Consider the following 67695-nt stretch of genomic DNA (forward strand, 5'->3'; position numbering starts at 1 on the left):
TACGTGGAGGTGAAAAGGGGTGGCGTGCAGTGAGTGAGTTTAAGAGAGACAGGGAGAGAGAGACCGACAAACAGACCTCGCAGATAACCTTAGACCCGCGGATTGACTCGCGCACTCCTTAAAGAACCCTAACTTATTTTGGTATACTGCAATATATATATATATATATATATATATATACATAGTGTATACTCGCAGAAGGCAGAACGCCCCACTCACACGGGTGTGGGCGAAATCAATGGAAGACTTTGTGTTCGTTTTATTGTACATACCTACCCACTATAGATTGCATGTCGCGCATACGTTATACAGAGCGATGTTTAAACAAGCTCACACCCCCATTTTAGTATACATTCTTTTGAATTATAATTTTTACAATTTTTCATTATTATACACGTATCTATCTAGAGGAATTTTCAAATGTCCAATATTTTTTGTACTACTTATAGGGAGTGCCCTGTGGCGATACAAACTTCTATTTTTTCAAATAAGAACCATCTCCCCCCCCTATTTTCACTTCAAGTTATTTAGAGAAGGCTTTTCTTGAAAATGTTGATGTATCTAAATTTAAATTTAAATATTTGAGTTATGCTAAGGATAATAATCCTTAAACATGATTCTAAAAAAATATACCTAAACCATAAAATAATTGTATAATAGATGTGGTACTAGATGATGATTTTTACAGATTATTTATTTTATATTGATAGGTCAACGGTAATTTAATATTTTCAAATCATCTGAGCACCCATATCTACTTAACCCATTACCGTAAGTTATTCGGATTACCACGTGAATTTCAAGGGACCGAGCATTAACTTCGAATTACCGAAGGTTTCGAATTATTGAACGTTTGAATTATCGAGAGTCGACTGTGTGTAATATTACGAAGACGTTAAACGCGTTTAATGTTTACTTTTTACACCGATCAGTCACAATTTTACGAATAAATCACACATCGAGTCGTTTGGAAAAAATCGACTTCATAGTCTAACGTACCTACGATTATGATAATTTAATAATAACAATATTAATATATAACCTATAACTAATCTTTGGCATATCAAATCGACTACTACATACACGATGATGCTGATGACACACTTGTGCAGCTGCAGCCCACCACAAACATGGATTCCTATAATAGGTCACTGCTTATATTATAATATACAATGATATATAGACAATGGTGGCCGCTGTTATTCCGGATTTTACAAATTGCATTTTAAAACATAATGCATCATTAAGCAGAACTTAAATATATTTACGCGCACACTCGTCCTCATAATATATTGTATAAATTATTATTATAATATATAGTCAAGTTTTATATTCTAGTCGAAAATGTGCGTTGACGTATAAATATATTGTCGTCGTGATTTTTTATTTTTTTTTTTTATCATTATACTTTCTCACATTGCGTATCGAAATATCACTGGTCGCCGCGACACGAAATCGCATCATATTGTTCTTGTTTTATAATATTATAATTGATTACGAGCAGCGGAAAACATTTTTCGTATAATGGATTCTCGTGTTGTCATTATCGGCCATGTAAACAATATTCAGTACGCCTACCAACGATAATATTATGCTATTTAATTATAATAAAACATAATACGTAGGTACATACGGGTGTTGTTTGATGCGATATCGGTTTAAATGACATGTAATTTTTGCTTTACACAAACGTGGTACTTAGCAGCTACATGGAAATCTGCACATATTTTAAACGGCCTGTATAATTAATAAATAATAATAGGTACCTATTATAATATATAACGCACAAATCGAAGCAATTAATTCAGACCACCGAATATATTATTCATTACCTGCAATGCTGGCTGCAGCAGCAGCGTCGAAGAACTATGACGTGCATAATAGTTGTGTGCACGCGGCGGGATTAATGCGATATAACGTCGTAGAGCTGTTATTGTACCTGCGATGTGTATAATATCACACGAAATCGCAGTATTATAGTCGGTTGAACTCGAAAAATTCGACGTTTGTTTGCAGTTGCTAGTTCTCTTATTCTGCAGATCGGAATAATGCGAAAGAGGAAATCCTATTTTTCTGGACGAACGGGTATCCGGCGGGCTTATAATAATTTGCGGCCATTATAATATTGTACTAGGTACCTATACCTACCTGTGTACATGTGCAGTCTACCCACAGGTAACCGGTGCATAATGCAAATCTCATCGGCACCCACCGCGACCGTGAGAATGTATAACATATACATAGTGTTTCGTCAAACCTTTTACGAAAAATCCAATTACGCATTCAAAAACGTAATTACGTATATATTCGTGTTTTACTGTCGTGTATATATTATATATATTTTAATATATGCGCACATGAACACTCACATGCGCTTGACACGGCGAAACGATTGCGAATATAATATACATAACAACACTCTGCAGGGCGTATTAAAAATATACGCGTTTAAACTATACACTATTGTATATTGTATTATATTATTTAAATATTTCGGACGAAAAAACGTTGCTTTTCTCACCACCATACCATATATTATATTAACTTTAAGATTCCGTTGGCTCTGTAGTGCAGTATAGTCTCATATCCATCACCTTATGTTACGTAGGTAGATTTGACTCGACATGGCAAATCGATATAATATTTCGGTGTGGTTTTTTCTGCAACGCAGTTCAAAAATTCCAATTCACAATGACTATGACGACGTTTGAAAATTAAAATGAAAATCAATTTTTAGCGATTCGATTTATGATGCGATACCGAAAACAAGTAGTCGTTTTTTTAAGAAAATTAAACAGAATTTGAAGGCGAAGTTGATGCAGAGTAAAATTTAGAATGAAACCCTTAATCTGAAATCCTAACTCTATTAGACTTGTCATCAAAATCGCATCGCCACAATAGTCTATAATAGAACCTCAAACTTTCTCAGTCGAAATATTCAACGTCCTTATCGGCGTAATAACAATAACTACGACAAATACTATTATATTATTAAATAATTAGTTTGTTTTATTAAATGAGTTTTATTTTTTGACTATTATTTATTTATTTGGCTTCTATAGTAATGATGATAGCTCAACAATATTATTTGAACCGTAAACGTGATTAATATTGATTATGAAATAAATAATTGTAGTCATTAAATGAGTTAAATATGTAAAACGACCAGTAGTTTTATTTTATTTAAAATGTCTAAGTTATGTTCACTTTGCAAAGTTAATGTTTTACTCGACATCGACATCAACACACTAGAATTCATTGTTAAAATAAAAATAAATATGCGTTTGTGGTCGCACTTAAAATACGCGAGTGAGCTCACTATATAAATTATATAATATAATATTATACAGACCGACTACACCGATTAACACTATACGGTCACAGCGACCAAAATAATAAACAAGACGTTTTGAAAATAATCGATTTTCAGTGTTAAAAAAAAAAAATTTAAAAAATACACGATTCGAATAAGTTATGTGAGGTTATGTGTAGGTCTTAAATCCCACAAAAGAAATAACACTCAAAAACAAAATGTTTAAATATTTTTCTTCTTCGGATCTACAATATTCGATGGTTTTGGTGTAGTTATAACTATTATAATATCTGTGACGTAAACATCTCAATCGCATAATATATTATATATTAACTATATCGTAAGTAAAATCCGACGAAAAAATACGATTACAGATTACGAAAATATAATTTTAACGAGACGTTATGTTCAATCACAATTGCAATTAAAATATGATTACAATGCGATCGTTTTATAATTATAAAATTCTAATTGTTTAAATAATTACAGAACAACTGTGAACGTTCGTACAACTCTGTTTTGATGCACAAAATATTATGTTTTTATGTATTGTATTGTATTCATTGTACGATAATATATACGAGTAAATTTAATAAAACAAAAAAAAGACAATGTTTTTTCGTCTCAATCAATCTGCATTATTTTTTTGATAAACTTGTTTTGATTTTATAGTATCACTAAAATCCAACGAATAAAATTAAAAAAATTCAGGTTATTAATATTATTATGTTTATTATTATTATTTATTTATTTTATATTTTTGTAGATAGTTTTACTGCATATGCATACCATATAGGAATAATAATAATTCTTTGATAATTTATTGTTTAATATTTTCAGGAGAAGCTTATATATACCTATCGGAGATCAAGCAATTTGCATTATTTTTTTGATAAACTCGTTTTGAATTTAAACCATCACAAGAATCGGACAAACCAAATACAGGTTCTTAATATTACGTTTATTAATCTTTTTTTTTTTAGTATAATAATTATTAATTTTTCAATTTTTCGATTTTTCGATTTTTAAATTTTTGATATCAACGATGACCCACGGTGGTTAGTTTTACTGCATATATATATATAGGAAGAATAATAATCCTACGGTGACTTATTAGTGAATATTTTCACGAGAAACTTATATCGGATGTCGTTTGTTTGCTTGAATCGAATTGTTTTCTTTAGTTTACGAACTACGTGCGATTAGCATAATGTAATTGTTGAATGAAAAGGAAACAACTAATGAGCTCGTATAAGTTTGCTGATAAAATATAAAATATACTTCGTAACTTGACGATGTTATTTATAATATTGTTTTGACTAAACATTATTTTAACCAAACTATATATTATCGTCAAACTAATATTTGTTTATTGTAAATAGATTGTAAGCTGACGATGTTTTAATTTACAAAAAAATATCAATACATAAAAAAACAAAACAAAAATTAATTACCCGAAACGTGTGATTAACTTACGTTACCTAGTTACTTTTGACTAAATGATAGTAATTTAATGAAGTCAAATGAACGACTCCATGAATGTTTACATTGGCCATTACGATTTTGTTTTTATATTCTTGAACATATTATATTTTATTTCTAACAGTTGTAAAAATATTATAAAATTCTATAATACATACATCACTTTCTAGCATCATAATATATACAAAAAATATTCATTTTTCAATAATTACGTTATTCTCCTTTTTAGACACAATATTTCCCAGTCCGATACGTCGAACGCAAACGAGTATGCATAATCATAGCTAAATATTAGAAAAAAAAATGAAACTTAATTTATCGTAGTTTAGACCTATCTGTACTCAAACAAGTATACAATATACTAATACTATAACTCACTATCGATGATGTAATGTATTTCCGGGACTTGCTGCACTTTGTACACTGACGTAATGTCAGAGATCAATAACCTCTACAATAGTGTATTATATCATTATAATGTTTGAAGGAAAGAAAAAATTTTAATTATATTTTTCGTGCATAAAACAATAATTGTATATTCAAACTACATCATCTACACGTGTACCTATCAAATAATATTATATTTGGTGTTTGAAAATTTCATGAAATTTAAAATTGTGAGACATTTCATGAAATATTTCAGCATTATAATTATATAATATAGTTATTTATTTTTACAAATAATTGTCATACCTTACCTTCAGAATTTTATAGTATTAACGAAAACAATCACTATAACGACTCATTAGTAATGGTTTTCTTTGGTTAGGTTATTGATAAATAATCATCATTAATATTTGTATTCTAGAAAAAATGTCCATGTTTCACGTGTTTTTGAAATATTTCATCACATGGAGAAATATTTCAAACTTCAAAGTGAAATGTTTCACGAGAAATATTTCATGCTTCAAACTTTAATTATAGTACGCTCGTGAAGTATGTTTCGATGTGATGCGAGTGTAACAATTTCAAGAGCAAAAGTATATAATATTATGTGCAGTATGAATTGCAGTTTGATGCTGTGTGGACGTGTAGTGAATTCAATTTAATACATTTAATCGGGATAATCAATTAAATTTCAATTATTCAATCAAATAATCGAATCTAATAATAATATTATTATATATTGTAATCAAAAACAAATATGTGACTACTAATAGTAAACGATATTTCGTGCTGCGTTGGTCGATTTAAAATTTTGAATTTTTACAATATTATAATAGGCACCCACGCAATACTATAGACGCAAAATCGCACTTAGAACAATTTAAGGACGTTAGAAACAATTTTATCGAGATTTGATTTTTAGGGAATATACTTATATGTAACTAGTCATAGGTTTCGGCCAGAACGAAAATGGCCATCGCACAAAAATCACTCGATGGTCCTACAACTTTCAGAATATTTTTGAAAACAGTGAGCGGCGTTATATGGATACGATGGACTCGATGGGATTCGTTTCGTATGCGGGCATCGACGCGCTCATAGTTACAAAAGTAGTTATACATTTTGTAATTATTATTATTAAGCGTGTCGAGTGAAACTTGACACATATAACATAATAAACGATAATAGTAATAATATATGCGATACCCCGGCAGGACCTGCAGCTGCCGAGTAATGATAACAATAATGATATGATAACGATATTGTAATGAATATATTTAATTTGCTATCAAATACAATATATGTTACCGGACGACCATGCGCGTTCGGTTATTCTCTTACTATTTTTTTTTTCGCCACGCACTTTGTTATTAAAAAAATTATACAAACGTATATAATATAGTAGGTATAAAATATTTATGATGTATACAGCGACAAAATCACAGAGACGTATGATATTACGTACCTATATATAATAATATTCTATGTATGTAGGTAAATTAGATGGGTGAGCCGACGCACACCACGCCGGTGCAACCGGTTTTCGGACTCGACGTGCGTGATTATCTCTCGTCTTTGGGCGGCCCGAGGAGGGAAAACATAAACGCGATAAAATAATTTAATAATATCATATTATATAATATAATATATATACTTTAAGGTGTGTGCATATATATATATATATTATACACATCTGAATTTATTACGGAGATTTATTTTTTAAATACGTATACACGTGTATTACCTGCCTACGTATATAATATATAGGTATACACACGACGTCCGTATAATAATTTGATGTTTAGAAAACCAAAGCCGTCGCGCTCTCGGACTTATCGTCTGCATATTATATATATATATATTATCATATTATTCATACAGGTATATAATATAATATGTGTATGATAATATTATTGGTGAAGTGTTCGGATAAAGTGCCGAACGTCCAGAGAGAGAGAGAACGAGCGAGCGAGCGAGTGGTTATATATTGCAGAGTAGAGGGACGTTGGCCGAGAGAGGTACAGTTATATTATAGGCAGAGAGGCAGAGAGAAAAGAGATAAATAATCTCAAACGCTCGTTTAGTGTGTGTGTGTGTGTGTGGATATGAGTACCCTGTATATAGCAGCATCAGCAGCCACTTGGCCCAAGATCAACGACCCGCACCCGACACGCCCTATACGATTTCCCTCGGCCGCGGCAACCGCTCTCGCTCTCACGCATGTGTGTGTGTGTGTGTGTGTGTGAACGCGCGGGGACAATAATCCACTTAGCCGAAACAGTAGTGTGCGAGTGTGTGTTACGGTGCGTGCCTTGTACGAGAAAAAAAGAAATTATTTATAAGACGTGTATAACATATAGGCAATACTCGTCCTCTCGCTCCGTATGTGTGTGTGTGTGACATTTAAAAAAAAAACCAGCGATTACACATTTTTTAGTCACCGAATGTAATGTATAAAATGTTTATGAATTATACCTAGTCCGGCTAGCCCCTATGCCAATATAGTAGTATTACGCAAACGAGAGATCGAACCACAGATTTTACGCTGAATTCGTAATGGGGCGATATTATTATTATTATAGGTAGGTATTCTACAATAATATACGAACATCGGAACTTACGGCGTAACGTATAATAATAGAATATTGTATTGGATATTAAAAAAAATAAAAATACTCTAACCACTACTGCACCGACCTTCCCTCCCCCCGTTGATACGGACTATCAGACCTTAGAGGTCAAAACTCAAACCTAAACTATAATATATTATGTGGATTTTCAGTAATAATGTTAAAAGTTGAATTTGTGTGGGCCATGACGTGATATATATGTAAATGACAATATCGCAACTCATCGATATACATATTTATTACCTATACTTATTATGGTTTTTTACACCATCCATCATGATCCAATGTACCTATTCCACTAATATAATATTTAAATATTTTATACGAGAACAATTTATTTTAAACAATATAATATGCTACTGACAGAAAAACGTGCACGACGTAATTACGTCTAGGTATAGCCTGGCGTCGCGTGATTCGAATGGTAAAAAAAGTTTTCAAAGATAATCGTCGATACGACGACATTGTATGAAAATAAGTAGGTATAAAACTTGTATCGGTATACATGCCGTATGACAAAAATTGTAGTATCATATGATAAGTAAATAATTTAAAAAATATACTCTTGTCAGCAAATTCTCAAAAATCATATTGCTTCAAAAGTTATATCGTTCCAAATTAATTTAATCAAAAAAAAAATTGAATTTTAAAAACATTCTAAAAAATAAACTACTTGACTTGGATAAATCTTTTTACCATCAAAATTGTTCGTAATGTGATCAAATTCAAAAATAGGCTATGTTTAATTCATACCAAACATTTTTTATTAAATTTATTATCAGGTACTAAAAAATCAACATAAAAAAATTATTATATACATCTAGTGCTAGGGTCACTTGATGTCCAAAAAAAAAAAAAGAATAAAAAATATTAATTCGAACAAAAGTTATTCAAAAAGAGTCAGCTCTATCTGTTACACCTAGTATACATTATTATCACTATTTAATAAGTACTTTTATGTATAGGTACTTTTACTCTACGACACGATAGGTAGATTCTTCTTCAGTGTAGAGTGACTTCGTAGTAATAATTCTAATGGTTTGTACTTTGTTATACCATATTTTATTTCTCATTACTAGAATAAATATTATCATTATTATTATATACAAGTGCTGATCCGCTGCTACCGTCGACGTCGGGACGTAATAATGAGCGCACGGTGGCGGGCAATTTGCCACACGCGAATAACTTATTCGTTTAACTCTACCACTCTGGTGTCACACGCTCATTGTGCCCACACGCATCATGTTGTAGCGCGTAATATTATAATACGATATGCCTCGTAGCAGTGTTATTAGCTGCCGTTGTAGATATTCAAAACAGTAAAATATTTCCGAATAATTCGCACGGTGTACCTATTATAAGGTGCTTTTTTTTTGTTTGCCAAATAATTTTATTAAAAAATGTCGAGATACATATAATTTTAGTACACAAATTTCCTTTTGTTTCGACTAAAATCCATTCACCATTTTCTCTTCATTGTACTCATCTCGGCACTCTCATATTATTTATTCGACGTATACGCTGCAAATTTCAAGTATAAACAAAATTACTTAAATAAAAAATTATTACTTATAGACAATTATTTACTATGTATTTATTGGTGCCTATACTAATTATAATATTATTTTGTTGCAGCCCATAACACACACGCCACTTATGCCGACTCCAATGCGAATATAAGTACATTTCTCGCCGACTCCTCCCTCAAATTGGAGTTATTTCAAACTCGTAAAAATTATACCAATATACGTGAGCCGATCTCGTTAACACTAGTATTTCTATGAGCGAAAAAAAAAATTTTAATTTGTAATCGGCGACAACTGCTATGAGTAAAATTATTTTGATGGGGTGGGAGAGATTACAAAAACACCCGCGATATCATATCACCCTGAAACATCTCGAACGAGTGCCCCCCATAAGGGAGTGGAGGATAAAAAAGTCCCATGTTACTGGGGCCCAGACTTTCGACGAAGGGCCAGGAGTTCGTGGAAATAATTAGAAAAATATTTCGAAATTGATTGTTACTTAAGAGGGGCCAGGATTTAGTTCTGTACCAGAGTCAAAATTGTGATGCAGCGGGCCTAGTTGCCTCGAACTCTACAAAGTAATGTCGTAACTTGTGACAATAATTATACTATTACACAACACATTATGTGTGTTTAGTTTCCGAGCAAAGGTCACCGAAGCTGTATAGTATAAACAGGCACGTGTGTGCGACTAATTTAACGAGGAGACGACGACGAGTTCCGACAGGGAAGAGGTGGTTGATTGACATTTACGTCCGGAAGTTCGACGGTTCACGGTCGTATAGTGATGAGTATAATGGGTACATTATTATATATTGTATACCATCAGACCTGTCGTTAGATATTTTCCGGCCTATAGCGAACATTTTAATTCCGCTTTTCTTCGACGGTGTTTATTTATCTAATTTTGCCATCTTATTCGATTTTTTTGGAGGGACTTCGATGACTTGCAGCTCATGCCCTACACATATATAATAATAGCGACGGGCGGCCTGCGTTGTTCAGTATATATACTATATAGTTAAGTCCACATAACATAATTTTGACACTATTCCGGAAGTCCTGCACTCTGTGTGGTATGTTATACGACGTGTGTGCAAGTCGTGCATACATTCAAATTGCAAACGCGACGGCGGCGCCACGAAAGAGGAAGTCACCCCATAATTTGCATAGGGGCCACGTGACCTACGTATAACGATCGTTCGATTGGTCGAACCGATATCGTACTGCACTCGCTCCGTCTGCACCGCGGTGTCCAAGTAAATAGTGAAAATAATATTTTCGACGATACGATTAAATCGAACCTATCGTTTCGGCGACTTCCGTTGCCAACACACGCGATACCTTATATATATATAGCTCATCGTAAAAAATATATAATATAATATACATCATAGGCGCCGTGTAGACGGGTGCCCTGCAGCTCGAGTGTACATTGTTAAATTGATCAGGGTGCCGAGCAACCCATAAAAATTTGAACCAAAATGTTATTGATAACTGTAGAAGTTTTCTTCACAAAAAATTGTTTCGAAAAAGTTTTTTATTTAACGAATACATTCAATCGATGGATAATATTACTATGGACGAAACAGCGGACAGTTCGCGTATAGAGCAAACTGCAGATGTATATCAGTATGTTTTTGGTCTGTATGATAATTCTTTAAATGTATGATGTGAACAGTTTTCGGGGTTTTTGATACAACAGACTAACTAATTGTCTGAGTGTTTACCTTGAACTCTGATTTTCTACAACTCCATTTAAACTAACGGTGACGAATTGCTGTGGACAGCTTAAGAACAATATTTAGACGGTTAAAGGTCTTACGGACTATTTTTTTTTTTTTTATGAGGTAGGGGAAAGCAGCTATTTTCACCTTGAGCGCCCAATAATTTTTTGAAATCTCGGCGCTTATTACAAGTTATAGACGTTATAATAGGCATACACGATTTTTTAACCGTCGCGATCACCCCATTTTTATGCATATATTATATGTATACTCGAATTTTGGTTTTCGATGTTTTCAACTGTAACCTAGATTTTTGACAAAATGTATGCAGTATGACGTCCTGAAGTGATACAGTCGTTTCCAGATAAATTGAGCAAGCGGCGGCGGCGCGATAACCAACAACCAGGGGTTCTCCGTACTTGAATGTGTCAGCCGAAACATTTATTTTTATGCATTTATAATAAACAGATTGATGGGCGACTGCAGAGGCACGCCGCGACTATAGTTTGGGATACACTTACCGAAAAACGCCGCCGCCTGCTCAATTTATCTGGCAACGACTGTACCATCTTTGATTCTTCTGACGAGAATTATTTACGCATGTCGTTTCGACGCATATCGCGGATCAGACGATAGTTTTGAAAATGTTTAAGAAGTATAATAGTAATAGTATAGTATAGTAGGTAATCGAAATCTAAAGGATGAGTTTCCGAGTTATTCTACCTACTTTAAACACTGAGGATGGTAAACACTTTGTAAATGGACGTGTAGACTCAGTAATATTATAATATTAAGTAGGTATGACATTTTTTTTAAATACCACGCCATAGACTAACATTGCGTTTGCGCCATAGTCCTTAAGTTATAGTATAATAAGAGGTCTACGATTTGCACCCAATAATTTTCAAAACAAAAATAAACATAGATAAATTTAGTAAAAAGCGATTTTCAAACATACGTATAAAAATGTCGCGAGCCTGTCCAAACAATCATCACTATTATTACGACACGATACGAACCACCGACTTTTTCTCCGTATGATATTTTATTATTATCGTTTAATATACGTGTGACCTATTTATATATATATAATATATATTATATACCTGCAAACGATGATAATATTAGTATATTTATAGTGTACATCACAGTTAAAATAGGTATGCCAAATACACATGATGGAAACGGTTATCCAGGTGCTTACCCATGCCTATCAAAAATATAATATACATACATTATACATTCGCTTGGTGTGTGTTTTTTATAATTTGAATTTTAAAACGTGTCCGCGAGTATGTCACCTTCTTAGTCCTTATACGCGCGTATATACTAAATAGTCACACCACTCTCGTAGGCCCGACCGTATAGACCTTTTGAAATGCAAATTCGAATAAAATTATGCCCACGACGACGACGCGTGTATCGTCGGGCCAGCCAATGCACCTCGCCGCCGCCGTACCCCTTTTTACGTACACCGCGATTGACGAGCGCGTCTATGACCTATAAACGTTTACCTATATGTGCGGGTATGCATATATTATGTATTAGCGCACACACGATGGGTTGTATCAGCATTTTATCACACGGTTCGGGTCACGGTTTATAATAATAATAATATGTAAATATGTGAAATCCCGTGTGAAAATCGCAAATATAGGTTCTCGCGTAATATAATAATGTACAATAAGTATATGCACCGATTATCGATATGACAATATTATATCGTCATAATAATATGTATATATTATATATTATATATATATATATATATGTACATAATACGATAATTCACACACACAGTAATAATATTATATCACATTGATGCGGTCTATGTATCTGGGAATAAAAAAAAAACTACTACTGGTCTTATAAGACGCATCGAGGTCATTACCGGAAAGCAGTACTTCTCGTGCTATCTATATATGGTGGCTCCGTTACAGAAGGACCAAAAGGTCTGTCGTATCACAATAATTCTATAATATCGTACTGAGCGACACATAGGTCTTTAAAAACCTACCTACGTCTCTCACTCGTACGCTCTGCATAGCCAACGATTATATTATTATATTATCAGAAATTAAATTCCGCTAACATTGTTGACTTGAAATTATGTACGGATGGCCGACCATAAACGTTTGCCGTCTTGACGTCTGCTCCTATTTAAGACTTCATATACACCAGTGTCCAGCTGCACTGTAAACTCGTAGACGTGAAAATCTGAACAATTGTAAGGGAGTTTAACGCAATTCATAGAAATTTCCATCGTCTACGAATCAAAATATTGCGCTTATATTGCCTATTATTGGTATAGGTACACACAGTTTTTCTGTAAAAACAAAAATAATAATAATAATTAAATCCCACTAAAAAAACACTAGAGAAAAATGTAGATCAAATACAAACTAGTTCCAGTTTTTTTATTAACTATTAAAAACGGTATAGGTAAGTACAATTTTAAAGAACAGAACTTTAATTTCTAAATATTCCGTATTGCTCTTACACTGTTTATTTCCAAGACATACATATTATGTATGTGCTTCTGAATCTGCGCTTGTTAACTTATTCAAAAGTTTACTTTTGTGTTGCCGATTACACTTTCTTGGATATTCGAAAACAAAATAATTTTTTGTGCGGCTGAACGTATTACATACGACTGCCCCACATTTGACTAAGTTCACCCACGATGGGTTATCGACACTCGACAGTCACTCTTCACCGGTAGTAAACTGATTTCAATAAGACAAATAAAAGAAATACAGTTAAATCAATGTATGTATAATATGCATGAAATATTTATTGCACATAATGCACCTATCCATTTGTTCAAGCTACCTCTCATATGGCTTCAATAAAACGCTAATAAATGTGGTCTGTAGTTAGACAACAGTACTGCAAAGAGAATTATATAAAATCAGTTTCATATATTATCGTTCGTTCATTCGTTCCGTGAAAAACAAAGCATGTATTAATAAACAATATTTAAGTACCTATGCAATCTGCATAATAGCATTGTATGCCTATAACACACATAATAATATATACATATTCAGTTGATTTATTCGTACGTGTAGGTACCTACGCAAATATGACGATCGGTTCGCGACGGTCGTGACCTGCGATTATTGTTGAAACGAACCACTTAAAATATATTAAACAGTCAAAAGGTTTTACGTCCTCGACGAAATGAAATAATAAAACCTATCGGCGATTACAATGTTATACTTAGTCTGTTTCGTTTGTATGCCGATATTGTCTACACTGGCTAATGTCTATATGGAATACTGCTGGAGCAACGTTGATAAATAGTGTATTTTTCAATCCATAATCCATTTAATATATGTAATAGGTACATTGTAATTTCCAATTGTTGAAAAATAATTTTGTTGAGTCGACTTTGATCACTAAACGTTATTTAGAACAAAATCTAATAACTGGCTTAAATAGGAATAGCGTTATGAATTTATATGTGGGGGGGGGGGGCTATATAGTCTATAATTTTTTCGGCTATACACAACATAATTATGTTCTTAAAATTTTAAAAAACAATGTACTGTGAGGGTGAGGGGACTATAGCACCCTTAGCAGCTATACTTATTCTACGCCTATATGCAGATACCGTTCACCCTTCAGTTGCATTAACCATTTTTGGTCGTAGTTATGAGGTAGGTGTTAATGGTATAGTCTTAATATCGACGGAGCAATCGATTTATCATATTTTACAAAAATTTATAAATAACCGTAAATGGGGCAACTGGCACGAGTAAGTAGTGAGTCGACACTATCAAGACACATATAGATCAGCATAATATTGTCAAATCAATGCACTTCTCAAAGTGCTAGAAACACACACAATAAGACACCGATCTCTTGAACCGAGTGGGCGAGTGTAAACGAATTTCGAGAGAAGACCGTCTTGTGTTTTGTGTTGTTTCTGCTACGTCAGCATAGGCGTAATCTAAAGGGGGTAAAAAGGGGGAAACTGACTCCTCAGATATTTCGCGAAGTTAAAATTAACTTTATTTTAACAAAAAATATACTATAACACAATGTATCGTACATTGATCATGGCTAAATAACTTTTTTATTTTATTTTTTGATCAAAATACATCGACAACTAGGCCATTATAAGTATAAGACATTTTTTTTAGGTTACATTTTTAGTATTTTAAGTATTTAAATTGTCTACATTAAATTAAATTGTACAATTCTGTTTTTTTAAGAATAAAATTAAGTTTTTTACATCCTGTGGGTTTGACCCAAGTGGTCAAATTTGTAAACTAATTCCCGTTAACATTGATTTTGTACGAATCTTATACATAAACATAACGTTAATATATTTATATTCCAACACTGCAGGGTTATACACTATAAAACCGATTTCATATATTATATACGTACAATATTTATCTTCTTGTGAGAGCGAACCAGAGAGCAGAGAGAGAGCCGAAGAACTGTGGAAGTGCAGAAGAAAGGCTCTGCAACCTGTACCTACTTGCCGCCATAAGGAAAATAAATTGAGTCAACGTTTCATCAGAGAATATAATATATAAAATGTAAAAAACCCTTTGTAAAATTATACATTTTATAGGTCCGTGCTTGTTCATACGTCATAATTTATACAATAACTGTTTTATTATAATACTTTCGGTGTTTGAGAAAAAAAAATGATTTATTTAATAACTTGATCTCATATATACTTGGAATACAGCATATTTTATGCACGATTAACAATATATATAATATAATGCATTACCGACTGTACATAAATTACTCCGAATATGACGCGTACTATAATGTAATGCATATTTATATTTTTTTCGAACCTAACAAAATCTATATAGGTACGCATAAACGGTTGCAACAACTGCAGCATAATATATTTTACTTCCCGTGCCGTTGCTTTAGTCATGATTTATTTATTTTGACATGCATTAATACTGCCGATTAAAAACTGTTACCAGGTAAGTGTAATATAAAGATAAAAGAATCGCATAAAAACTGTATATTTCCAGGTAAGTAATGTAATAAAAAAAATTTAAAACTGCAACACTGCATAAAAACAATGCAGTCTAAATAATAAATTTCATTAGTTGTATAATAGTTAATTATGACTTGCGAGTTCCTATAAAAGTAAAATGTTTCAAATGGTCCGATCCCATGCCGATGTAGGTAGAGGAAGTAAAAAAAATAAAAAATAAACGTTTCCTGTCGTATATATACCAATAACACTTGAGTCCGCGGTATTGGATACCAGTGATGGGACAAAGTATATGGGTACAATATTATTGTTCCTCGCCAAGTATTACGCTGCTCTTTGCTTTTTGCTTATATATCAAATTGATTTTGTAATTATTATTGTTATCAATCTCGATTTGGTGTAAGAATTTCATAAAACAAATTATATACATAATAATGACCACCACCTAATATTAGTACATATATACGTATATAGTTCCAAATAGGGTGCTTGATCCGTAGCCCACCCACATCCCCAGTTTTTTTAACAATATTTAAAGCTTTAAAATATAAATTCTGGGTCTGTGCTTCAGCTACTGCTGCTGATGTAATTTTAGCCCACCCTGCAGAAAAATTTTCCTACTGACACCTATGACCTATGTATACATAATAACTAATTATTAGTTATAAATATTAGTGTAAGTGCGTAATAACCATCAATCGAGTAAATCCTAACGATGTAGAATAGGTCAGGTTATTATACGGTTTAGGAGTTTTATGTTCCTCCGAAATCGAATTCCGCAAAATCCGTCAATGCGTTGACGACAAAACCGTTGACATTAAAACTGTGTTTGAAATTATTACTTACTCACACAATACATACTAACAACAGTAACAACCATTATACCGCGTACAAGGTATAACTTAGATTGTGCAATTATTACGATGTACCTGTGCAGTAAACGCTTTGCGGCTGCAAAACGAAGGAGGAAAAAGTACGCCTCATCGTTGTACGATTTCGAAACAGTGCATATTGCACGTAGAAAAAAGTCCAAGCATTTATAATTATATCTTTACGGACAGGAACAATAAACGCATTTTCCGTGGGCAGTTATTATAATTATTGTTTTCCTCAAACAGCAGCTGCGCAATCACAATATAATAATGGTGACCTATAATCTGTATAGACGTTCGTAGTATTTCATAACATTCAGATTTTACGATGCACTCTCGATCGCGCTGCAGCGAAATGCAAGCGGTTATTTCTACACAATAGGTTTGTGCTGCACATGCGTTGCACCTATATACGACCGCAAACGGTGCGCTCGTTGCACATGCACTCGCGGAATTGGATCACATATTATTATGCGTATACATAGGTATGATACCGTTATTATTACATGATCACGGCGTAAATTCCATACAGATGGGTGCATATAGTGGTATTATGTGCAATAGTCATGAAATATATATGCATTGCCATCATCTGCACCGTACGAGGACAGTGCAGTTATTGCAATGTATATATATATATAAATAACGAGTAGTTATGAATGATCCTATATTAGTATATTATCGTGATTCAAGTGACGATGACTAATAAATATTGAAAACGATTTGTAGAAATGGTGTAGAACTAATTAATTTTTTTCACCCCGACAAATTCGCGTTGCACGTATACTGGATTACGCCGTTGTTTGATACTATAATGCAGTCATAAACCAATGGGCAAATTCCAGGGGAAGGGAAGGGTCTTATAATATGTATAGATCATATCAATACGGGCGCATGTAAATTCCGCCCAAAATGAACTACAGGTAAAATAAGGTACATGTAAATTCCGTCCGAAAAAAAATTCAGGTAAAAAAAGGTACATGTAAATTCCGCCCGAAAATAAAAATATAATATTAAAAGTAATAATATTTATATAATAATAAAAACGAATCAAAATATAATCATATAATCAATAATTACAACATGTCATGTGCATATAACAAAATAAAAATATAATAGTAAAAATATTAATATTTATAATAATAAAAAAGCGTCAAAATAAAATCATAATCAATAATTATATTCGAAAATGTTGTGACTTCCCAATACTATACGTTATAACACGCACCGCGTCGCGAAAAGTACGGTCGCGTCGTACATTCACGGAACGCTTAGATTAAAAATATTTATTTTTCCGGGCGGAATTTACATGTACCTTTTTTTGCTTGGATATTTACCCGGGCGGAATTTACCATAGACCTTGTTTTTACTTGTTCATTTCGGGCGGAATTTACAATCTCCCATCATTAGATATTATTATATCACACGCTGTGCGTTATTATTGCATAATGTTGTCTTTAAGTCTTTTGAATTTGAATCCTTAAGTAAATACTTTTGTTTAATGAGCACTATATCAGTACTTAATATATTCATACATTACCTATATATATATATATATATGTATATATATATATATATATATACCAATATAAAGAGTGACGCCAGCATGAAGAGACACACGATCTACACTAAAAAAATTATTTTTAAAAAATGCAATTTTTATTTTTATAATACCAAACTATATAATATAGTTTCAATAATATAAAGTAAATATGTGCTGTGTCTAAATGCAAGACGTTAGCAGTGAGCTGCAGCTGATTGACAAATCTTGCAGATATTGTGTTTTATCAATTTCAATGTAACCGCGCGGGCACTATAATACACTTTCAATAACTCCCAAAAACTATTTATTGCAAAGTGAGTGAGCAAAATAAAACTTCTAAACGTGCCGAGTTCGTCGACTCATACGCTGTGTAAAAAGCTAAAACGAAATGATGTGTATAATAATGCAGATACACGTTTCAGAACCTAAGATATTCAGATGCACTATGCAATAAGATCGGTGAAAAAAATCCCAAATTTGTGTGACAACACGTCACTTATTTCGACACCTCGAAAATAAAATCTAAAATATGTATATATATTTCATTTGCAGCACGACGTTGAAATCCGTCTGCGGATTTGGTTGGTATAAAATATGTTTTTCACTCGTTGACGGCTGCTGTTGTTAACAAGCTGCGTTTCACGAGTCATCATATCATACAATATTATGTACATCAAAAATTCAATGTGTTATATATATGTAGGTACATCATAATATCATATCGTATATATAAATATATTACACACGTGGCATTACGTCGCGATTCACGAGTACTTGACAGTTTGTCGGGTTTACACGTATAAATCGCGATGGAACATAATATGACACATCGTGTCATCCACGTGACATACACTCCATGGAGAGTGTGCGTGTGTGTGCGTGTTTAATAATGTAGAAAGTATTACCCGTAAGAAGTTTGCTCGGGCACGACGACGCGCGCGTTCGGTTAATTGGCAGTTTAATTACTATTATTTATCATGTTTCGTTAATTTGCCTCATACGACGCTCATATTATATATACGTCCCGTCACTCACCTCCCCCGCACACTAAACTCCAAGTGCAATTAAAATATATGTTCTGAAACGTCGTATTTCCCACACACACACACACACACACTCTCTACCATACGCATTTCCGTTTTCCTTGAGAAAATGTATAATGTATACACAACGAGGCGGTACCTCGGTTCGTATAAGTTTATATATATATATGCACATAACGAGAACAAAAACAACCGTAATATCCGTCTAATAAGGTTTCAAAACTGTACCGACGGCATCATTGCATCATGCGAAACGAAAAACGGTTGATATCGCAGTGATGCATATACGATATCACGAGTAAAAAATTTACATAAATACCTACGATATTATACATATCAGCTAGGAGCTAGGGGTGGCAATCCTTTTTTTTTTTTAGAGTCAAGTGCCAAATTTTTCCAATCAAGGTTTTGGAAATTTTATTTTTCACAAGCCAAAGGCGTAAATATTAAATAGTAAGCGTAACAATAATATATAATATATTGATAATATCTAATATAGTAACATAATACCTACATATTTGACGTATATAGGAATATTAAAGTTTTTTTTAATGTAATTTGTTTCTTTGATTTTGTTACAACCAAAATTTTATAAATAGCATAATTTGTATAGTTTTAATTTTTTGCGTGCCCCCGAAATTTGACCAAAGTGCCACCTGTGGCACGCATGCCGTAGGTGGCGCCACCCCTGCAATAAAATACTAATTATTATTAATCGTATTGTGTATACCCAAAAAATATTGACTTACTGCACTGTTATAATCGTATGAGTGTATGACCTATATGCAGTAAATACAATATTATTATAATTACCTATATGCAAAGGCGGACATTAACTAATTAAAAATTTAGCATTTTTTAAACTTTTTAACTTAACTAGGTAGTTTATTTCTAATCCACTTATGAACTTAACTAGTTTAATTGAGAGTTGAAAAACTTAGCTTTTTTCAATTGGCTCAAAAAAATCCATCAAGTTCGTTTATAGGTAAATTTTAATATGAAATATAAATAATCCAATACAATTTAATAACACAATCAATTCTGTGATTTTTTTAAATAAAATTATTTTATATATTGGTTTATTTTATTAGATTAGATAGACACAACCACTCTATTCGATTTACATATTATTTTTTTTTTAAACTGAGTTATTATTATTTTCTATATTAACTTTTAACATACCTATCGAGTAAAATTTATAATTTGTTATCTATTAACTTTTGACTCAACGATCGTGTGCCCTCTTAACTTAACTTGAATTAATTATTTTCATTAACTTGCCCACTTTTGATTATACACGTGATATTGTACACATATTATTATTAATGTTATATTATAGTGCAGTGTATAATATAATCATATTATATAAATATTTAATACATTATATTATAAGTCTGTGTATAACGCTTTCAAAACAAAAACCCATCGCATTCGAACCTTATCAGAGGCACGCGAGCATATATATTATAAATATATATGGATAGTTAACGTACTCGTTGCCAGCGTGTTTTATAAACCATTTGCAGGAATGCATCGTCGTTGTTAAAGTCCAAACGTCACAAGGTCATCCATGCGACCTCTGCGCTACAGCGGAGCGTCGAAAGTCCAAAACGGACGTCCTCCCCTACCGGACGCGTTCTCCGGAATCATATTATTATATTATTATAATATTTGTTCACGAATACGATAACAATTACATGAAGTGAATAAAATACTAAAAACGCGTGGACAATTGAAATAAGGTGTTGAGACTTTTGGTTTTGACTTATCATAAACACAACAAAGGTCGAACTCAAATAAAACATAGACTATGATGACTAATAAGTCATAATAATTTATATGTACCTAATCTATAAATGTAAATATATATATATATATATATGTATATACAAATAGTTATTCGATAAATTTTATAAAAATTACATCTTAATTCATTGAATAGGCACAGTGAATAAAAATGTGTTTTAAGCACTCAACCTAAATTGTATCTAGATAATTATTCGAATAAATATGTATTCGAATAAAAAATTATTCGAATGATTTTTTTACAATTATTCGAATAATTTTCAAACATAGTTATACTCTTATACTAGTACTACACATGTATTTAATATGTACCTTAATAGTAATTATTTATCAATATTGAAAACGTTATTAATTTATCTAGTATACACAGTATAGTCTAGTTTCAGTACTATAGTCTCAGATTTTTTGGTGTTAGGTAGAATAACTTAATTTGTTTTTCCGAATAAAATAAAATTTACAATTATGTAACTTAAAATAGAATGCCAACTATTGTTTATAATAATATGTGCCTATTTTAAATTAGCTCAAACAATCTAAGTTTACCCAAACAAAATTAACGAAAATTATTCGAATAATTTTCATTCGAATAATTATGTTTGAAAATTATTCGAATAATTTTCATTCGAATAATTATGTTTGAAAATTATTCGAATAATTTTCATTCGAATAATTATGTTTGAAAATTATTCGAATAAATTTTTATTCGAATAAAAATTTATTCGAATAAAATGTTACTTAAATAATCATCTAAATAATATTGTATACGAATAACGCCCTATACTCTGACACCATCAAAATTTCCGGCTCAATACAATTTATCATCACTTCCAATATTCTCAACAATATTTAACATAATTATCGCATTGCATAACTTACTATGTCAATTAAAAATTAAACATTATGGACAATATGAAAATCAATATATTAAGTTCGGTTTTTGTAAGCAGCAAAACAGCAGTGTCTTTTTGATGTCGACTTTTTTCACGAGTATAGAGAATCTAGTAGATAGATATGGTACAACACATAATCCAAATTTTAAGTTACAAAAACTGATGGGGGTGAAAAGTGTTCGGCGAGGAAAGTGTCATAATATGCGAAACGTAAATAAAAAAAAAAAAAAAAACAAAAATAGGAAACCAGCAGAGTAAAAGGAGAATTTTTTTTTTTAAATTGAATATACACTTTCCAAACGCGAACAGAGAAGGGGAAAAAATGGATGCCCTGGCAAAAAAATATAAATTAATATAATATCAAGTCGACAGAATTTTCCGAGTGAAAAATTACTCCCAGTTGTGACCTAACCAGCTAAAATAATATAAGATATTTGTAATAAAACAATAACAATCCTCTGTCTCAGAAAATAAAAGTGATGAAGAAAAACTCTGGAAGTCACTCTGCTGTATAGTTGGTGACGAGTGTATCTATATAGTCACCGAGTAGTGGGTAAATGTTAATTTTAATCAAACATTTGCGTACTTGTACCAACAACAATTTTTTATTTATTTTTTATATCTTATCACATGAGTATTTATTTAGATATAGTAATATGGTTCCGACCCTTTCCTGGTTTTTGAACAGGAAAAAAAAAGGTATAGTAATACTTTTGTTCTATATAATAAGAAAATAATTCTAAAGGTAGCAATACGGTAGGATGAACTAATCGTTGCCAAGCACAACTCGCAAATATTATATACAGTCGAGTGTCGATAACTCATCGAATCTCAATATGGAGGAATAAAAACACATTTGACTTTGGTATGTATCTTTCGAGTTAAATACCCGAAACATAACTTAAAAACACTTCAAGAGGCAAGAAATAACCTTTTATAGTTATCGAGGTGATGCAAACAATTATTGACGTCCATTGCACACTGCAACACGCTGTATGCGTTACTATGCACCATAACATATTATATTTATTATTATTATATTTAGCGGTGGTTCTAACCATGTTTGACCGGTCAATTATTACTATACGGACCGGACGGAATGTCTATAACCAAGTAACAGGACGACGACGACTGTTTTAACAATTTCAATTGCCCGCGCGCGCGCGCTTTACTTCGTCTATATCGTCCGACCACGCAGTCGACAAAAACATTTTTACGTATTATTTTTTTTTTTTGTGCGTATTTCAATAGGTACCTATTATAATATTATTATCATAGAATTTTTGCCGATATCTTCGATGTTTATTGATATTATGCGGTGTGCCCAACTGTGGAGGCGGAAAATATTTGTCATAAATATTATTATACGAGGTGATTTTTTAAGCACGCTCAGCTCATTTTTCTCTTTGATAGAACATTTATTAAAATTCTTAAAAGAAATTTCCAGTACACCAAAAGACCATATTTTCAAATTTTTGATATTCTGTGTACTTCGACTTTAGCTGAAATATCTTGATACGATTTTAACTTCTCTTTTTCAAACGAGAACTCTAATTTTTATTGTAAATCATTTAGCGGACGACCTTCTTGAAAATGTTGATGTATCTGCAGAATCAAAGTTCTAATGAGTAGCTTCTGAGTTATTAAAATATTTATACCAAGAATAATAATCCTTGAAAATGATTTTATAAAAATAAAAACCATATGTTTAATTAGATATTTATCACACTTGAATCATTTTTACAAATTATTTATATATGTAATTCAATAAGAATTTATAACTTTTTTAAATCATCTAAGCGCTCTGTAAACTTGACCCATTACAGTATAGTGTAAACCGTTAACAATGTTTATATTATTAACCGGAAAATACAGTTTATACTTGCTTGAATTGACGATTTAGGTACATCGAAATTTTTTAAAAATAAATATCCGCCTGATATTTAAATATTCCAAAAATCAGAAATCGAATATACGTACAAGTGTACAACTCGAGCATAAAAATATTGAGAGTATATGCTTAAAAAATCACTGTGTATCTTATTTTCGAACACTATGCGCCATAATTATTAGCAATTATTATATTATAATATGTGTGTGCGTGTGTGTGTGTTCGCTTGCGTTGATACAACTATATTATAATCTATACTTATAGGGACCGACAATTTGCCTATATCTGCAGTTCCTCCGTGAACGATGTTTTACTTAATTATTTCAGATCTATTTGTTGGCCCCCTTTTTGCCCACTCGGAAATCGAACAATGTTTTTGTATATCATACACTGTGCAACGTGGCGAAACGATATTGTAATGATAACATTACTAGTTGTTTTACAGATTGTAAATTTATATTATATTAAATAAAAAAAAAAAAAAAAAAAAAAACATTACTAGTATTGATCGCTTCACGCCTTCACATCTATATTATTCTAACGAAGTAACGAGGCTCATATTACTATCGTTGTAACAATTTAATCTGTTGTTGTACGGCCAACATAAATATATACTGCAATCAACCTGTTTCATCGTTGCGTGTTTATCTCATTTTTTCCGGGTTATCTGATGGCCGTCACCGTTCTCCACGTGTTTTCTCATCTCGACAATCCTGTAGTTGACCTGACCTATACTTATATATTATTGTAATGCAGTGCATATATATATATATATATACGTACTGCATCATGCCTGATCTATGGTGGACTGGACAAAATTCACAGCTCTCGAATACGCCAACACACTATCTGGTCTGCATTTTGGACTATTGCGTCCCCCCCCAAAAAAAAAAAAAAATTAATCCAAGATCCGCCACTACTAAAAGTCTAGAAATTCTCGCGCTGATGCTCCGGTGTGGCAGTGTAAAGGTAGGTATATCTAAGTACCTACTGACCTACTGAATGGAAATATTATAATATGAAAAATTGAAAAACGACTTACGCATAGGTACCTACAGCCATTTTTTTTTCGCTGTTTTAGAGCGAATTGTTGAAAAACTTGACACTTCATAACAATGACGTCTATTGCAATTAATATTGTCATATCGTCAATAGAAAAGTCTTTTGGTACGTCGACCGCGAATCGTTTGTACTTTTTACATCGCACCCACGATATTTATTGTATATTGAATTTATGTTGGCGTAAACATCAGCGGATAAATTCACAACATTCCTTAATGTGAAATTTTTAACATAGGCATACTACAGAGTGTACATTATGTCGTGTATTCGGTGGATGGTCCTTCTGAGTGTACATTGTACACGAATGTTATTGCAGTGCGTTCTATAGATTTCGACTGAAGTACGACTACATTAGCATATATTATGGTAAGAGCACATGACAATAATGAAATAATGTTCATCATATACGTTATAGTAATATAATAATATGATTTCTACTTTATTTTTAATAATGATTCTCGTGGCGAGTAAAAATTAAAATTAAAACAAAATATTATTATGATGTGTATAATCCCATCATACACAGAACACTTCGTGACGACCCCAGTAGAATATATATATATACATGTATACACCCAGTAGGAATTCTTATCGAAGCACGTGATGATTTTACCAATATTAATTGTTCGGGTCTTATTATAATATAATATATCATATAGTCTCTAAATCACGACCACTCATATGGTATATATACATAACACAATTTATATACAATGCGATACACTATATTAGTGCGAACTCGTTTGAGAGAAAATTCTTCGACGTACCGTTTTATCGGATATGAAAAAATAAAAATTACCACTCATATTATACAGGGTGCTCGAAGCGTTTCAGAAAACTGTAAAATGCGAGTGACGACCGTTGTACGACGACATCGATATTATGCGATATCCAAGAGTTGATGAACAATAATTCAAACGCACCTGACACTTGGAGGTGTAAGTATAATAATATGATAACACAAAACGGGGCTGCAGTATATAATACAGTCGAATCGCAACAACTCGAACCTCGATAGATAACTCGAATAACTTGACAACTCGATTTTTTTTTTTTTTTCTAAGAATTTATTTTAATAAATTCTTATTAGATTAGTATTAGATATCTCGAAGAGAATTTTAATCCCCCTTCAACTTCCAAGTTTATATTTTATCAGCGTAACTAGACTGTATTATAAATATTTTGTAGGTGTCGTCCGCCAACGATACTTATTCGCTAAGGTGTATGACGATTGTAGATTCAATAGTATATTGTATTCCGCATGCATTCTGGTCGAATGACCGAGGTGTGCATATAAATCGCGTTTTATTAATTCCCGGTCTTCGTCGATGGGAATAGTAAAAAATGTTGATATTAATTACTAACCCAGCCGGTATACGTCCGCCTAAGACGATTGCAGCGCTTTAAACGGAATAATTTTGAATGATTTGGATGTAGTCTAAAAATAAATTGGTTGGAAAAGTGGAAATCATATATTATCTTTATATACATATATATAATTCTACTGTAGGTGTGTATGTCACCGAACTCCTCCAAACTGGCTGGACCGAATTGAATGAATTTTTTAGGATGCGTTTAGATGACGCCCTAGATGGTTTAGGTTCACAAATCAATTCACCTCCGCGACCCCGGGAGGTGCTCAAATAGACATTCTGAGATTTACGATGGACATTTTTGTTTATAGATGGTTGCTATTAGTGTGAAAGAAATATCATTATTCCTAAATTTGTTACTATTTGTTTCCGTGGCATTACAAGTTTTTATTGATATTTAGTATTTTTTGTTTTTATTGTTATATAATAACGCCTTTTCTATGCAGTTATGCCTCCCAAAAAAATATCGATTGGTAGTTCTACGCCTCAAGCATGAAATAAAATGGCAATACGAGCTTCAGAAACAAGCGAGCAAGTAGATGCAAGATTGGGAACAGCCAGAGAATGTCTAGCCTGATTCCGTTCATCTGAAACAACCTAGCGACGAGATACAAGATTTGAAACCGATATGAAATATATGAGTGTACATCTACAAAATGATACATCAGTCGATTTCGCAAAACAATTACTGGAAATGAGAAATGGTAAACTATAGTTATCGATGAATCAACATAATGCATCACATGCCCAACTAATTTCTGTAAAATAACAGCAATAACCAATGAGTTAATTGGCAAAATTTTCCCAAATCTACCACGAAATTACGAAATTCGTCAGTGACTCATTGCACGAGCTATATTGGTGTAAATACCTACGATCAATAACACCATTCTAAACGAAATTCCAGGTGACACGATAGCGTACTAGTCCATCGATACCGTAATAAATCAAGACGAAGTTGTCGATTATCCAACTGAATTCTTAAATTCACTTGATTCGTCAGAGATGTCACCGCACGTTCTAACATTGAAATTTGACGTGCCCAACTAACTTAACCTAACCTACGAAACATCAATCCACCACCACTATGCAACGGTAACAAGCTTTCAGTGAAAAAGTTGATAAACAACATTTTCGAAGCTACAATTTTAAACGGAAAGTCTAAAGGTGAAGATGTACTGTTGCCACGCATATGATTCCAACAGATATGCCTTTTGAATTCGAACGTTTGCAGTTTCCGGTGCGACTCGCCTTTGCAATGACCATCAACAAAGCACAAGGACAATCAATATTGAATATACAGCCTATTTATATTACGTAGAAAATGTTTATAAATTTGAAAATATTGATAGGTTAATATTATATAATTATGTCTAGTTTGATTTTCAATAATCATCATAAATTAATATAATCTCAACATAATCTCTGAAATATATTTCAAATATATTATTCTTAGTACACAATGTAAAATAACTGCAACACAATTCGTTCGATTTTCGATTTATACGCAACAACATAGACGAAACATCATATGGTTTACAATTTACAAGAAAAAAAACTTAAAAATCTAAAAAAGACGATTTTAGTTGAAATTGTATTATACACTCCTTAACCGATGTAATGAAATCTAAATAAATGAAAAAATATAGTCCTTAAGTATAAATGAGGCGTCTACTTAAAAATTGCAATAGTCAGTATTATTTAATGAATGCGTTATTAAAATAAAAAATGGAAGTGAATATGCTCGATTAATCACTCTGTATATGCTTACATAGATTATCTTGTATTAGTTCATCACGCCAACGACGTACTAGTCACGCCTAAATAATATTTTATTATACGTATTATTGTACTTAACGTTATCGATTGCCGCCACGCAGTGGCGTATCCAGGATTTATTTTACGGGGGTGTTTTGAAATTTAAAAGACATTTGGAAGGTGGGGGCTCTGCCCCCCACACCCCCTGAATAATATAAACAAGTACCATTAATTGATGTAAATTATTATATTAACGGAAATAATTATAATAAGTATGTGTACAATTTACAAGTCATATTAAACTTTTATTTTATTATACAAATCACAAAAATAAATGATTATAATAATAATATAAATTGAGAACCTAGGTGAATTTTAAGCGGCGGGATTGGATTGCAAGTCCATCAATAACCTCTGCCGTAGATATAGGTATATCTCTATGGATATTCATTAAAGCTAGACCATTCAGCCTGTTTTCTCCCACGGTATTTCTTAAATAAGTTTTAAGTCTACGGAGAGTTGAAAAGGAACGTTCACTTGTAGATGTGGTGACAGGAAATGTTGCTAAGATAACCAACAGCCTGTGAATCGTAGGAAAAATAATAGAATTACAGTTATTCAATGCATCTATCACATGTTTCGGAGTGGAATTTTTAATCTGTTGCTTCCAAACCAAAAATTCACCCTTTGCACTTTTATCATCAACTACAATATCCTCTGCATATATTTTTATAAGTTCAACAAAATTTTCTTCATCATCATCTTGAACACTCAGTAAACAAGAAAAATTTTTAACAAGTGATTTATGAGCTAAAAATCTATCTCTTAATTGGTTTGAAAAACTGTCTAAAAATGGAATGTATATTGATAACCTAAAATATTCTTCACTGGAGTTTGTGGTGAAGTTTGATCTATGGTTTTGATTCTTTGTAAGTCTAGGTACGGTGATTGCAACTCCCATGGTTTCGCATTTTCTGCTTACTTCAGTATAAATTTCTTTAAACTCTGCTTCAGCTTTTCTTCTTAAATCCATTGCTGTGTGAGTCACATCTTCGGCTAACTCCATAGCTTTAACCAAGTCCAAGTTTTCTGTTTGTAACTGGCGACTTAAAGGCAAGCTAATTGAAAGTACTTTGGCGAGAATATGAACAGTTAATAAAAACTCTCCATTTTTTATGGAACACAGTAAATTATTACTTTTTGATGATGTTTCTCTATCTACCCAATTGGAAATTTCTTCTAAAGCTTCAATAACTGAGTCAAATAGTTCTAAAAACACCATTACTGATTCGTGTCGTTCCACCCATCTAGTGGGACATAAATCCTTTAGTTTTTTTTTCTTGTTTTCTGGTGCAATTTCGTCAATTGTTTTTTTCAATACATTTTGCCTTTTAGGCGTTTTAAAAAATACATAAATAGCTTGTAATGTACCTGTGGCATTCCGGATTGATTTTATGTTACAAGCATCCGATATTGCTAAATTTAATGAATGTGAACTACAATGAGAGTATACTGCTAATGGATATGACCGCCTTACAACTGCTTGTACGCCATTAAAATGGCCACGCATAGCGGAGGCCCCATCGTAACCTTGCCCACGTAAAAAATTTAAGTCTAGACCAATATTTTTTAAGCTGTCTATCAAAACTTCGGCCAAACCATTGCCTGTAACATCAACAACAGGCACAAATTTGAGAAAATCTTCTCTCATCATATTGGTATCACTATCATAATATCGAACACAAAGGCTGAATTGTTCTATCCCGGAAATGTCACATGTTTCATCAGCTAAAACTGTAAAACATTTTGCTTGGTTAATTTTATTTACAAGTTTCTTAATAATGATAGAACCAATAATATCAATTATTTGATTTTGAATTACTGAACTCGTGTATGTAGCATTTCGTGGACAATTTTGTAAGCGCTGTCGAAATATCTGATCTCCTCCATTTACACGATACCTAAGTAATGCTCGGAAATTTCCATCATTTTCTGAAGGGAATGGAGTTTCAAATTGAATAGGACCATAATCCTTATGACCTCGCAGTGCTATCCCTTGCCGCCCACATACTAAAATAGTTTCAATTATTGGTTGGATAAATAATCTATTTTCTTCAATCTCAAGTTTTAACTTTGTATCAAGTTGAACAGCAACAGAAACTTGTTTGTTATTGAATATATTTAAAAATCCGTTAGCTTTCTCCATAGCAGTCAAATGATATACCAAACTTTGATGTTTATTAAACTTCTCAACTGCACAATTCCAATTATTATATTTTTCACAAACCAATTTTCCAAGCTTTTGGTATTTTACTTCATCGGTACCAAATAATACACAATATACACAAAATGCACCATCTAAAGACTTTGAATAAGATAACCATTTCCAGTTATAAAACCATTTATTTTGAAACTTCAAATTTCTTGACCCACTAGCAGGATACTTATAATCGGGACTAGGACGTGACAAATTACACAAGAACTCAAACTTCTCAGTATCATTTATCTACAAAAATATATACATTTTAAATCACAATATGTAATTTTTATATTAAATTATATAAAATATCATGCAAACTGTTTAAAAGCAGAACAATCACCCGTTCAGTCATACAAATTAATAAATGTCAGTCCAGAATAATAGATATTATTTTTAAAAATGCATCCAATATGTTTAGCGAGCAATAAATAATTGTTATATCATAAGTGAAATGTTCTACTACTTACAGCACTTTTATCAACTGTTGTACTGTTTTAAATTATTTAAGAATATAAAAGTGGATTTTTTTTAACAATTCAATAAAAAAAGCAATACCATACCAATGCAATGTGATTTTGATCTTGAAGGAAAGCATATTAATTAAGCGAAATATAATTTATAAAAATTTCAAGCAATAATAAAAAATGAATGTAAATGTATACTACCATACACAACAATAATCTAAACCTATAAATATAATAATTATATAATACTCCCCTGAGAAATAAAATGTAAATACAATTGTAGGTATCCATGTTCAAAAAAATATATTTTACAATAAATTTTAAGCTGCAATATTTGTATTTGCATATTATGTGTACCCACATTGGTCAATGAATACATTTTGGAATGCAGTTTGGATATATTATATCTAAGATACACTCTTATATAATAATTCATGTTGCCTAAAACATTTTTTAATTTTATATTTTAGCCAAACCATTAATATTATAATAAAAAATAAAAATATTCATCATTAATCTTAAAAAAATTCATTCAAATACTATTCACATATTTCACAATATGGCTTGATTATAAGTAAATTAACAGTAAATACCTAATTGAGAAACAAAAATAAAATCTTAATTTTTTTTTTACCTGATGGCGAGGTCGACCAATAATTAAACCAATATCTGAATCAGTCATAGTCACTAAAACATTACCTTCACTGGTACTAGTCATATTTGACATGTTACACTGCAATTTAAACAAAAAAAATAACAGTTATTTCTTTATGTTAAAAAAAAAAAAAAAAGCATAGTAATATAAACAAATGCTTACTTGATTATGTGCTATATTTTCACAATCAATAGTTGTATTATTTACTGATACATCAGACTGAGTAAATACATTTTTTGAATTGGAGTCATTGTAAATCTATCAAAACAATAAAATTAAAATATTGACAAACTATACTTCTGTAAGAAAAACTGAAAACTACTTGTGTAACTTGTGTAACTTGGACGTCACTGTTTTTTTCACTTTCCGCTTTAAGTTTTTTTTGAAAAAATGTATGTATTTGGCGTTGTCTCTTCTTAACATTATTAGAAGAATCCATAATTGTAAAATATGTTAATCATAAACCATTAACAGTAAAACGAGTTAGTCAAATTAATTTGAATTTTAAAACATTTGTCCACAGAATAATCATAATGGGATATCACTCGATATCAGAATATCACGACTGTTAACAGCAGAAACCGTTATCACTAGACTAAATGTAAATATTATGAATGCGAACTAACCAACTTTATTTTGATTGTGATAGTCTGTTAAGGAGCGGATGGTAACACTGTAACAGCGTTTTTTAGGTAGTGTATAATTCAATAAAAGCTAGCTGAAACTTCAAAACACAAATAAAATACTTACTTTCGTCTTTCATAGAAATCCGGTCAAATGAGTAAATTCAGAGTTTGGTGAAAATATAAAAAAATACGGATGATGGGGGGTGTTCTAACACCCATATCACCCCCCCTAAATACGCCCCTGCCGCCACGGATACTCTAAAAATATACATATGGTGAAGTGGCACATAAAATGTTTGATCAAAAAGCATATTTTTTTTTGCATCCTGTGTAAGATTATTATTGCTTATTACTCACTAATTTTTATTAAATATTTACATTAAATTAATTTTTACCTATACATATCGATTTTTAAAATTTGATATTAGTTTGTTAAAGATCCTCTCCACACAATTATATTCATATAGTATGTATAAGAGAAATTTAATCTTATTAGGTGCTACATATATCTAATTTTAGTTCAAGAGAATTTAGTGTTATTACTTTATTATAGTGTTGATATTAACGGTAAATAAATCTATATGAATGATTTCAAATTTAAAGGTATAATGTTCTTACACATATAGGTAGTAAGAAATAATAATGCGTTAAATAATACAAAAATATTATCAGCCATCTGCTCTCTTTATTATTATAATTTTGAAGCGATTTATGAACGTCTTTAAACTTGAATATTTTACATAGACTCCAACTATACACATTTTGTATTGTAACTTGATTTAAAAGCAAAAAGATTTTTCAAAAGTACACATAGATAATATGTTTAATATTCTTACCTTTGGAGTTGATAATATATTATGTTGATTTACTGCAGTATTGTACTTGAACCATAACAACACAAAATGGGTTCTGATAAACTCTAATTACGTTTGCGTTTGTTACCTAAATGAGACAGAAACATTATCGATGTTCAATACTTAAACGATTAATATCGATTTTGGAAATCTAAATTTTGCTAGACGATCAAACGAACGTCGATTTACTCATCGCGGACGGAGGTATTTTTATTTCTTTATTTATAAGTAGTTTGTGTGTAACGATTTTTATTTTATCAATAAAATATGTTGTTTGATTTAATAATGAACTATAAACATAACCTTATCTTACGTATAAGGTCCCAACAATCGTAAATAAAAGACGATGCGATACTTTGCAGAAATAATTGTTACAAGTTTTGAACGGCCCTCATCCTGTAGCTCGTGATACATTAAGGCATATATACATCTATACGTACTCTAAATTATTACTTTATGTACATAGGCAAATTATTTTATGGCCAGGACGATGATTATTGATTGGTTTGTACTGCGGGTATTAAATTCCTCGATCCTTATTCCTATATTATAGGCTATCGAATATAACGAAATTCCCAGTTTCACTATATAAATATATATATATACATAACTTGACGTTCCTCTCGGCCGTCTAATCTTCTTTTATGTGTCGCCACCACCTTTTATCGGGCAAGGCCAATGAGACTTTGCATGATATACGGTAGATGTCGAAATGCTAATGCAGATCACGGTGCTTTCAAATTTCCGCTCTAAAGCAACATGAGCGTAGGATATTTTATGCGACGTTGTCACATTCACATTTGCTGACATTTTTTAAATTTATTATTTTCACGTATTAATACATCAATTATGATGATAGCAAACTTAAACGAGCCGCGAGCCCAGTCTTATCGGCAATGTTACTGATTAATAAATTATAGATGGAAATGTTTGATCATTATTGGCACTAAGAACAATAAAATTCGTTATTAAATCAATGAAAAAATAAATGTATTGTTTAAAACAAGTATTATAGTACAAAATATCTACATATTATATCAGCTATATCTATACTTGACGTGATAAAAATTAATTTTTAAAAATAATTTAGTGAAGTGTCCATTCATACCAAACAAAACAATATAACAATAATTTTATCGGAGACTTTAAACTCTTACCATATTTTGAATATTACAATTATTAAAAAAAAAAAAAACATTTTTCGTTTAATAAATAGTTCAAAATTTTAAATGACAACATTGCAGAGTTTTTTACACTTAATCGTGAAGGTTTTCTTTTGTATAATTTCTGTACCCTCTGATACGCCGACAAATTCGGTCAATCGTGTTGTAGCCCAACTTTCATCTGCAACTATATTAAATAAATTAAAATATATGCATAAAGTTCCATATATACCTAATATGTACCAACAACTAAATATGTTAAAACATTAACTGTATCTTAATATGTCACACTTGTGCCGGGTCAATCATACTAAACATTTAATGAATCAATAGTGGGTCAATGGTCCTTAAAACATGATTTAATGGCCCGTGATTGGTCCATTAAATTTTAATAAATCGTCCATGCAATCCTCCGGCATTGATGTATTTAAAACAAAATTCTTTGCCAAAACGAAATAAAAACACTTGAAGTTCAAACACAGTTCACTCATAGTTGTTGCTATGTAATAATTTTCGGCATACAAAGCTATCGTATACGAATATTACAATAAAGGTTAGCCTGTGACCATCTATATCTATATATATATTATAAAGTCACACCGACTTCTGCAGCCTGAGAACAAAATTTAAGACCAAACACAGTCGTTTCTACGTAAAAATTACGAATAGGTACATTTTGAAAGTAAATAATACCAAATATTTTATCCAACCAAAAACAATAGGCAATAGGTACCTACTTAAATCTCTGCAGGGTCAGCACCGGAACTGTAGATCGGATATTGTATAATAATACGCATACTGCGCAGGATCTTATTGTGGGAGGGGGGTCGTTAACCCGCAACGCGACTCTTTCGTCTAGACCACGAATAAAATGATTTATTTTTAGAAGTACCCAAAGAATCGACCCGATGAATAATAATCGTATAACGGAAATCTAGAGCGCAGTTTTGTTGTATTTTTTCGAGGTTTTTTATTTTTTAAAAGCGACGAGAAAGGTTGCTGACACTCGGTGCAGGTTCGAAAAACCGTCATTCGTCACGATTTTTCGCCGATTTGACCACAGACACCATCGTGAGCACACCGTCGAGCAAATAAAGTTTTCGCACGGTTAATATGGTGTACAATATCATATTCGCAGATTTTTTTTCCCAATATTATTAGACAATAGTTCGACGGCGATTCGCTGTAAAAACTGATGTTTGCAGCACTTTTATAATAATACAATATTGTCAATATTAGCTGGTAATCCGCGCTTGGCGCTTGGTTGGATAAAATAATAATAATAAATGAATATATAATAATATGCATATTAAGGTCAGCTAGACATTATTGAATACTTAACAATAATAATGTGTCCGGTGTCGACAACAACAATAATAATGATAATATACTATCGATGGCTAATTTAATAACAATAATACCTACCAGCCGTTGCGTGTGCGTGTCGACTTTTCCGACTGCAATCGTGCCCACACACACACACACACACACACACACACACACATATATATATAGGTACGCTGGAAAATGGAAACTTTCATTATAACAATATGCCTAATATGATTCATTTGTCATATTGCGATTTGATATTTTTTGGGGTGCGTATACGAATAAATCTTGTAAAAAAATACAAACCGACAACGTTCTTCCTTCCTACGCGACACTCACATTATTATTGTTATGACGTTTCAAAGACTACAATATATTTCGTTAAAAATCTCGAAGAAAAATTACGATTACATAAAATCACGTGTGACCGTGTAAGTGCTCATCGTTATTATTGACACTGACCTACACATAGCGCTGGTGACTTGCTTTCGGTCGTTTTAAATCCGTTCAAATGTAGTTGGGACGGAGGAAAACTCGTGATTTTCAACAAAAACCTAGAGCAGAATTATTAACACCAAACCTAACGTAAATTAATTTGACAATATTGCATCGAGCATATAGGCTCGAAGGGGGGGGGACTTTAGATGTTTAACTTAAGGGATAAATGGTGTCTCTTTTTTTTACCGCTGCACAAATTCTTAGTTTTACCAAAGACTGCAACTCTCCCCCTCCCCCCAAGAATAATTTAACCAAGATTATATCATGGCAGCTATAGTGATTCAGCCAAAACACGTTTCTACATTTTCTAATCGAATAGTATTGCAAACAGGCCAAATGTGATCTCACATTGACGCTACATGATGTGTATTTCTATCTGTAAATTAGAGCAGCAAACAAACCAGTAAAAATCGGTAACTGGAAAAATGTTGACTTAATTTTTCAGGCAATACCTACTTACTGTATAGGTACACAAGGTGATTTCTCTATGTTCATGAACCTGCAAGGTTAGGTGATGCTAGAAAATAAAAAAACTCTTAACCGCACAGAAACATTCAAATATTTTAAATAGCAATGCTCTTCGTTGGAAAAAAACAACGATTTTACTAATGGTCGAGTTGTTATGTTAATGCGCCGCGATAGTGCGGAAAATAAAAAAATGCATTATTGCAGAATATACCCAAAGATATTGACTGATGGTTCACAAGACAAAATATTCAACACACCATATATCGATGTCTGCAGCAATATTTGAGGACTAATCGACCGAAAGTTTGTCTACATAATATATATATATATATATATATAACCAATATAGAATGCCGCTCAGATAATTCATTGAAACGTTTACATAACGTCGTCGTTTATATTATTGCGCTAAGCTTTTCACTACAATAAATAACTGCAGTAAGCTATACCTATATAATATTATTATTATTATTATTATTATTATATTACAGGTACGTATATATTCTGTGATGCGTGCACTCGACACGGCGTTTTTTCCCCTCTGTTTGCGTAAAAATCGTCTCGGACGACTGCAAGTTCCACGTCATAATATATATATATATATAGGTATATGTATGTGTAATATGTATACATTAACATTACCTACCTATGCGTGTTACATAATGTTATATAATATGTGTATAAATAAATATGACAATTTCGATCGCGAGAAACACCACATATATACGCGGCTTCGACTAATTACAAGACTCGTCGTCGGAATATAATATCAACACACGTGGCTCGTTTAGTTCGTAAACATTATTTGAATTTTATCTGCACACACACACACACCCACACAATAATAATGGTTCAACGAGCTCCACGCCTTAACCACTTATCATCATCTCTGCTGTCAGCACAGGACTGCGGTTCGCGAGCTTCAGATCTAAATTATGAAACCGATGCAATAATAATAATATATATATATATAACCACGTCATCGTCGGCGGCGGCTTTGCGGTACATCATCACAAGACGAAAACAGAATAAAAAAAAAAAACGAAAAAAAAAATCCGAAACCTTCAGTTGTTATATTATTTTAATTACTCGACACTAATTGTCGTACAATAACGTATACATATAATATAGTTATACTGCTTTGTTAGTATATAGCCAAGTCTTATCTCCCGCCGTCGTGCACCCGTGGTTGACATGCAACAGTTTTCAAATTCCGTCGATTCTCTCATCTGTAATATTATATTATATCATAATATAGATCTGCAGATATGTACCTAAACTGCTTAATTCTATAAGTACAATATACATATTTCATCACACATGTGTATACATATATACCTAATACGCGTTACGACACCACGCGTTTGACTTAACTTAATAAGGAAAACATGACACATTATTGTTTTAAATATTTTCAAAATAGATTCCAACAAAAATTAACAAATCGACACGATGAATAAAATTAGAAACGTGAAATTATGCCAACTCGTATAATATGGTCGCAAAGAAAATGTTCATATGATCCTGTATTGTATCGATAATAAAGTAGTATGGTTTTTAGCTCCGGTTAGTAAGACGAGATATTATGATCAAACGGTGGTAAGAGTTTGTATTCAACCTATATCACTTTTTGTCCAATATATTATGTACCACCTGTATAGCCTTTATTGCAGTATATAGTGATACGAAAAATAATATTAATGATACGATTGTCTCATTGTCTCCTCTACCCCCCCCCCCACCCTGCTACAATGACGACATAACTTGGTCGTCGGTACTATCAGTTGGATCAGTGTTTCTCAACCTGGGGCCGCCAATTTATTATTCAGAGTCACGTATAATTTAAATATTCAAAACACAACAAATATGTTAAAATACAAAAATCAATATAATCACTACTTTATTGTTAATTTATCGCCTATCGGGTGTAACACAAGTAACTGAAAAACAAGTAAGTAATAAATAATAAAATTAACTGGCACGTAAATTGGCCACTCACTGCAGTCACCATTCACCACCATGACAAAACACACTAATATTTGTAGAAAAGAATATGTATAGTATATAGCTAATTAAAATTTTAAATATTTAAATGTAAAAAAAAAAATTATTAATAAATATTTTCGAAATTTGTCGAATAAACAGTGCCTAATGGCTAATGGTTACTATGTGTCAGAAAATTAGTGACCTTGTATTTAAAATTTACATAATATTGTACTTAAATAAACACAACTGTACCTACACACATTTTATCAAAAGAAATTATAAAATAATATCGTAATATTTTAATCCGATCTATAGGTAAGAAATAATATAAAGTATTAGTTTTTGCAGCAGCATAAAATTACAACGAATACTTAATCAAAACCTAGAACATTACGCACTTAATCTTAAAAAGAAAACAGATATTTTTCGTGAATATGGTGAAATCGATAAATTGCTCATAGTCCAAATTATAAACAACGCTTAGGTATATTAAACAAATATTTCTGTTAGGGCTGATTTTTTTATTTAAATTGCAGGAATAACATACAACTATAACCTTGTGTTAAAATTTAATGTCTCCAAAATCGCAATTTCTATAAAATAAGACCAAAAAACAACCCATTTCCGAAAAGCTCGCAAAAAAATGTGTATAAGTACTTAAATAATAAGGCCAAAATTAACAACAACAATAATATTTAATAAGCGTACTATCGGGAGCTAATTGCAAACATTATTATATTTCAATCGAACCGTGGAAATTATACCAAGTCCAGGGTTACCCGCGATTACCTAATTAACAAATATTTGTTTTAATATCTTCTGAAACATGTATGCACACTACAAAGTTAGGAACTGCATCGTTTTATACGAAACTGTTGGATTACAATTATTTATTATTCCAACCAAAAAAAAATGTGTTAACGAATTTCAAAAATAAACATATTATTATTTCTTTCGCCATATTCGGTACCTCTTACCAACCGTTCAGAACTTAAAATACAAATTTAAAATAATAGTCGCCGGCTTGCAGCCAATCAGTCAATGAGTTGATATATTGTTTTATAATGCTTTATGACGTGTACAATATTAGTGGGCAAGTCCATTGTCGTTTCTTTTGGCAGTTTACTTGAATGGCTAATAAACAACATGCACTTGCAGGTCCGACACTCAAATTTGTGCCGCACGCAAGCGGATTTCATGAACATAATTATTACTAATTAGGTAGTATATGTTTTGAGTGACGACAATTTGAAGTGCAATGTAAACTAATTCTCTTAAGAGGACGCGATACCCGCATCACGTGTTGTCTCCGTCTTACAAGTGCGTTACATAACAATTTTTACGCTCAGCAGAACACGTGTAGCTCTGTTAGCTTAGAATTTAGAGTAAATTCACCTCTAATACAATTTAAAGGGAAGATTATTATCTAGACAACCTCACAGGCTTTTTATCATTTTTTAAATTTTTAACCTAACTATATGAGTATTTTAAAATTGTAATTATTGTAAAAATTTTACATCTTAAAACACTCATAATTCGCTTCAAAGTTAAAATACGATGAAAAGCCTGTGTGGTTGTCATCTATATAATAATCTTACCTTTAAATTTTATTAGAGGCCTAAATTTTAAACTTACAGAGCTTACACGTGTTCTGTTGAGCGTAAAATTTGGTATGTCACGCACTTGTAAGACGGAGACGATACATGCGGGGATCGCGTCCTATTAAACCAGAATTAACGGATACAAGAAATTTTCTTGTTTGGTAATAATTCGGTTATTTTATTAGATTATGGGCACGTGATATATATACCTTATATATACACACATCGCGTACATCGATTTTACTAATTGTCACTGTCATGTATTCAATATTATTCGGTATTAGATTATTTTAGATATTTTGCTACCGAAATGTTAAATCGGGTGAAATCTGTTTAACTAAAAATTAAAAAGACTCAATTCCCTCTTCTGCCCCAAAAAAGTATGGAAACCAATAATTGTTGGTAATAATAATAATAATAAACAGTGATGAGTGGTTTTCTTTTAATTGGTTTCAAAAAATATAATATTTGACTTGCCTATCTATATTCTATATCATTATTGAATTTCTTGTAATACACATTTTTATTTTGTGATCGATTATGCGTGATTTAAAAAAATTGCACGTCACTTATATTTTATGAACCTCTTCAAAATATGTACGAGTATAACACCTACTAACTTTTTTTTTTAACAAAATTCTATATTATGTTATCTGTTACATTGCTGAACAATAAGCTTAATTGATAAAATAGTACAAAACAGACAGAAGAGACTGAGGGAAGAGGCCTCCCATCGGAGGTACTTCAACATGAATATTAATTCAAGGTTTTAATCCTAAAATAATAATAAAAATAATGGTATTACAATGAATACATAATAGTTATAAGTTGATAACAAAGATCATAATTGTAGTGATCCGTTTTTTTTGTTTTTAGATATTATATAATAAGCAGGTCACGACCCCATAGTCTTTTTAGTTTTTTTGTGGAGATTTCCTGAAATAGTTGCAGATGATGGTTGGACGATAAGGGGATTGGAATGATGTGTTAGCTTATTGTTGAATCGTTTATAGTGGAGCTTGGCTAGCTCAGCGGCGGTGGGTAAAACAATTAAATACCTATACTACCTAACTAATTTAATAATTATTATTTGTATAGTACTTACTAATGTGTAACTTTACTTCGACTTTTAAAACTTTACTAAGACAAAATTGATTTTTTCTTATTTAATCCAATTAATATCTATAATACAATATAACCTTATAATTACACTATTATGCAATTGTGTAACGATTAGAACATTTTTTAGTGTTGTGTGCCTACACACGTATTATTACATTTTTACACTAATACATGGTTCTCTGCAGACAATATATTTAACTGGAATGGCTTAAAAAACACACACACACATTTTACCGGAACTGGAATTATTGAGCCTTTTTCGTTTTTGGTGTGAACGGGCTATGCATAAATATGGGAACCGGTTTTTTAGCGGGAAATATCCACATGCCCGTTAAATGACGTCCATTGAAAATAATCGAAACACGTAGGTACTGAAATATTACATAAAATTCTTTTCTAACCCGTTTCTCAAAATATGTCCATACTTACAACATAATAATCATACCGAAATGTTGTACAAAAAACAATACTCGTATGCTGCACCGTGTATACTGCATACCATCACAAACGAATTTATCTGTAAAAACAAAAACTGACATTTTATCAACATTTATCAGTACCCTTATTGTATAAAAATACCTCTATTCGATAATACAATGTATGCAACAGGGACGAGGAATTATTATATAAGTGTATATACCCATAAATAATACGTTTATAATATATGATATCACTGCACCGTCGAACCCATCTAGGATTTTTCTGGGGGGGGGGGGGGCAGTTATATGCATATGACCAAAACGATTTTGTATAACCGTGGTTGAGGTTACAGCTGATTACACCGCTGTGGAATACTCGAACACTTCTCTAGATACTGTATAGTACACGCAGCCGTTCCCAAAATGTGCGCCTTTCAAGGGCACCACGAGCACTTTCTAAGGTAAACGGAAAAAAAAGTCCCGGAAAAAAAAGTCCCGGTAAAAAAAGTCCCACACTAGGAAAAAAAAGTCCCGACGTAAAACGTTCCACCTTTAATAATATAGACTTGATTTTAAATGATACCTTTTATTTGTGCACCTAAATGATTGGCCGTTGAAAACATACTGATAATCGTATCGATATAATACCTAATCGGTATAATGATAAAATGTTATAATGAAATAACATATACAATAGTCAATAATCTATAAATAAATATAAAATTATTATAATAATACAATAGGTACACAATATACTAATCGCACCTCTTTCTGATATTGTGACTTACGGCTGTTAAAAAATCTAACACACTGATTTTGTCCAAATAGTCTAGTCTGAAATCAAACTAGATGAAAACAAACATATAAACGTGTAGGTACTCTTTCGATGTAATCCAACAGACTGGCAACAGTTTCTTATACCTGTTTGGCATTAGGGAATTTTTCAGTTTACCAAATATAAGATCAAAAGATATGGGTAATGATACATAATATGTATGTATGTGTGGTATAATAAAAATAATAATACATTATAGCCAATATGTATATAACTATGATAAAATTGTTCGATTACTATTATATTTATTATTATATCAATATTCAATTATATCGATACGATTATCGGTATGTGTTCGAGTGTTCGACTGCCAATCATTAGGTACACAAATAATGAAATAAAAGGTATCAGTTAAAATCAAATCTATATTAAAGTTGGGACGTTTCACCTCGGGACTTTTTTTTCCTAGTGTGGGACTTTTTTTACCTGGACTTTTTTACCAGGACTTTTTTTACCGGGAATTTTTTTTACGGGACTTTTTTTTCCGCGATTCCTTTCTAAGGACACCGCGGTCTACGACTCAAAATAAATAATTCAAAACGTATAGATTTTTTTTTCTTCAAAAATTCGTTATTAATGAGTATTTTTTGTCCTGTCTTCCAAGGAGTATTTACAGCGGCACGTCGTGGCTATATTTGGTCCGAAAAGGGCAAGTTTGGGAACCGCTGGTTTAGTGTGTACCTATAACAATAGTATTATCTGCCATTCGTGGTTACGGTTCAAGAATTTAAAATCAAAATCAACCAAGAAAAAAAGGCTCTGGGGAGTCTGGGGGGAGGTGGTATATCAGTCTGATCTGCAGCCCCCCCGAAAATACGCCTCTGGTTGAAAACGTAAGCAGCAAGTACACATACCAATACATCTTGCGGGATGTAAATTATATAAAATAATAATTATTAAAAATTATCGTACACAATATCGTCATATTAAATCCCGTTGAACACATCGCATTATTTCGTTTGACCTTGGACGTAAAACCGCCTTGAGCGCATCAATATACGATAATATAAAGGATAACCTGTTTTGATCGACAATGAAATCCTTTACATTTTTTTTTTTTCACAACTAACTCACTCAATGTACGAGCGACCATAATACTATATATTATAGAGTACAAAAACTCTATAGGTGTACAACACCCGAAACCCTAACACAAAAATGACCTCATACGGTCCTCTATAATACATCATAATATACGCCCTATTATGTACAGCCGATTATTATCGAATTTCCAGACACGACGTATATAATATACAGTACAATGTCGTTGGTCTATAGCACCAGTGTAGTAGTACCATTGATTACAGAACAGACTATTCTATACAATCAGTGGTAGTACTATTACGACATAATATTGCATTTTGTGGACTGCAACGCACAAAAATGGATATTACCTACTATTGATGCGCATCCGCCTATGACTATGACACAGTTTATCAGATATATGATGTACATGGGAGTTTACCGATTGCGCTTAAAATGACCTTTCGATATGCCTACCAATCGCGCTCGGTCTTTTTTGAGTCGATATACCAATGTTGCACTCGATTAAATAAAAAGGAATTCAATGAACCTCAACATTGATAATATTTGTACATCATAGATACCTATATCTATACCCAATATAATACACATGCATAATAACATATACGATCAAAATTTAATAAATTACTATTATAATATTATTCTGCGTTGCACCTGCCACCTATAGCACACTTCAGCGGTACCCATGAGCCCCGAGGAATGTGGTACACTGGGCCGCAGACGCTTGTCGATGCCCGCAAGAGTAGGAAAACTTTAATTTCGTACGATTGTATTATTCACGCGTCTATATTTTTTATTCTGTCGTCTTATTTTTGTGTGTGTGTTTTTATATTTTATACCTGCGGTGTATTGGGTAAGTGGGCTTTTTTTTTACATTATTGGTTGTCCGCCAAAAACTAAAAAGGTTGGTAACCGCTGTAATATATACATAATTTCATAGAAATCTATAAGCAGCGCAATTATTGGTATAGGTACTGACCTGAAATTTAAGCAGCACGCCTTAATTGGTTTACTGATCTTAAATATAAATTTTGTTTTAGGCGCATGTCCTATAATACACCTTCTTTTTCGCAGGTACCCATATATTGAGGAGTCCTGATGTGCAACAACGCGATACATTAGCACTTGTGATTTTTCGAACGTTTTTTTTTTGTTTTTTTTTTTTTTTTGCTTCTCATTTGCCAACAACAGTACATGATGACGCGTTACAATGAATATTGCCGATACATTATGATAATAATTGTTGTGTAGAGATTACTGTAAAACTATTATGTTGGATGCTTGCGTGCGTTAAAAAATATAGAACCAGCTATAGTGACGATCGTTCGTTAAAATAATGATAACAATTTAAAGGTTACCGTTCTAATAATAAAATTCTATTCACACATTCGTTGAGGTTGACTAATGAATGTTTCGATCAATAATAATATAAAAATATTGTGTTCCATACGAATTATATTCTGTGATGGGCTGCAACACACAAAAGCGGATATACTATTAAAACGTGCATAATATTATACTCATATGGCGCCTCATGAGGAATGGCACTTGTGGCTTTTCGAACGACGTTTTTTTGTTTTTCATCTGCCAATAACAGTAAACGACACGTTTTCACGAATATTGTCGGTTTAAATTATTATGAAACTATTTTGTTGGATGTATATACCTGCGTTAAAAAACACGACAACGGTGATGATCGTTCGTTAAAATTATGATAATAACTTAAAGGTTATCGTTCTAATAATAATATTATATTCACACATTGGTAAACTGACGAATACTTAAAATAATAATAACATAGAATAGTATATTGTGTTCTGTGCATATTATATTTTAGTGGAATGCGAAGCATAAAAACTGATTTTACTATTAATGTGCATAATACGATACCTATAATAATTATATGAGGAATGCCTCTTGTGACTTTTCGAACGACGTTTTTTCTCTCTCTTTCTCAATACCACGAGGGGGACACCTTTTTTGTCGGCGTTCTAATCATTGACCGTCTACCGACTATTGAGCGAAATGATATATTATTGTAAAACCATTTCGGCGTTCTATTTGATACGGCCGTATATCTGCGCGTTAAAAAATATGTCCACGTCGATCGTCCGTTACAAATAATGATACATTTAAAGGTTATATCGTTCGAATAAAGTTATATTCGCATTTAATTATTATTATACTGTTCGTACACACAAAATATATGTATGTATGTGAAATGTACTGCAGCATAATATATTATTAGGTACTCGATAACGTCGTGTCGAAGACGATGAAATATAACAATGTTTTTTTTTTGTTTTTTTAATTTCAAACCACATGGCCGAAATAACATAACAATATTTTAGTACAGTACTATAATATTATCGTGCAACTATAACGCTGGTCGTGAATGGTTGTTCCGAGTAGCATGAAAATATACTATACAGCTGCAGTGTAATACTATATTTCGTTTAAAACGACAGCGTAGTTGCAGAATACATTTATTTAACATCGTACGGTGATGTAAAACGAACGTGGGAATCGTCAAATGTCAAGTCGAAAAAAAAAAATTAAAAAACAAAAACCCCGTAAGACGAAATGCGCGGTGCTAAAAAAAAATTTCAACTGTGCTAGCTCGGAGACACGCGAAAACACGAGACAAAACAATGTACATAATATGGTAATAACGATATTATTATTATCATCGTCGACGTCCACTGCACTGTGTGCCGTCAAAGGAGGCGTAGAATGTAATATAAAGACGGAACACGGTTGTAGTGTTGTTCAGCTCGGAGACGTGCGGTTTTCGTTCCATCGGCACACGAGTAATAATATTCTTTGACGCCATTCATTGACGGCGGCGATTGGAAACCACTGGTTACAGTTCTGACGACGACCAAACGTGTAAAACGACGACGACGTCTTCCGACCACGCAGCGACCCGACACGATTCGGTCTTGGCGAATTTTTTAGCTTCTTTTTCGCGTACCTCCCCCCCCCCTCTACCACCTTCTCGGTTTTGCACACACGCACGCACACAACCGACGACGACGATGGCGATTGTTGCAGGTATATAATAATAATAATATATTATTATAAGTCTATTAAATGTCGCATACAGGAGGATGGTGCACTTGCACGCGGTTTACGGTTCTCGTCGTCGTCGTCGTTATTAAAATATATTATGATTATTATTTTATTTACATTTATACTATTACACGTATACCTAACCTACACGGCGCAGCTAAACGGTGACGATGATGGATACCAGCCCGACTGGTTTTGACCATGAATGTTTATTATTGGCCTTGGCCACAGGTTTTATTACATGCATACGAAACGAGCCCGGCCCTAACGTCCTCCACAAACACGCACACACACACACTGTGTAAGTACTCTAGAGTGTGTGTGTGTGTATGTGTGTTGGTGTACCACCGCCTTCCCTTTCCACCCCCTCACTCCCCCCCACCAACCAACCATCGGTCGGTCGCGGGTCGTCCAGAAAAACCACCTCGGAGAAATGCAAATAACTGGTGTGTGTGTGTGTGTGTGTGTAATAATATTATTTTGGTTTGTTTCTTTCTCATTCCTCTGTATAATTTTTATACTATGCACTTTCCTTGTGTGCATTTTAAGGTATAATAATAATTATTATTATTATTTATTGTAATGCTTTGCATTTCATTGAACTGCACGCGAACATTAAACAGTAACTATTTAACACGACGATAATCGTGTCATTAATTTATTATTATTACTACTATCGATAAAATCGAGGGATATTTTTTTTCATTAGGTTGTAGACGTGCAATACCACTTACTATTTATTTTTTAAAATATTTTTTTTATAAGTTTTTTTTCCGTTATCTTACGATAAAATATAATGCAACGCACCGCACCGCCGCAGTCGGTCGCTAATAATATTTAAAACAATAAGTCGACACCGATGCAGATGCGCGTAACACGCATTATTTGTGTACCTATCTATATATACACACTCGAAATATTATCGACGATTGTGACAATTTTTATTGCATCGAAAAACGACATACTTTTATACACGAACACGAGACACGACGTCTAACCACGCGGTCAAAAAAATTACATTATACCCGCACATGGCCGCAGATGTCTGTTAAATGGATATTTTGCAGGAAAACGAACCAATGTTTGTTCTACAATATTGGTTAGGCTAGGTTACTATAAATACAGAAGCGATTTTACAATATAATAATATTAGTTTTTAACACAAACGGTGTGTGTGTGTGTGTGTATTGTGTTGTGTTGTAGGTCCGACAACCATCACCAACGTATCCGCCGATTTCCGATCGTACCTATACACAATATTCACAGTTGATGGGAATTTTTAATTCAAGCTGAAACCTACTCATCATTCCTTTTATAATAATAATAATAATAATAATAATAATAATAAATAGAACACCAACCGTTCTGGCAGTTTCTTTTACACGGTATTTTTTTCCACATACGTGCCAGAACGAATATATAAAAAAAAAAACATATAATACGGCACAACCTTCGACATCAAAGATAAGTGTGCACACTTATCGGCAGTTTGCTGACCTTAAGCGAACGGAAAAAAACCTATTCCGACTGTAGTGTGCAGTGCGTGCCAAAACACGACCTTTTCGAAGACCGTTTGGTGTTTTTTTTTTTTTTTTTTTGCAGACGGTGCGGGCTGCGTCTCTTTATGTCGAATGACTTTACGTGGAATTGTGTGCAACGACGTTTTACAAGCAATAGAGAAATTAATGAAGTTTTGCGCGTTTTTTACAATTGAATTTTTGGGACACGTCACACTGCACTTGTTTCGGGAATATTTTCTGTTTTTCACTAAGCGCCATAATAGAGAGTAATATAGTTCAAATCTTCGCATAGAATAACCAAAAAAAAAAAAAAAATAGTCGAAATATGAATTCAATTCGAATAACTACCTGCAACACTATGTTTTATGTAAGTATAATATTTTGTTTCCCATCCGTAGTCACACACGCCTGATTGACGGTAGTTGGTACCTACCACCGACGAAGTTAAATGAAATTTAGTGTTTATATATAAAAATATCTAATTAGTTTTTGATTTTGAATTCCAGATTTTCACACGTCCACACTGCAAATCGTTAGTTTGAAATACAATCGTACCTATACAATATTATAATGGGTATTTTCTTAATGGGCGACGATAACTCTGCTTACAATAATTATAATTATTGTATTATTATAATACATCGATCGATTCGATCGTATCTATAATCATTATCGTTATGTAATGCACTCAATTACTATTAAGTATATACAGTCCGACTGCAGTCGTCGTTCAATTATTTTCAACTGTTGTGTATTAGACACTTATATTCGAAAAATGTCGTCGAATTCCAATGTTGTAAATACCTTGGGCAATATTAACAACAATTAATCGCGATCGTGCACACAATAGTCGTGTATTACAGTAGTTGTATACCTAATACACGTCCTAGCAGTCGTAGGTGCACTGTAAAAATAATTCATTCAACAATATATCTGTGATGAACACATTTTAGTCGTAGTGTTGTTATACAAATATATTATTGACATTTATTATTTTACAGTGTAATCCTAACGCGACAAAATAATATATATATATTATTATAAAACGTGATATTGTGTGCAAAGACTTTGCACCTCGGCATTTCCGTTTTCCACGCTTACGACTATGTACACGCATACATCATGTGTATGCACTTGAATATTTTTATTGATTGATTAAAAATATAATTAGTATTTGTACCAACATATGTTTCAGAACCTAACGACGCTCTATATGAAATTTTTTACCGTCGCATGTTTTGGCGTTATCGCATTGTTACGGCGCATTTTTTGGTATTTTGTATATTTTTGCAGCATATTTATGATCTTAAAAGACACGGGAATCGCAAGAATCAATTTGTTTCACTCATACATTATAATATATATGGATTAGTATACTTATATCGATCGCTAAACATTATGCTCAACAATCATATGCCCGTTATATTTTATCTGGCATATCGTAGTCGTGGTTTATGTAATACTCGTGCGGTGCGTTGTTATTAAATCGTTCGTTTTAAAATGCCGAAAGCGAAAACTTTATGAATACCTACCACACATTTTTGTAAATCATTGGCAATAATTGTATATTTTAGAATACTGAATAATATAATATTTAAAAAAAAATAAATCATCTGATCAAAAATAGAATTATATTACTTACGATAACATTTTTTTAGGGCATATTATTGTTGACCCCGATAATTACATACACAGTGATGGCGCCCAGGCAGGTCAGCAAGTAAAATGCAACTGCATTTTGTGTTCTCGAGAGGGGTGGGCGTATATTTCTGCAGGTTTTACAGAAAAGCTTATACGTGCGTAACATAAACTATATAGTTTATAATAATTAATTCCCTTGAACTACAGTGAATAATAAGCGAACATATTTTTACGAATAAAAAATTTGGTGGATGGGTAACTAACTTTTTTTTAACTGCATGTAAAATACCTCTGTGCGCCACTGCATTCACAGATATAATTCTGACCTATATATAACTACGCGTGAGTCGATATTAAAATAATTCAGTATTGGCAATAGGAAATATCAAATACCGTTTTTGTAAAATATAATAAGTTATTGTTGGAAACCACTGGCAAAATGATAATAATATGAACCGGCAGTGAACTCTCTCTATATAATGATATGTATAATGTGTATCGATCAACAGGCGGTTTTCGTTCGTTCGTCGCTGATAACACTCGATTGGTTAAATGGAAAACGAATTGATCGTCGACCAAAAACTTAATATGCGGACATTATATAATATTCGACCCATCGTATGATGATAATAATTATAAAAATTATTTTATACCTCGGACAACATTGCTATTGGTACCCGGTCGATTTTTTTGCCAAATGATAACTATGAGTACATTTTTTTGAAGATTCTTTTTTACAGTATAATATTATACGAAAATGTTGTATACTATTTATTTCAATAAAATTGGTAAATTAAAAAAGGTATCGCTCAGTGTCACCAGTAGCAACAACCACAGTGTATCAGCAAACAGCGATTATGTTGAAATGTACAATAAGACGTGCCTTTTTGTTCGGTTATATAGATACAGTCGACTCCCTTTTATGTAGACACATTGGTAATCTGTGTTGTTTTGTTCCAGTTATAAGCAGTTGTCCCAATAAACCGAATGAAAAAGAAAAACATTCAAATTTATTGAAAACTGATTTTTATTATTACGATTAATATTATAATATATCAATGCGTATCAATAAATATATACATCATATAAACTATTTATAAATACAAGAAAAATATGGTACACCTTCACTAATTATTTATAAAAATATATGTACATAAATTTAATAAAATATTTTTCAATTTTGCTGTTTTTTTTTTTTATCTGATTTAGAAACAAATATCCCATAAAAAAGGATATTGTAACTACAATACTAAATTAATATATTTGTTTTCGTAATTGAAAAATAAGTGTCCCAATCGAGCGGTTGTCCTTATATGATGTTAACCGGTGTTTGTATATTATAAGCGAAATCGACTGTATTGTAACTTACAACTGACTAAACTATTAGCAAACCGCGATTTTGAAATTTTATGCTTACCACGATCTATATATATAATATATAGTCATTCTTCATTGGTAGATTCTACATAGATTCTACTCTTCATGTCCAATGTTATTATCTCAATCAATATTTACCTTCGTCGTGTCGATCATTTCCGATTATCCCGATTATTCAACATCATGTAAGTTCGTTTCGGCTGTGCCTATAAATATTATCTATACTTAGGCATGTCATTCGTTCCGGTTTGGACAGCATGTCCCCGTGTCTGGGTTTATGGAAGTCAGTGGCGGGCCTATTGTAAAACTATGAAAGTTATAAATGATGAAAATAATAACTTTATTATTAGGTATTTGCCATCCATAATAATTTATTCCTATTAATTTTTATAATATAAAAATAAAATGTAAAATTTGCTGAAAATTAAATAGAAAAGTGTATTAATTGGTTTTTTTTATCTTATAACATGTCGGTGGGGCCCTAAAAATGTTTCAGCACCCCGGGCCTTTTCATTCCAGTCCGCCACCTGATGGAGGTCGAGGGAAAATAACTTTAATATATATATAAACTAAGAACAATATAGCTGTATTGAACGAAATTCATTCGACGGAATAGTACCCATCATATAGCATATTAGGTACTAATAATTAATAAATGCAAACATGGTAAATTATGTAACAAATTGTATCGGTTAACACATTTGTCAATGAAATAAAACGGATAACATAATACGACAAACAAATAAAAAAGGTTACCTATTCCATACATATAAGTTGTCCCGGTTCGGTGGTTTTAAAATCTGGAAACCCTATGTGTATACACTGCAATAGATGTCGAATAGTTCTTAACTGCAAGTCCGTCTTGCACGTATATAAGTAAAAAAAAAAATAATAAGAAAAATGGAGTTTTTTAAAACCAGCAGCCACAAAAGATATTTATTTTTAAGATAATTTAAAAATAACAATAAATAAGTTCAATTCGAAACGAATTTTGGACGATGACCAAAGTAATATCGCTGATGACAGTGTATAGAATTATAACGAGCGCCAATCGCATATTATGCATAAGGCGCTTTTTTTTCGCGAGCATCGATAGTTTTACTTTCCTAAGCGGCAAAGCCCGATAACACTACGACAGCATACAATCGTTAAAAACACTATCGTCGTCGATACAGTCGACTCTCGATTATTCAAACGTTCAATAATTCGGACCTTTGGTAATTCGAAGTAAATGATCGATCCCTTGAAAATCACGCTGTAATTCGAATAAAAACAATGCATTTAAGTACACTCGGTAATTCGAAATTAAATTTTGGGAAAACTAACCAACCCCACGTGACAATTCGAAGTATCATCCGTTCAACGCTCGGTAATTCCAAGTATATATTCACCAAATGTAAAAAGTTATGAAAAAATGAAACTAAATTCAATGAAGCCAAAAAACAGATCCGATTTCTTCAAAATAATAATAATCATTTAAAATCATAATTTAATTTACGTATAGGATAATATTGTTTTATGGTTTGATTTACAATTTAAAAACAATAAAATACAACTCTAACGACATGTAATGTTTACCACCTAATTTGCTCAAATAATTAATGATTGTATTATGTGCCTACAATACTGAAACAATTTTTTTTTCTCAACTCTTTGTAATTCGAAGTTTTTCGACAGTCCCGTCAACTTCGAACTACCTATATATAATAGAGATTCGCGTATATCCATATAGTATTTGTACACTGCAGCTATTTGAAAAACGCCCTTCGAATTAATCAGCTGAAAACAATTTTTTTGTGAATCGGTTTGAAAACAAGATGAACAGCATTTCAAAATTTGCCACTTTATGTTTAGTCGTCCCATCACGTTTCCGCTGCCGTGCGCGCGATCGATTACTGCTGCAGACTTATTATAATAAGTAAGAACTTTGTTTCAAGGTCATTATAATGTTATATAATAGAAGTCATACTTCTCCTTTCCGACGATCGTGAAATTAAAACCTTACACAACCGGCCGCCCGAAAACCGGAATCGAGTTTGATATAATGTTTACGCGCGTGTAAATCGTTTTTCGGTTTTTTTTTTTCTACCAATTCGTACATAGTATAATGTAGGTACACGTTTTTTACGCTGCAGCCATCATCTTTCCGAGGGGAAAAAATTAAATATGTATGACCATCGTTCGTCCAACGAACCATACGTGACCATACGTCCCGCTTTCGAGACAAGTGCCCCCAAAGAATCTAAAAATGTCCCGTTTTCAGAAAACTCGACTTGTGGTGGGTATTTATAGATCACATATTACAATCATACATTTATACAGTACCTATACAGTTTACAGTATATGACGTATAATACCTATGCATATTCTACATATATACTGTAAAACGCTAAAACCCATCATACTACATATTATATAGATTGTTGGGAGTCTATTATGATTAATAATATATATTATTATCTGCGTTTTTCTGTTGTCATTTTTTATAGAAACAATTATAAATGTTTTTTTTTCTCAATAAAAAAAAATTGTTATTTTACGCAAAATTATATGGTTTTATTATTAAAATGTACAGGTGTCCTGCTTTGGAGAAAAAAAAATGATGGTCACTTTAATTATAGGTAAGTAGAGAAGAGTCGATCGCGGTCGATTTTATAAAGGCCGAGCAACCGACCGCGGAACGAACAATAATAATAATGAGAGGTAAAACCAAAAACATTTATTAGTATATAAAATAATATTACGATACAGCTGTGACGATATTATATTTTTGTGTCGCACCGTTTATAATCGCGACCTTTTGACAGGTTATTTCGAGCATGTAATTCACAGCAAACCTTTGAAATTCGGTTTTTTGTGGAAAATTTGAACAAAATCAAGCGCATCACTTAATAATATATACTACCAAACCTCGTCTGGACATACCACACTTTGTATACCGAATAAAACGCAAGAATTATAAATTTTAAATAATCTGCAGTGACGCATCCAGGGATTAACTGAACTATAAGTGTTCGTGTATAAATGATCAGAAAAAAAAATGTCAATAGGGAAGATGGTAGGAGGGTTAACATTCAAACACCCCCCCCCCCTGGATACACCACTGTAGATGTATTAATAATAAGCATTACAGCGAATAAAGTATTTATGATAGTTATCAGTTTATTTATTACAGTCGATTTAATAATATTATACGTCTTTAAAAATTATCGTTGTGATCTGAACCGAAATAAATCTCATAATATATTGACCCATCTACCAAGACGTTCGCATATGGTAATTTTTAATTGTTAACAAAATTTTCTCCGAAATTAAAATTATTATTGTTCGGCCTTTATGGATGATGCGAGTGTTTTGTTTTCCTTATAGTAATATTTAATGTAAAACGGTTGATTGAATGATTTCTATTGATATATATATATATATATATATAATTTAAAAAGTGCAGTTAAGGTTCAAAACTTTTTTCTTCGCTCACGTTGAAAATCTGCAGCGCTGTAGCTTATTGGTACGGTTGTTAAATAAATAAAATCACATAATATACGTAATCGTGTGAACGTGTGCCACACGTGCAGCGCTCAACATAAATACAAGCACGACTGAGCTGATGTTTTAAGGAAAATAAATTCTGATCGTCGGAATATTGGTACGGTGCATAGAGTTTATGACAAAAGAAATAAAAAACGCGGAATAATGGAACTCTTCACTCTTCAGTATCTTATTTTCAGGGGTCCTAAAATATTTACAACGTTTATATGGTTTCGATAAATCATCACCATCAAGTCAATAACAATTTAAATTTGAATATGTTAAAAACGAAAATATAATGTTAGCAATCAAAATTAACGAGAAACACAAATAAGTGCATACAAAGCAGCAAGTATACCTATATCCTATTTAAAATAAATAAAAAATAAAAAATGTATGATCAATAATAACTATTTCACACACTGCTATATTATTTAAAAATTGTCTTGTTTTAATTTCTTTATTTGAATAACTCTCGCATTCGTTGTGTAGTTTACCCTGTAAAGTATTTATTTATAATTTTTTTTTTTTTTGAACTTTTAGTCGTTAAGGTATTGTGTATATTTGATTCAAAACGGGTTAAAATAGTGGTTATTTTCACACTCGTAGTCGCTCGTGGTTTCTCATCATCGAAGAAATAAATAATTAAAAGTATAACTGTTCATATTTTATTATTTTATTTCTCCGTAAGATTTTGAGAAACCTTGATTATTTTGAATCGTACCAATATTCCGCGTTTATTAAGATCGTACCAGTTTTCCGTTTACCATAAATTCTCGCGGCTATATTATAAAATCTCGCACACGTCGGACGAAGATTTTACGGACAATCTATATCGTAAAGCAATCCTAATGTCATAAAACGTGCACACAAAAACGGCAAAATATATGATGGACGTGTAGGTATAATAGCGATTGTAATTGATATTAAAACGATGATGACGGAAAAAAAGTTCTGTGCAAATCGGATTACGTCCAAAGTCCAAATTATATAATATTATTGTTATTTAAAATTTTTATAGATTCACATTTTTTCGCCGATTAATTTTACTATACGCCGCAGTCGAATAACGCATACATATGTATCATATGTACATGACATTAAATCGTGTGGGTTTGAGTATAATACGTTATATTATTATTATACATTTTTTTTCCATCACATAATACACGGTACAACAACAAGTGGGCGCAGTTTTGAAATCGTTTGTATATCTATACAAACCACGTGTACGGTTTAATATCAAAATAATGTATACAACACACATACCTGCAGCAGATATCTTGTTATATTATATTGTATATTGTTATGTTTGAGTGGTGTTTGCAGTCGGAGAGGAAAACCTAATAGGTCGGTACGCCCAAAAAAAAAAAAGATTTTTTTTCTTTCTAAATATACCAATCCGTCGACGACAACCAGTTCGCAGGAAATGTGACACGACGGCATCCTATCCTATCCCGGGATACTTCATATGGAATATGTATGTACCTATATATACGTGGATTCCATTTAAGAGGATTTCCTCCACCTCTTTCGACCGGTCATCACCGTGGCATGCGCTTACCCGCGGTGTATACCTGTTGCATGTTACACGTGGCGGCGGCGGCGTATCATTTGACCACGTGTACATATATGTACAACCGTATATACATAAACATATATATATATAGATATATATGTATTATATAATACGTATATGCACTGCAGTGTAGCTATACATGACGAACATAACCTAGCTGACCTCCTCGAGGATAAATCATATTAGCTTTCATCCCCTATAGAGATATGTTTTAGGCCGAGGTTATATATCCTACGGGATCAGGTCATCGGGATTATAGGAAGTACGCCTATATACACGGGAAGTCTGCGACGGAAGCGGAAGTGCATATACAGCGGACGCAGACCTGCAACATCAAACATAATATTATATTATATTAATACATCGACATACAATATAATTAGGTAACTATAATATGCACATATATGTATATAAAGGTAGAAGCGACGGCAATACCACCCACACCCTCAGAGTACCTACCACCACCAGGGGCGTGATTGAAGGAAGGCGATGAGTTGGGTAACCCCCCCACCCCTAAAGAATACTTTTATTTTACTCCTGACATTTTATATTATATTGTGGGGTAGGTTATTACTGCAGTATACGATGTGAGGCTTACAGATTTTGCTAAAAAACATAATCTAACCTTCTCCTCCTCCCCCCCCCCCCCAAACCAAATTGTCTTAATTATACGCCACTGACCACCACATTTGCCAACTTAATTGCCTATTCGTTATTTTTTAATTTTATATAATCATATACACCGGGTGATGACAGCGTTTTATAACGATATTGTCAATGGAAGGTTTATAGACATTTTGAAAATGCGTAGATAACACAAATTACAAAAACGTACTAAATTATGGTGATGTAGTTAGGCCTGCGGTGGAATTAGTTACACCTATTGGGTGGGTGCAGGGACTGAAATCACATTACCTCATCACCCATTTTATTTCTTCGAGAAAACCGAAATCGTATATACATATAATAATGATATAATTTAATGTCATAGAAGTAACGTACTCTCAATGTTGTTGAAGGAATTTCCGAAAATACCAAACAGACGGAACCGGGATGCTACGAATAAGACATTTTTATATTTTATTTTTATTGTTTATTTAAAGTTTTCCTGAAAATAATCATCTGAACTCAGGGATACAGAAGTAGTTTTTGACATTTTATAAATGAGATAATGTTAGGTATAAGCAAGAACTATGTTTTTTTTTTTTATTTACATGAAAATGAAAATGATCACATTACGAAGCAGTTAACGAGACATTATATCAAGCAACCTCTCGGCAATAATCTACACAGACATTTTACTGAAACGTACTGTTTTTACTTTTTACATTTTTTTTTATTATTATTCGAACACGCTATACGCACATGGTTTTTTTTTATCTTTTTTGAAATAGCTGGGATCTAGCCCCGATTCTGAAATATCGTAAATACGCCCATGACACGGACACAAACGCGGCTTAAATAATATAGAGATAACGTCATAATATAAAATAACAAATTTCACCGGACGGCGTGTATGTGTAACACTGCCTACTTATTTTAACCTCTATTATATAAATGGTATATATATATATAATGATAAATTATAGTCAGTAAATAATTTGGTAACATATTATTCATAACATAAATGAACACCGTATGTAGCCCTTATCGGTGGCTGTGGCGGCGGCTGCGCCCGTAACGACCTTATTGCCGATAAACAACATTATAATAATATAAATGCCCTTAATATTACATTATTATATTATTATACAATGTATAAATAATAAAGATACCCGGAGGTCAGCAAAAAATTATAATAATAACTATTCCACGTCCATCTCGTGAGCAGTAGTTATTATTGTCCAGGACGATGCGTGATGGATTGGTGACGACGCGCACGCGATAAATATAATGAATATTATTGTAACTCGCGCAGATGGAGCCGATGCGATCGTCGATCAAATCACAAATTATTATTTATTATTATTATCAATTATCATTCGTCGCGCAGTACATCGCTCATATTATTCTTCTCCATCGCCTTGCCGATCGACCGATGTGCTGCAGATGAACAATTATTACGATTGTCATAACGCCACAATTACGAATTACAATTTTAAGTAGGCGCATATAATTAGGTAATTTGCCAGTATGACGCGTTATAACCGCGTGTGTTATCATCCTTATCTCAGTCTTACATTTTACGACTAGATACTAAACACTAAATTTTACGTTCGGAATAATACTATTGATTATTTTAATAATCAATCATTTGAAATATCAGAGTGCATGAACTGACTTATTACATCAAATTTAAAGGTAATGATTAAAATCATATCGCCCAGGACCCCGAGTAGTGTTTTTTTTTTTTTTTTTGATATTTTTATTTTGAAACAAGTCGTGATCGATTACAATATTATATTATAATGTAAAAGTTTTTCTTAATAATAAGAAAGCATTTTATAATAATTATTGTATAAAAACATTTTTGACGTTGAAATTGCAATGGGACGCTCAGGACCCGACCACTACTCCCCCAACCCATTTGGTACCTATACGCAGTGGCATAACTTGGAGTCAAACCTGGGTAGTACCAAGCAGTAGTAAAATTAAAATTGCGTCAGTAAAAATTAATAAATAAAAAAAACTTACAACTCATTTTTTTTTTATTTTACATTATAAAACTGATAAAAAAATATATAACTTGACAAAATTATTAAAAATTATACTTATTTATGCAAATTTGATTGTAGTCAGTTAATAACTGGTACAATAAAATTGGCCTTTACTCTTATAAATGGTAAAAATAGACACGATAATAATCTTAGTTCGCATTGTGCTATTGTGGTAATAACTCGCCATGCCATCCATCACCATCTCTCTGCAATTCCTCATATTACAATATGAAGGTGCTCGATTTATATTTTTATAATGATACTATTAATAAACAATAAACTGATGCGCTCAAAAAGTCAAAACGATAAATCTATTATTATTAATTATTATACAATTCATTATGCAGTTTAGTTTTTCTACGATAAAATAGAAATTGAATTATAAATTATAACTTTTAAAGGGGGGCAAAACGGTACTATTGCCCCCTCAATAAAATATCTGAAGGGGCAGTTGCCTACTCTTGCCCCCCCCCCCCAGATTACGGCTATGCCTATACGTACATGTACCTATTGTTATACCAATAGGTTATCATATTACACTTTTATAAAACAGTGTGTGTCAGGGCCTAAAATTGTGAGCAGTATAGCATAATGATATATGAAATGTGCAGCGGCAAATTAAAAATAAGTACGCTTCAGTACTTTTATTCGGTTTTGAACACTACTATGGGTCTATTGTTCTAAAATATTTTGGTGACTGGTGAATTACACACGCAGTAACGAAATCTGAGAATTTTAAGCGCTGGTAGGTATGTGTGGTGTATACACACAATACAGAAACAGAGGTATGGACACAACGTAAATATAGTTACAAACGTACAATACAATACTTATTATTATCATAATCGTATATAGCCAACGAAATATATATTATTATTATTATTATTATTATTATAACGTGCTAACTTATTATTTTTATTTAATAAAAAATGAGTAATTCGTATGGCATTTTGCAGCAGTCGTTCTAGCTATGGCACGCGTCTGCGTTTCTATATCAACAAAAAAAAAAAAATTTGAAAAAATGCAAGGAAATAATTCATTGTTCAAAAAAAATTATTGTTTCGCCAGCAGACGTTTTTCCGCGGTAGGTATACCTAATAATCGTTTTACGTTTCAACCGTGTCGTTCTCATGTGGAAAACTTCAGGCTGACGCTGACTATATAATACATACGACGAATCCGCCACGGCACGCGCAAATTATAAGTCCATCGACAGAGAATATTTGGAAAACTCTAACGCAAATATAATATAATATAATTACACTACAATAAGACAACGGTCGTTCGAAGAAAAACCTACAAAAAGCTTTACATTCGTTGTGTGCAATTTAGCCTCACCATCGGTCGTAGGTGTTATATTTTATTATAATAATTTAATATAATATTATGTACGATTGGAATTTGGCACTCATCGTAACTTATCATTAAATTCTTATCAACGATTGATGATTGACTGCTGCTCGTTCGAGTTTCATTAGAGCAGCTAATAAGCTCACATAATCAGTGAAAATGACTCGCGACTGATAAAATTGTATGCATAATAATTAATATCTTTAATTAAAAACGCTCATATGTACATAATGGCCCAGTAAATCCAGAAAATAATATGTCCGTTTACGTACAAAGTTTTTCTTCGACGACTTTCTAAAAATATTATTTTTCTATTATAATTTATAATCATAAAAGCCGGTGGTCTCAAACATGTGGACATTTACTTCGAAAATCTAATTAATTATTAAACAAAAAAAATCAACGTAATAGGTACGCACTATTGCACTAATAATAACTATGGTATTAAATACAGTTAGGCATAATATCATAATAATAATGATATAATCTGCAATAGAAGAAATATGTCTTCATTTATTTTGTTCATTTTGGATTTGGTATTGAGACGAGTAAAACGAAATATTGTTCTGATCAAACAATATTGCTTCTAATTATAAAAAAAAATCTTTCTTGAAAAATATTCTCACGAATGTAGTCAATAATATTATACTGTTGTCTTCGTCGATATGTACTTATTCACATCAGTTAATAATAATATTAATAACTTCAAAAATAAATTAAAATATTTATGATACACAAGTATAAATTATTATCACATAAATAGTATATTGTATTATTAATTATTATGAAATAACCAAATAGGACAAATCATTGTATTTTCCCATCTTTCATGGGTACTATACAATATTATGTGTGAATTAATTTTTAATTTATTATTATTAGCAACAGCGTATAATATCTTATAATACTATTTCATTACATAATAATTATATTGCTCATTGAACTTACGACCGTCAATAAATGATTAGCGTCTCACGCTCAGTAAAATAATATTGAAAATTATTGCTAATTTGTTAAATCAAAAACGGTCATAAGAAATATAAAAAGAAAAGAAAACCATCGGACAATAACCTTCCATTCAGCGAATAACTTGCTCGTTTACATATTTTTCCTATGCGGATTTGACCGTGGGCGGATAGGCCATTTTTGGTCTACCGGAAAATTTTAAAAAGGAGTCCCCACATGAAAAACAATTTAATAATAGGTACATGATATTAAAGGGCTCCATTACCGAAATACTTTAAGCCCCCCCCCCATAGTCCCCCCTGGTTAAGCCTATGGTGTCGTCCAAGCCGTAAAAATCGTATAATGATCAGCAGTTGTTATATTATTATTAAATATCAAATCGTTTGTACGTATATTACCTATAAGGCTATAACTATTCGGTTACTGTCCGAGTTGCGGTCGCAATAGACGAACTGCAGTTGTAATAATAATATTGAAGTTAAAATTACCGTCTTAATTGCGGTCCGTATTCGGTTATCGATTATCGATTATCCGATAAGCTCTTATCCAAAATCCAAATTGCAGTCGGACTTTATATCGTTTATAGTTCATTGCAAGACGTTGTCATATTGACTAAATTTTTTTTTGTTTTAATAAGATTGGGTTTATTTTTAAAATGTCACAAATTACGAAAACGTGTAGTGAAAAGGGAAAACTTTTACTTGTATTAAATAATTTTAAATTTAGACAGTACCGTCGTTTAAAAACGGGAGAAATGTCCTGGAGTTGCACGAATAAAAATTGTAATGCAAAACTGTATATTATCGGCGAAGAACACGTGTTTTCTAGAACGACAAATGATCATACAAATCACGAAGCAGATCCTCTTCAAATATTAAATAGACAAAAAATAAATAGCTCTGTGAAAAGGAAGGCTGATGATTGATCATTTTCGGAAAATCCAAGGAAAATAATTCGTCTAAAGGTGGAGAAAGATGTTAATATTTTGAACACATTAACAGACAGAGACATGATTCGCATAGGTAAATAAATAAATAAAATAATATTTTAAAACAAAAACGCTTATCATTGTAAATACTTGCAATTTTCACCTAATTTTTATATTACCGTTATCTATATACAGTTAAATTTAAAAAAAGCGGGTAAGTCGTGTATGTCGCTCTGCTGTACAGTAGGTTACAAGTGGGTTACTGTAATGGATGGAATTAAATTTGAATCCAATGATATTATATCATTGTATACAAAAAACGATTCTGAGCGAAGACGGTTTATCTGTCTAGGATATATTATAGATTATTAAAAATTTTCAAATCTTAGATTTAAAAAGAAAAATTTTTATGAATTTCTAGTTTAAAATAATTTGCGAATTTTCGTGATTTTTACATATGTTGTCAAAATTCAAAATTTGAATGCTTGTAAAAAAAAAAATTGTGACTACGCATTTCTTTTATTTTTCAATTTTTATTGTAAAAATATATTATGAGCCTTGTATTAAATTTTCAAATCTTAGATATAAAAAGAAAATTTTTTATAAATTTCTAGCTTAAAATAATTTCTGTATTTTCGTGATTTTTACATAATATGTTGTCAAAACTCAAACTTTGAATGCTTAAAAAAAAATTGTGACTATGTATTCCTTTTATTTTGCAACTGCTATTGTAAAAATATGTTAGGAGCCTTGTATTAAATTTTCAAATCTTAGAATTAAAAAGGAAAACTTTTATGAATTTCTATCTATAAGATAATTTGAACATTGCCGTAACTTTTACGTATTTAGTCAAAATTTGAACTTTAAATGCTTATAAAAAAAAATTAATATAAACATTAGGTGAAAATTTATTTTTATATAAAATAAATTATTCATGTATCTATGGTCATTTGTTTTAATGTTACATCAAAAACCAAAATTTAGATTTTGTCGAAAAATGAGTGTGCGTAAATTTTCCCGTTTTTCCCTTAATTTTTAGTTTGTTTTTCTCAATTATTTAGAAAAGTATTAAGAATTTTTTACTTTTGATCCCCCAAAGTACCAACTAGATTCACTTTCTGATCGAACGAGGTACTGAAGTCAAAAATCGAAGCATTTTTACTGCCCCAAAACGTGATGACAGACACAAAAAAAACACACATCATGGTAAAATCAATACATTCATCGCTCCGCTCAGAATCTAAAAATATATTATGACTTTTTTGAGCTATTTATAGATTTTATTTGATAGATAAATGTGTATTTCAAATGTAACTATAATATAACTGAATGTGCAAGTGTAACTATAAATTTGTATTTTGAATCTATTGACTAGCTAACATTTGTTATACACGTATTTTGAATCTAACCGTATAGCACAATAGCATGTAAATATTTAAAACATAAAAATTAATATTAATCATATTTCTCAACCGCAACCAGATTTTGTTTTGTGTTTTACCTGTTTAGGTTCCGACCGCAACTAGGATTTTTTTTTTTTACCTATTTTAATCCCGACCGCAACTCGGTATATCAACCGTAGCGTGTGGGCAGAATGAGCAGCCGCCGCGCGTGCCAAAATTAATGGTGCCACTTATTGAAAAATTAATTTATGTTCCTTTACTCAACGCCATAATAATATTGTTAAGATTTTACGCCAAAATATAGGGGAGGGTGGGTGAAATTTTATTCGAAATCAAATCCATTTATAAAATAATATGTAGGTACTGTCGCCCTCGCCCGTACGAAAATTTAGACTTAGGATCGCACCTGGCCAACGGAAGTCTCCATTATGCATAATAATATAGTGTTATATAGTCGCCGGCACCGGAAATGGATGAAAGCGTTTTTTTAGCGGAAAAATTGGCAATATATTATCGGGCCGTGGACAGTACGGGCAAGGTGGACAGATTTCCTGTGCCTCAACCGATGAGGTCGGAATAGGAAACGCACAAAAATCGTCGTACAATTGCAATAAAATCATAGAAAGCTGATCGCTGTGATATCACATCGTAGGAAAACTATTGATTTTAGAGGTTGTCACGTGAAAATCGTTTGAATTTGAATTATTTTCACGAGTTCAAACTAGTCAATTGCTCGTTTATTAAAATATCATTGTGATTCGCGTTAAAGCACCGGAAATCAATAATATTACTTTAGATCTTGTATATAATATTATTTGTAATCATTATGGAAACGATAACGAAGCACATCGCTTGACCGTTTAATAAGTTTTATTTCTATATAGTTCTAAAGTCGTCACTGCAGTTTTTATCATTCATATTGTATTGGTGCGTTGTTTTAATTTTTTTTGCAATCATTTTGGAGCTGTCAAAACATTGGGTGAACACCCAAAGGAGCTCTGGGCTGAAAAAGTTTGAATAATATCATTATACGAGGTTTTAATAATTTATAATAATAATAATAATAATAATAATTTACGCGTCTCGCGTTTGTCGTTTTTTTTTTCAGCCGAAAAAATTGGCATCTCAACCCGCGGGTGTGTCTGCATCTGCTGCAAGTACCACTTCAGGCACGACGTGTACGAACTTGTCCGAACAAATTTCTTCATCGAAACGACGACTGCGTCGATTTCCGTCGTCGGAAAAACCTCTGATGCAGCGTCGATGGTGCTGGGTGGCAGAGAGGGGACGCACAAAAAACATGTTTAATGAGAGGACGCAACGTAATATCGTGTTGTCTCCGTCTCAGAAAAAACTGTTTCGCGCGTGAAAGAACCGAAAAAGCTACAATTATATGACCACTGAGAAACGAAATTTTCACCATATTATTCATATTAAAAAAGGAGAATTTCGTCTGTGCAATATCGTTTTTATTTATTTTTGATTTCATACTTGTACAAAAAAAAAATTATTCGTGCTTATAAAAAAACACGCGCAAAAATAATAATATGTGTATTATGAAACAATGAGAACTTTTTTTTTCTGCATAATCAACAAAATTAAAACGATATAGCACACAAACGAAATTCTCCTTTTTATACGGTGAAAATTTCGTTTCTCGGTAGTCATAACCGTAACAGCTTTCTCGGTTCTTTGCCGCGCGGAAAAGTTGTTGCCACGTTACCCACTTGTGAGACGGAGACATCACTTATTGCGGGCGTGGCGTCCTCATAATAATAATAATAATATGTTATATAGTGCGACCTCAGCGCCCAGTGACGTTTTTACAGGGAGGGGGTTATGGATGGAGGATAGAACCTCCCCTTGGCCTCTTATTCGATACCGTTTTATAATAATATTGCAGAGATTTCGATGGTCTTCCCTCGGAGAGATTAAACGTTTGCTAACATAATATGTCCCTACCACCCTGAATGACAAAATCCCAAACACGTCACTGACCACGTGGTATGGTCGTGTACCATGGTAGCGTACATTGGCGTAGACATGATTTCTGAAAGGGGGGGGGGGTCAAAAAAAAAACGACAACTAAATGGGAGGTGAAAATTGGAAAATCCCCCACCCTCTCAAAATTTTTTTCTAAGGTAAGTACCTAGTTTAATGTTTATGGTATTCATGTTTAGCATGATTATTTAAAGTCTAATAAAATTAATAAAAATAAATTTTAAATATTTATAATATTGAAAAATTCAAAATGTGTAAACATAACTTTATAGACATATGTCATACAATCATACATATTATGATATTATCTATAATATAATATACTGTATATTGTTGTCTCTATAAATAATAAGATAAGCTATAATAAAGCATAGTCGTAGTCGTCAATCATCATCGACCCATTTTGACCAAATAAATATTACTGTTTACTTTGATAATTTGCTATAAATTAACGAAAATAAAATTATAATGGTATTCAGTAATCAGTATATTGAAAAAACTGTCAAAATTCAATAGCTCGATAGATCACAATTCACAATATGAAAAAATATTACATTATAGTGCATACTACATAATGTAAGCAAAAACAAAAAATAAAGCTAATGGGGGGGGGGGTCTGACCCCCACGTCCCCCCCTTGTCTACGCCACTGGTAGCGTAGGACATATTATTATTATTATTTTTATCGTATTTTGCGTTCGCGTTTATTATACCATATTGTAATGGACTTGTGCGCGCCTTTAAGAGGACGCTACACCCGCGTGATGTGTTGTCTCTGTCTTACAAGTGCGTAACAATGGCAAATTTTACGCTCAGCAGATCACGTTTAGCTCCGTTAGTTTGAAATTTAGAGTGAATTGACCTCTTGTAAAAATTAAAGGTGACATTATATTCGAGCTTCCCTCAGGCTATATTTTTATTTTAAAGCGAGTTATGAGTGTTCTAAGATATCCAAACAATTTACGATTTTAAAATACGCATAACTCGCATTAAAATTAAAATATAATAAAAAGCCTACGAGAAGCCCTCGAAAATAATGTCACCTTTAACTTTTATAATATTCACACGAAATTTTAAACAAACGGAGCTAAACGTGATCTGCTGAGCGTAAAATTTGACATGTTAAAAACAATAATATAATTTTTTTTTTTTAGGAAGTATCTAATATTATATTATATTATTGTGATGTGCGTGTGCAGTTGTACGAGGAGGAGGTTATGTTGAGCCCAAATACTGACGCGCTAAACCAGCACGTTTTGCGATTACGCTCTGTAATATAATGAAATATCGTTTAGGTTTATCGTTCAAGGTTCAAGCCGACGGTTGTGGTGGACCAGTGTAATACAGATAATATTATTATACAAAATATAATATTATACGCACTCATACCCAATAATACATATTATCATCACATTAATATTGTTATAATATTATATTTTATACATATCCGGCGTGAGGCGGAGGAACGAGTAAAAAAAAAAAAAAACTAGTCGCTTTTGATAACGGAGAATTATCGATCTACAACACTATTAATTATTATTTCTACATACAATTATTATTATGCTCTACAACACCCGTCTACACATCACAGTTGTAACACTCACACACACACACACACACACAATATAATAATAATAATAATAATAATTTATATACACGTGTACACATTATTATATTATTGGGTTGTATTTGAATATCAGCGTTTTTCAAACGATTAACGAATCATAATGATAATCACTAAACAGAACGAATCAAGGTATAACGAAAAACAATAAAAACCTATGGCCGATCGCTGTCTGCTGATTTCATAATAATAATTATATTAATATGCATTACGACAGCCAACACGTCTTGGTTAGGGAGGAGACGAATTTCTCGTGCGAAAAATCTCAACACCATCGGTTTTTTTCACATGTTCAAACTTGTGCATATTATTGTCTGCAACGATCGTACACAGTAATATGAAATATTATTTATATTATTAATTAAATGTTATACGTTTTTATTTTCCTTTATACATAATATTAATATACTGTTATTGTATTATTGTTCCGCGGCGATTTATT

At 32.2% G+C, this 67695-nt stretch overlaps 2 protein-coding genes and 1 long non-coding RNA gene across 6 annotated transcripts; all 3 read right to left on the reverse strand.

Annotated features, from left to right (window-relative positions):
* Nucleotides 1-28648: 28648 nt before the first annotated feature.
* LOC107171160 (zinc finger MYM-type protein 1-like) lies at nt 28649-30896 on the reverse strand. The gene is made up of 2 exons (XM_089229493.1): nt 30885-30896; nt 28649-30790 (listed from the first exon to the last, which is right to left on the reverse strand). The coding sequence occupies exons 1-2, from the start codon at nt 30894-30896 to the stop codon at nt 28649-28651; spliced, it is 2154 nt and encodes a 717-aa protein (XP_089085619.1).
* A 437-nt stretch (nt 30897-31333) lies between these two features.
* Nucleotides 31334-32150, reverse strand: LOC149055021 (uncharacterized). Of its 2 annotated transcripts, XM_089228161.1 has the most exons (4): nt 31986-32150; nt 31826-31921; nt 31643-31741; nt 31334-31449 (listed from the first exon to the last, which is right to left on the reverse strand). In XM_089228161.1, exons 1-4 carry the CDS (start codon nt 32100-32102, stop codon nt 31441-31443), a joined length of 321 nt encoding a protein of 106 aa, XP_089084287.1. In that variant the 5' UTR covers nt 32103-32150; the 3' UTR covers nt 31334-31440. The 2 variants fall into 2 exon arrangements, with proteins under 2 accessions (XP_089084287.1, XP_089084286.1); XM_089228160.1 differs by lacking the exon at nt 31334-31449 and having other exon boundaries at nt 31577-31741.
* Nucleotides 32151-34173: 2023 nt separating this feature from the next.
* Nucleotides 34174-56609, reverse strand: LOC149055022 (uncharacterized). 3 transcript variants are annotated; one of them, XR_016192156.1, is made up of 3 exons: nt 56016-56609; nt 41740-41827; nt 34174-34493 (listed from the first exon to the last, which is right to left on the reverse strand). It is a non-coding gene; the product is annotated as an uncharacterized LOC149055022 (long non-coding RNA). The 3 variants fall into 3 exon arrangements; XR_016192155.1 differs by lacking the exon at nt 56016-56609 and adding an exon at nt 45499-46854; XR_016192157.1 differs by lacking the exon at nt 56016-56609 and adding an exon at nt 44588-44770.
* Nucleotides 56610-67695: the final 11086 nt, after the last annotated feature.

This window comes from Diuraphis noxia, unplaced genomic scaffold, assembly GCF_037042655.1.
Source record: "Diuraphis noxia isolate RWA-SAM2 unplaced genomic scaffold, SU_Dnox_SAM2 contig0005, whole genome shotgun sequence".
NCBI lineage: Eukaryota > Metazoa > Arthropoda > Insecta > Hemiptera > Aphididae > Diuraphis > Diuraphis noxia.

What these genes read in the sequence shown, in the direction of transcription:
- LOC149055021 (XM_089228160.1), bottom strand. Translation starts at nt 32,102, where the DNA reads ATGGATTCTTCTAATAATGTTAAGAAGAGACAACGCCAAATACATACA. An exon ending in AAGTTACACAAGTTACACAA is followed by an intron (nt 31,922 to 31,985) that starts GTAGTTTTCAGT and finishes TTGTTTTGATAG; the next exon opens with ATTTACAATGACTCCAATTC. An exon ending in AAAATATAGCACATAATCAA is followed by an intron (nt 31,742 to 31,825) that starts GTAAGCATTTGT and finishes TTTAAATTGCAG; the next exon opens with TGTAACATGTCAAATATGAC.